The following is a 71,002-nucleotide window of genomic DNA, read 5'->3' on the forward strand; positions in this document are numbered from 1 at the left end:
ACTAGTAACCTTTTGGTTTATTCTTTTATGAATTCAGTAAACTTACAAATCTTTGTTTACTTATCATATGTGAAGGATGATGAGACTCTACAAGGTTCTTGGTCGCAATAAAAATTATATAGAAGGGTCTATTACAAAACAGTATACGGAAGCAGCGTTTCATTGTGCTGAGATCCTTCCTGAGGGGAAACAGAAGTCTTTTAAGTGTCGTGGAAAGATAGAAATGGGAAGTGATGCTTACGAAGGTCCGTACCCAGTTCATTCGCAAGGAAAACCAATTTCATTAACCAACACACAGTATGAACAAGTTCGTTTGTGGATATTGAGACATTCAGATGAAAATACTGAATGAGAAGCGTAAGTAAATCCAAAGTTGATTTATCTTTCAATCATTTCATTACACTACATTATGAAAAGTAACCTTCTCACTTCTCACTTGTCGCTTTTTTTTTTTTGGACAGGAAATACGATACATATGTTCGTAATATTAACCAAACTCGTACGGGAAGGATTGAGCGTTTAGACTACGTTTCATGGCTACAGGACCAGCTTGAAAAACTTGAAGGCACTTCCATGTCTGATTTCCGTAGGCTGGCAATTGGTCCTTCCTTCTCGGCAGTTTCGTATAATGCATATTTTGTTAATGGTTATCTTTTTTATATTGCTGATGCTGAAAAAACTTTGTTACACAAAATAGTGGAGTTACCATGAATGCTTCTACCAGATTTAGAGAAAGTTCCAGAGATACTAACCTAGTCGATGACGATACTGCGTACTACGACATTCTGCAAGATATATTTGAAGTGGACTATGGGGTTTTCAGAGAAGTTGTTTTTAACTGTGATTGGGTGCGAATGGCAGACAAAGTAAACGGATCATATGTGGACCGAGATACAAAGTTGAGGTTTGTCAACTTCAAAAAGTTTATGAAGAACCCAAGAGAAGTTTACGAGCCAATCATCCATGCCTCTCAAGCTAGACAAGTTTTTTACTTCCACGATGTGACAAGGATTGGAATTTGGGTTTGGAGTCTCCAATTAAGATCAGACCCCAACAAGAATGCTTTTGAAGATCCATTTGTCTTTACTGGAGCCGCAAGTGAAGCTCCAATTTCTGCAACTGTTGGAGATGATGAGTATTGGAATGGAGATACTCAAGTAAATGATGAGTATATGGATTTTCAGGTAAAAATCGATAAGCAGTACTTGTGTAGTTGTTTTTTTGTTTTTTTTCTTCTTTGTATACATGGATATTTGACCATACATTCAACTCTTATGCCATCAGGGAGCTACCTGAATGTGGATTGTGGAACATATGAAATCATAATGCCTTAACTATCGAGGTATATATGCATCTTCGCAATTCTGTTCATTGTTTAATACCATATGCAATACCTCATCATATCATACCCTGTAATGTTTACAGCTAGTATTTAACAGTTCATATCTTACTTGGAACGTGGCATTGACAGAAATTAGGTGATGTAAGTATGCACATCGGAATCCGAGCCTCCACCAACTAGGACAAAACATGAAACACCTAGTTTGTTAGGAAAACTAAAGGACAAGTCTGCATTTCCAAGTTGTGATTATAATAAGCTGCTTGTTGCTTGTCGGTTGACTGTAGGAGTTTAGTGCTGTGAATCCTACTGTTTAGAACATTGTATCATGTATCATGCTATGCAGTTGTTTCTAGGAAGCCTTCCCTTGTCTCGTAGCCTTTTCTCTGCAAATTGAATTATACTGTTTGGTGTACCTTGGATGGACCCTCAACAAACATGAATGTAATCTGGGCTTATATTCAAATGTTGATTGTGATTTTCCCACATATGTTTAGATAAGAGATTAAAGAAGATGTCATGATAAAGTTAAAAGCACTCATCGCTATTATTTATAAGAACAAAGAAATTGACTTTCTTCAGCTCAAATCAAGAATGACCCTGCAGTAGTATAACTTTTTTGTTTGGTGAATTGGTATAAATTCAAATGTCTGCCATCCTGTGTTGCGTCATATTGTATGTTGTGCTGCCATTAAGTTTTCCTATGATGCATCTTCTATTTGGGTTATGTATTTTGTTAGTGCAGCGTTTGATCTTAACTGCTGGTGCATAATCTAGGTTCTGACATATGTTTATGAAGTGTAAAATGATTTATTGATTTTTTTTGTTTTCATTTGCAGTTACTGGTGACTTTTCAAGGCTGCAGTGTAAAACGGGGGAACTTATTTTTGATGTGCAGGTAGACCATTATCAAAAATGGCCTAAGTTCATCATCAACGGAGTTTATCCTTTTGTTGTTTAGCCAATCGTTTATTAGTTTATCATTTTGTAACTGAATCTTAGAACTTAATTACCTTTATGGTTGTAGAAACTTAAATTGGTATGAAGTTAGATTTTATATCTTTTTTCTGTAATTTGAACCTAGTGAATGTTGAATGGAAAGACTATTTGTGTGAAAATTTAATTTGATTTACATTTAATTTGAATTTGGTTCTCATTTGAGTTTGATTTTGATTGTCATTTGAGTTTATTTTGTTTTTCATTTGAATTTTCATTTGAGTTTAATTTGAGTTCCATTTGATGAGTATTCAGATTCAGTCAGCTCAGGAAGATTCAATCAGACAATCTGAATCTATTTTTTTATATTAAAATTTAAATCTAGGACCGACAGGGGTTAGTCTTAACATATTGACCGTTACAATCGGCCGTTGATATGAGTTGCACCGCGACCCGCAGAGCCACGTCATATATGAAAAAGACGCTCAAACTGCGACCATTTCCGCGACCGTTAAAATTGGTCATTTAACTGGTATATATGACTTGCCTTGACGGTCGCGAAACTGCTATTCTCCACTAGTGCGTGTACACCATGTTGGCTCAACAGTAGTTGACCGAGGTTAGCTATATGAACACTCTCATATCAACCTTATTCATCTTAACCGTAACTAGTTCAAATGACTCAAATGAAACTAGTTAAAGAGTTTTTCAATTGCTATATTCTGGTAAAAGTATACAAGAACACAATTGAAGCAAAATTGGTTTGATTCACTCGCATCAATTCATGAACATTATAGCCACGGTTTGCAAAGAATGCATTCCTTATTATATAAATGTATTTGTTCATGTCACAACCGATTTTAGAACTTTAACCACTCAAGTATGCAAACAGGTATGCATACTTGAATAGCCGGACTAGGGCTGTCAATGGATATTCGATATCCGGTATCCGTTTCCGAATATCCGGATTCCGTTAGGTTAATATCCGACATAACGGCTATCCGATATCCGATACCCTTAACGTAACGGATATCCGTTTATTAACATAACGATAACGGTTAAGGGAGTTTCCGTTAGGTTAATATCCGATACCGTTAGTGTATAACTATATCATAAAATTTTCGGAAATTTTCGATACCTAATACCCTTTAGGTTTACTCTTTAGTCATTTGATTACGTCTCTCCTAAGTAAATATCGGAAATTATCGAATATTAACGGAAATTATCGGAAATTATTGAATATTAACGGAAATTATTGGAAGTTTTTTGTATCATGAGTAGATAACGGAAATTAACGGAATAATATCCGATATCCGATAGCTTATCCTTAACCTTATCGATATTGAATTTTTGAATTCCGACGGATATTACCGGATACCGGATATCCGATAACACTTAACCTTAACCTTATCGGTATTGCCAATATCCGATGGATTTTTATCCATTGACAGCCCTAAGCCGGACCAAGTTTGGTTTTCGCCAGTATGCGAACGGGTACGCATATGGGTATGCATGCTATGGTTCCCAGACATGGATCACATATACGCAAGAGTGCACAACATGTTTATAATCCAATGTTGGTTAAGTGTTCTAAACTCTTATTTTAATCATTGAAACTTTCTTAGAGGATGACAATAGCCGTTTTCACACACTATTAGCATCAAAGAAATTTTCAAGTTATTGAAACAATCATAACGAAACATTCCAAGTCTAGACCAAATGATTGTATCACACAAACCATGTAAGATGCTACTCGGAAATTTTCACATGATCATCTTTTGACTTTCGTCAAGAATATAAGATAAACTTGGTTGAAGCGAAAGCTTACCAACTCATATTTCGAGAAATATGTAAGCGAGTTAAACTCAACTCGAAATCTCAAATGTGCATAATCGAAAACCATATAGTAATACGACTTATGTCTCAATATAGGAGATAGAGTAGAAATAGGCTTACCGAGTGATAGGTGAGTTTTAGTCTCCACATACCTTTTGTTGATGAAGTTCCACAAGCTCTCCTTAGTAGTTTTTCGTCTTCAATTGATGAACGCCGTGAAGTCTAATGCTCAACTACACAATCTATCCTAGTCCGAGACATCACTATAAGTAGACTAGAAATGAAGACTTATGGTTTTGATCACAAACATTGACAAACAAGCTTGAGATAACAACGCTTGTGAGTTCGACCGAGCAATGCTCTAACAAGTATCTTGATTTTACATGTTGTCTGTTTGAAATCTTCGTAATGATTGAAAACTTAAGAGTTCCCATGACGCTTGCCACTTTTTTGAAAAAACAAAAAGAATAATAAAGTTTGATGGTTTTGCAAAAAAAAAAAAAAACAAATATAAATAAAATACTAATCTTTTGTTTCTATTATTCTATAGTTGTGATTTTCTACAATGAGCATATTAGGTGCATTTCTCTTAGACTACGTGAATGCTTGATTGGACCGGTCAATTTTCTACTTTTTTTTGGATCTATCTTAATTTGAATCTAACTCGGATCAAATTGCTCGTTTTTCATTTTTTTACTAACGTCTTGCTCGAGCTTTGACTCGGCTTATGCACCTAATTCAGAAATATTTGAGTCATGTATAATTTTTTGTAACCTTACTTTTTAATAATTTTTAAGTCACACATCTGACTCGCTCGCTGGACATGCATCTTCATAGATTCTAAAATTTATCTTTTCGAATCTGATTCAGATTCATTAGTTGAGTTAACAAAAAGATAAACAACTTGTTAATTAACTGATCTGATTGGGCCATTCTAGTGAAGTCGAATGCGGCAACTTGCAAACTTGCTCCTTCTAGTTTGTAGGATTAATTTGTTAAAATTTGAAGAATTTATTCGTAAATGAATTTCATTATAAAGGAAGATAAGGGTTTACATAGAGTATCTATCAAAAGTAAAGGGAAAAAAAGAAAAAAAAAGGAAATTCCTCCTTTGTACAAAAAGGGTTTGAGGAAAATGTCAAAAACGCAACATTCTCCAATGTAAAAGAGCATAACATACTAGTGCTTTGTTAATCTTTAGTTTGGTAAGTTATGGATGCACATGTCCATAATCTTAACTTAATCAGGAATTAGTAAGATGCTCTAAAAGGCCTAAATATCTTGACATGTCCAAAACAAAAAAATAAAAAAAGAGGCAACTTGGATACCAGCTCCTCCGAGTTTATGGTCATAGACATCTTGACATGTCCAAAACAAAATAAAGCGGTAACTTGGCGACTAGCTCCTTCAAGTTTGTATAATTAAGATGCTAAAATTCGAAGACATTGGAGAATTTGTTCGAAAATGGTTTTCATTATTAAAGAAGACAGTGATTTGTGTATAGCATCCATCAAAAGAAAAGAAAAAAGGGAGATTCTTTTTCGTGCATAACACATAAACCTTTTGATACATAACGGATAACAAAAATGTCAAAAGCGCACCATTCTCAGATGTAAGAGAGATTTATGCAATATTCTATTGCAATCCAATAAGTTTATTATTATTGTAAATCTAACTCAAGTTTTGTTATTGCTGCTTTTAGGACCGGGAATTAGCCCTTATTTGTTCTAGCGAGATGGAAATTTATTCAAGGGACAATTAGTGAGATGAGGTTTTAGTCATGATTTTAGTGAAAGTAATTTTCCTGTCGATAGATTGGCAAACAAATGTGCATTATTAGCTCATGGTCATTGTGAAAGAGTTTTCATCCAAACCTAGAGCCTTCTTGCTTGATTTACAATGGCCTGATAGATTTGTACTTTAGATTTGTCTAGTATATGTGTTTTTTTTGTGATTACAATTATTTGATGAGAAGTGCCTATTATATGTTCTTATACCTGTTTGTCAGGCTTTGTCTTATGATTGTTCCACATTCAAGATTCAAAGAAAAAAGGATTGCTTAAACGCTTAATTCCAGATAACATTAAACGGTTTTTTTAAGACAATCTAGAATCAATGCTGCGACAGCAAAAGGTTTCGCGCTGGAGAATTTACTTTTTGTGCCAAACTATTCGGCGTTTTTAATCTCAACCACCATATTTTATATTAGAAAATAAAATCTAAAGATTATGGTTTTTTATGCAAAATCATTTGGCGCTTTAAATCTCATCCATCAATTTTTTTTAAATTCTATAATCTAAAGGCTCCAATCTTTCATCCAAATGGTTTGGCGTTATCTTGATTCAACTTTAAATCAAGGTAAAACTTGGTCGTTGATTTAAGCTGACATGTCAAGTATTGGATCTTGATTATTTACCAACGATAAAAGTAGGGACGTACAAAGTCCGTACAAAACAAAAATTTCCAGCTTGTCTTATATAAATTTCGGAACCTCAAAATGGTATACCCGTCAGCAACCTTGTAGAATCTAAATGTTTGGTAGAAGTAAAATAAAATAAAAAATAAAATAAAATATAGGGAGAAGAGAGTAACACTACTAGTTATTTGTTTATGTTACTCTTTAGAAATAACGTCTCACCTGCTAATTCACTGCCAAACCGCGACTTCAGTTTGGAACACTTTATTCACCCAACTATCAACTTTACAAAACTCCAACTATAAACCCACATGTACTTTAACACCTCAAACAACCATTTCCAAAATTCTACAACAATCATCACCAGTATCTGTCATCTCTTCTGTCGGTTTTCTATTCCGGACCTTATGGTTGGCCAGGAATGTCCTAATTTTCCGCTAAAAGCAAACAACATCAGAAGAAATCCTACCGTGGGCGAAAAAACAACAACAAGAATATTTCGTGGCAATAGAATCTAAAGAATTTAGAAGACAGTGTATTTATTTTCACAACTGTGAAGATTGTTCTTTCATTTAATGCTTATATATAGTTACTGTTTACAACAGGGTTTATAATAAATCAGGAGAACAAAGACTAAGTAAAGATAAATCATAGCTAACTAAGTGAACTACAAAACTGGAAGACTAAGATTTATTTGTTACAGTGATGTAGAACAGGAAGACTACAAGATATTGTTACAACTGTGAAGTTATTGTAGTGGTACGATATATGACACATATATCGTTAATACCCCCCATCAAGTTGGAGCAGGAGAGATAAAACGAATACCCAACTTGCCAACCAGATGTTGGAACTGTCGCACTCCTAATGGCTTGGTGAATATGTCGGCAAGCTGATCTGCTGATTGAAGATGTTTGAGCAGAATCAAACCACTGAGCAATTTCTCGCGGAAAAAGTAGCAGTCTATTTCAATGTGTTTAGTTATTTCATGAAAGACAGGGTTTTGGGAAATATGAATTGCCGCCTGACTATCACAAGAGACGATAATAGTGAGTTTACATGGAATATGTAAGTCCCTGAAAAGGTATTTTAGCCATTGTAGTTCAGCAGTCAAATTCGCAAGAGCACGATACTCCGCTTCAGCTGATGACCGAGCAACAATTGGTTGCTTCTTGGATTTCCATGAAATTGGACTATCACCTTTTGCAACGAAGTAACCAGTAGTGGAACGTCGAGTCATAGGGCACCCTGCCAATCAGAGTCAGTGTATCCTCTGAGAATCAAAGGAATAGAAGAACACATGAATATGCCATGACCAATTATGCCTTTTAAGTATCTCAACACATGATGAGCAGCATCAAGATGTGTTGTATGAGGACGTTGCATAAATTGACTGAGATAATTCACAACATATGTGATATCTGGTCGTGTTACTGTAAGGTACAGTAGACGTCAAAGTAATCGATGATAAATAGTCGGATCAGGCAAAGCTTTTCCATCTTCAGCAAGTAATTTCAAATGTATACTTCCGTAATTTCAAAGCTTTGCATCCATAGGAAATGAAGAAACTCGCGCACCTGTGAGACCAGAGTCTTTTAGTATATCCAATGTATACTTCCGTTGACATATAAAAATCCCTTTTGGAGATCTAGAAACTTCTATGCTTACAAAATACTGCAATTTACCCAAGTCTTTGATGGACAAATGGGATGCAAGGCGTGATTTAAGAGAGGTAATGAAATCATTATCAGTACCAGTTATTATGATGTCATCCACATATACGAGAACAAAAATGGAAGTATTACCTTGATGATATGTGAAGAGAGAATTATCACATAAGGATTTGTGAAAACCCTCAGATAATAATACAGAAAAAAGCTTGGCAAACCATTAATTGTCTTGAGGCTTGTTTCAGGCCATACAATGATTTGTTGAGCTTAAGAACTTAGTCTCACCTTTTTGGTTTAGACCAGGCAGGAGCTTCATGTAGATTTCTTCTTCAAGATCTCCTTGAAGGAATGCGTTATTGGCATCAAGTTGATGTAAGGCCCAACCTTTGATGGCCGCAAAAGATAACAATACTCGCATTGTAACGAGTTTCGTAACAGGCGCAAAAGTATCATAAAAATAAATTCCTTCTTTCTGAGTATAACCCTTAGCAACAAGGCGAGCTTTGTATCGCTCTACAGTTCCATCTGCATTGAATTTGATTTTAAAAACCCACTTACAACCTATAGCTGTCTTTCCTGGTGGTAAATCAACCAAAATCCAAGTATTATTGGCTTCAAGAGCGAGAACTTCTTTGGCCATAGCTGCTCTCCATTTGGGACATAGTTTAGCTTGAGAGTAAGATGTTGGTTCTTCAGAAAGAACAATTGCATCTAAAAAAGCTTTATGAGCTGGTGTAAATTTGTCAAAGAACAAATAATAAGTCATAGGATAGGCTGAAGTTGTGTTACATTTGCGAAGTGTACAATGATAATCTTTCAGATATGGTGGTTGAGTTCTAGTTCGAGTGGGTCATGAGTTTTGCACGACTGGAGTCAAAACTGTCTCAGGAGAAGAAGATGACTCGGAAGCAGTTTTATGAGATGAAACTGGTGGAGATCGAGATGAATCAGACTCAGTAGATGAAACCGTAGTATCGGCTAGAGAATGTTGTGTAGAGTTCGCAGATGTAGCAGAACTAGATGTGGATTGAGGAATAGGTGAAAGATTAGCGGGACTGGAGCTTTCAGTTGGTGTCGCAGAACAAGATGTGTGTTGTTGCACTATCACATCAATATGCTCAATATTAGAGCTATCTTGTGGTGCAGTATTACATGGTGTAGACCAAGTAGATGACTGTGCATAGTTATCAGTTTGAGAAGGAGTTAAAATGGAATCATAATAAGCATACTTAGAAGATGGAATATGCTTAGGGTGTCGCAAAACTAGAATCCTTACCTCCTGTATTACTAGGAGATTCACCGGTACCTAACCACTCAAGAAAGACCAAAAGTATATCAACAATTTCGGTAGGATGGTCCACTCCAAACTTGAATTGGATTAAGATTAATACAGATGGGGCGGCCAGAGGGAATTCGGGTTTCGCATGTGCCGGTTCAGTTGCAGAGATTCTGAAGCACGAAAAATTTTGGCTTTGGCTCAACCTCTAGTAATTACAACAACCTTAACCACGGAAACTTGGGCTCTGCTTTTGGCATCAAGAACATCAACAAATAGGCAATGGCCGAAAGTTCTCTTCGAGACGGAATCAGAAAACCTTCTACTCTTTCTCACATCTTCTAGTGAACCCCCTTGCCACATCTCAGGGATGATTGAAGAAATAAAGAATAAAATACGACAGATTCCGCAGGCGGCTATCCAACACAACTACAGAGAAGGAAATCAAGCAGCGGATGGATTGGCCAATCATGCGGCAGACGGAAGTCAAATGGAAAACTTTTCAACCAAAATTTGGGACCAGGCAATCCCAGTTTGTATTAGTCAAGTTATCTTTCATGACTCTATGGGTACCACATGCCCACGTCAAAGTGTAACCTAGGTTCTTTAATAAATTACATGCTTCAAAAAAAAATGTTACTCCCTCCGTTTCAAAAAGACAATCCGCTTTGACTTTGTCAAGATATTAAGGAGACCATAGTAGTTTACATGCCTACCCTTAGTTACTTGCCTAATTTATTTCAATAAAACTGTTAGTAATAAAGACTACCAAAAATTATTATGTGATTGTAAATAGGAAATACAAAAATGAATGAATGATATATTTGTTTCCTTAATTACACAAATTTCATTAATATTTTAGATTGGATCTTATTAAAAAAGACTATATAAATATAAAAATTTAAGGATATATTAGAGAGTTCATTGGAAAAATATGACTATAAACAGAAGCTGAACTTAATTTTGAAACATACCAAAATTGAGCAGAAGACGATCTTTTTGAAACACATGGAGTACTCTTTAGTTGATTCTTTCTCATGAGTCCATGACCATCGCATGACGTGTCTTTCTGTCGCAATAGGTAAATGCTTGATTGAACCGGACAGCTTTCTTTAAGGGGGGTTGAATCTTAACCTACCTCACCAACCAAAGTGTTGAGCTTTTAGGAGCTATATAAACCTAACAATCCCTACGAATTATCTAGCCATGACATTTGGTCCAGTGTCTCCAATCTACCAAAAAGGGCAATTTATCAAAATCACACCAATCCCTATAAACTTGACTAGTCAAAATCATATTGTCCACAAGTTTGATTAGTGGAGTTGAGTCCATCGAGTTGCACTGATTACATCAAACCTTAAATAGCAGATAAGAACCGAGTCATTTCAGTACAAGTATGAAATTAAGATTACCAGACAAGCAAGTTCTTACAATAATTAGGCAAATGGCAATGCCCAACATTGACAAACATGGATGTATCACAGCCATAGTGTTGAGAAACTTTGATGGCTTACGATTAAGGAAGTGTGCTAGAATAATAATCTCATAAATTCCGATGTGTACACCAGATTGACCGTGGATTTCTCTCGTACAAAATCCTACGTAAGAAAATATTGGGTCTCATTTGAGTCAAACCAGCCTCCTAAACCACCATTAGATATTTTTTCGAAATTCTGCTCGGTCAAATCTGGGATCACTTGAATGCGCTCACTTACTAAAAAAATTTACATTATGCAGGCAAACAATTTTCATGGCCACCACTTTCTTGAAATATCCATTTAATGGATTTTAAATAGGAACGAGTTGTTGCCGATTCAAGGACCTCCTTATGTCGACATACCATAGTAACATCTCAACCAAATAAAATAATCATTTAAAGTTGGTTTGCTCTCCTCCCTTCGTTTTTGAGAGTTGGTTGGCTCAATCAATTGGACTCAACACATGCAAGTGCTAACATATCTACTCTCTTACCATAATAAACTACTATTACTGTATTACATCTTCAATCCAACCATCAAATGCTGCAACAACCAAAGTCCACCTTTTGCAACCCTGAATCGAATGGTGCACATAACAACTTGATAAAGATTCATTATAGTTTGTATGCATTGTTGCTGTGCACTAGTAGATGCTGTTGTCAGTTACAGCTCCGAGAAAAAGAAAGAAAAAGGAACAAAAGAAATTTGAGACCACAAAAAAAGTTTGCTCAATGCAGAGCCACAAATGGAAAAATTGTAGGTCCCAACATAAACTCATAGTTATAGAATTTTTTGATTTGGAGAGAATCCTAACATTATCTTCTTGATTTTTTAATCTCATCTTAAATATCCCATTCCCATTTCTTATAGCACTCTGGATCTTTCTCTCCTTTGGATCCTTTCTTCTCTTTATTGAACTCAACTTTCTTCTAATCTCAAGTATATTGGAACTTGTTTAGTTCTAAAAATCTTGTTTTAGTCCAAAATTTGGTAACTTAAGCTCAGATATTCATTCTTTTGCAACATTTGTGTGAAGTTGTTTTGTTGCAGAAAGAATAGGAAGATGAAAATTCAGTGTGATGTGTGTGAGAATGCACCAGCAACAGTAATATGTTGTGCAGATGAAGCAGCTTTGTGTAGTAAATGTGATGTTGAAGTTCATGCAGCTAACAAACTTGCTAGCAAGCATCAGAGGCTTCATCTTGATGCACTCTCTAATAAGCTCCCTAAGTGTGACATCTGCCAAGTAATTCATCTAATCTCTATTACTTAATTATTTTATCTTATTAATTTGTTTATAATTTTGTACTATTTTTTTTTAAAATAGTGGAAAATTTTGTACTAATTATTGTTTAATCTTTGATGACTCTCTCCCACACACACAAAAATTTAGGCCATCTTAAGTAGTCTTGTTAGAAAAATATTCCTTAGTATGTCTAGTTATAATGGAAACATACCAGACAAAGAACATGTACAGATGGTCTTTAGTGTGACATGAAAATTAAAAATTTAGTTTAGAAATTATGGAGAGAAGCATGTAAAAGAGAGCAAATAGCATAGGCTTCTAATAAAATGGTAAAGTCGTTGGGTATTGATCTGAGTTCGAAACTGTCAACTAACTAGCCTAATTCTTACCAACCTATTATTATTATTAGGGGGAAAAGTGATTTTTGAGGTGAAGATTTTTCATAATTAGTAAAATAATATAAGTTTTTATGGATAAATTGTTGATTAAGAGCATTGGCCTAATTGCTGTTTTATGTTTGATTTGATTTTACAGGACAAAACAGCATTTATATTCTGTGTTGAAGACAGAGCACTATTTTGCAAAGATTGTGATGAGCCAATCCATTCAGCTGGTAGCATTTCTAGTAACCATCAGCGATTTTTGGCTACTGGAATTCGCGTAGCGTTGGCCTCTAGCTGTGCTAAAGAAACCGAAAAACAAATTCCAGAACCACCAAGCAATCAAAAGTTGCAGCCTGCATGTGCAACGAAACATACTGTCCAGAGTCTCCAGACTGTTCCACAACAACCGTCTAATTACGCAAACTCTCCAACTTGGGCTGTTGATGATTTGCTACAATTTTCCGATTTTGAATCTAGTGACAAGGTACGAATTTCCGGTATTAGATTACAGTTCTAGTGTAATTGTCCTGAAATATATCTGATTGTGTTTTGTGTTGTTCTGTATCGAAGTTACAGAAGGACTCGTCTATCGATTTTGGAGAGCTAGACTGGTTTACAGATATTGGTATGTACAACAACCAAGTTAATCAAGAAGCTTCAATGGCGGCAGCAGAAGTCCCTCAACTTTCTATTTCATCAATGCAACCATCCAATAACACTGCAGCTACATACAAATCCATAATGAAATCCAATTACTATATGCCTGCCAACAAGAAACCAAGAATCGAAATCTCTGACGATGAAGAGAATTTCATGGTCCCTGATCTTGGTTAGATATATTGAGTGAATAAAACTCATATTAACACATACATAAAGACTGCTGAAAATGTATGTATTTTTAGTATGAAGCCGAACCAAGTATATATTCGTGCTTACCAAATGTATGTTTTTGTGTAAAAGCTTATCGACAATCTTGATTGTCTTTGATGCACTTTTTATTAGCCCTTTATATATGCTTTTAATGACCTTGGGTTGTTATTAGTTCAATTTAGTTTCAAGTACGGAATTTGACCTGCAAATTTCTTTTTTGATTAATGTTAGGTCCTCCTTTCGTATGTATATATAGTCTTTCGGCAAGTGTTCTATCTCATTCATCAGTATTAGGTCGCAGCAACTTTCTAGCAACTAATGTTGGTTGGTTGGCTGGTCTAATGCTGCCTAAAATTGTGTCTGTCATATCAACATCCTCAAGTAATCTTGTTCTGAAGTTGGGATACATATTATGTGGATGCAAAATCATCACATGCGCTCTTATATTGTATTGATTTCAGTAAGATATCTTCAGACATGCTCTTAATTATCCTAGAACACAAGTCTACTCACAGTTTATGAAAGATAGACCACTTAAAATCACAACTAAACATTGAAATGTTAAACATCTGCTTCAAATACATAAAAATATTAAGGCTAAGGGAGTTCAGACGACAACGACCTTCAAGATCTACGGAATGTATTCTCGATAGAGCTCGCCTTGTTCAGTAACCGAATTATGAAGTTCGTATCTTCCAGGGAACTCCATCTTCACCCAATAACTCAAGAACTGCATGGTGAATTTGGTCATGCCGATACTCTTTCTTTTCTCCGCTCTTTGCTAGAAAGTCAGCAGCTCTAGTGCAGGACTTATCAATTTTAGTACTAGGCTGCCAGAATAGTAAGGACTACCCAATTGTATGATATCCTTCAAAACTTTCACCACATGCGGCCGGTCCTTCACAGGATATCTGGGACACAACAAGGACCCCATAGCATGTGGAATATAACCATCAACAAGGACGCCATAGCATGTGGAATGTGTGCAAGTGAACCGTTCTAGAGAGAACCCAAAACCAATTCTCACATTTTAATTATTGGGTTTCGACAAAGCAATCCTCCTGGAGGAAACCATCATATCACAGTTCCTGCAGAATTTCCAATATGACTAAATCAGTCACATTATGCATGCAGTACAACAAGTTGTGTTTTTTTTCTTCTTTTTGATCAATAAAACTATATAATTTTATATGAAAGAATAAAGAATGAATGAGTTACAATACCCCAAGACCATAATGGACTAAGGTGCAGGAAAAAGTTAAAGATTTAATAACAAAGCGACTATCTCCTGACTAACTCTTCTTATTTGAAGACTAACATTTCAAATCTGATGTCGCGGAGAGCCTTTGAGGGATGAGACCAATACAAAATATTTGCCTTAATGTCTAGTACGACCTTTTGAACATCTTTCTCTTTTGCCTCTGCAACGAACATTCGTTGATTGCGTTCTTTCCGGATGTTCCAACAAATAGCATAAGGTAGGATGTTCCAAATGAAATTCCCAGCCATTGTGAAATCAGTCCTATCTCTATCTTTAAAAGCATCCTTTATGTCATCTCCAGGAGATCTTCCCAGTCCAAAACCACTTAGAAATACATCCCAAATAGAGTGAGCTACTGAAGAATGAAGGAACAAGTGATTTATAGTCTCTAATTCCTTCATGCACATACAACATCTATTTACCAACATCTATTTACCAACAAGTTGTGTTTAAACAAAGACAAAACCCCATAACAAGTGTCGTGTGCCCTCCACTCAGTGTCGACCTTCAGTTTGCCTTCAAACCTGAAGAGTTTGAGTTAATCCAGATCACCACCGGATAGCTGAATCAAAGCCACTTACGAATCCGGATACCCAACGATAAACTGGTTTACAATTTACCATTTATGCCAACCAGACCCTAGCTAATAATTAAGCTGAACAAAATTATCACTTTATTTTACAGTTTTCTACAGAAGTAAATCTCAGCGATGGGGTTAGACAATGTAATAGATTCATGCATATCTCAAATTAAATGGAGATTAAAACCTTCACCAAAACGTCATCTCATACATCCACCTTGAAAGCAACTTATCTTGACTTTCTCAATACTCACCATGTGAATGATTTGAATAGTTGTCACAATCCTATAGAGGAGGAAAATGAAATTTTCTATCAACTTGAAGGTGCGAATGAAGAATAGTTGATTTTAATTCTGTGAAATTCTGCAACAAAATCTCCTAACCTATTAATATATGCCCATTCTTATGACCTTTACAAAATCATCAAACTCATTTCCTCTCTAAGAAAAAGTTTATATTATGGGTGCCATTAGTTTCGACGATGAATACTCTTCACCTGTTGCACCTCACAGGATGTTCATTGCGTTATTTCTCGACGCTCACAATTTAATGCCTAAGGTCATTCCTAGTATCAAGAGCATCGACTTTGTTTCCGGTGATGGAGGTCCTGGAAGTGTTCAACAAGTTAACATGGTCGATGGTAAGTACAAAGAAATTGTGGTCTTCGTTTTTCCTTACCTCAATTAGAATATGTAGAGTGACATATAAATAAAATGAATGCAGAAAGTCCGCTAAAATACATAAAGCTTAGGTTGGATTCAAAAGAGGAAGACAACTTGGTGTGCAAATATACCGTGATTGAATGTGATGCATTCGGGGGCAAAATCGATTGTGTCTCTTACGAGCTCAGATTCGAAGCTGATCCTAACGGAGGATGCATCGTTAAGGCTAAAAGCACTTATCATCCAAAGGGCGACGCCATATTGAATGAAGAAGAAATCAAGGCTGGGAAAGAGAAAGCTACTGAACAGTACAAAATTATCGAGTCTTACCTTGTTGAGAACCCTGAAATCTATGCTTGATTTGCATAAAGGATGAACTTATAGTAGAGTTCTTGAACTTGTTTTGGTTTTCATTTTGTTTACTACCATATGGTCGCGTATTTTATACTGTCGTCATCCTAGAGTTACTTTGTAAGGTCATTGATTGATTAAAGGACATCAAGAACTTGTAAACCATCTTCTTGATTGTCTTACGCTCCGACTAAATTTTTTCGATACTAGTTGAGAATTTTTAAATTACTAAATCTTGAATTTGCTATTGAAAATCATATAAAATACGCGTAAATCTTGTGAGATTTGAGCTAGCATAAATTTAACACCTTTAAGCAAATAGACCAAAAATATTTTGTACATACCACACCGACATTAACTGCTGGATAATGGAATCAGAGCAGGAGATCGGGAATAAACCATGGTCAAACGAATGGACAAAATGTTTGGCACTTGGACAAATCGGGATCATCACAATGGAGAGCCAATTTACTATGAACCAAGCTAAAACAACACATTTCTACTACAGATCCGTTAACGTTGTCTGCCCAAAGGGTTACTCAACTGAAACCCATGGTTAGACTCCGAAACTGCCGTCTTTCAATCTTACCAGGGAAGATTAGAGAAATCGACTATTAGGTAAAGACTATGAGGTTGTTCCATGTGAAACGTTTTCCATCATTTTCTAGTTGCATCTTTTTTCGAACTTGGGAAGTGGTTCTGCAATTCCACAAATCGATCTACGTTGAAATTCCGGCTCTTGTATAATTTCCTTTGCTTAGATAAGAAAAGCCTCATCCTCAAATCCGGGTATGATGGATCTGTCGATGTGCATAAGAAGTAAGCGTAACCCACAACTAAGCCAGTTGCAGTACTGAAGAATGCGATAGGTCCCATTACATCCCATGAGAATTCCCAATATGTGAGTCGGAAAAAGAAGCCAATTTGCATCATAGAGAAACCTAGCCCTGACCACAGTATACGCCGTACGTGTTTGTGAGCTAAAACATCAATATCTTCCTTCTCTTTCTGCAGCTTCTTTAGTTCATCCCTCCTTGGATCATCTTCAGGTGACAAAGCAAGTGGAACTGCCCGTCCCACCAAATCTACAACCTTCAAACGAAACCAAATACGAGGAATCAAATCAGAAGACTATACACTAAAATTCATCAACACACTAAAATGATTCATCATATTCAACCAAATTTACAAAGAGATACCTTAACAGGATGAAGATGGACTTTATCTCTAAAAAGAAGAATGATACCAGCTTCATCAAGAACCCGAACCAAAGCAGCAGCTTCATCATATGATCTAGCAATACCTATACTTGTACAAGCCTTGAGTAAATCAATATACTCAATAACTTCTTCTTCTTCTTCTATACCCAGTATCCTTTTCAATGATTCAACATTAATTGATCTCAATAATTTCATTGCTTCTGTAAATGATATTTCATCTTTTGCATTTTTCCCACCCTTTTCTTCTTCAGATTCATTTCCAACTCCTGAAACTCCTGTAGAGCTGTTTTTATCTTGACCGGAAAACCCAGTTGTTGCTGTTTCCGATGAGAAAAATCTCGCTGGTGAAACTGGACGAGCAAAAGAACTCACATTCTCTAGCAACTTAAACCCTTTATATATTGATTCCTTCTTCTCATACCTCACAGTTAATGATAAACTCCTTTTTAACAAAATTAAACCCGATGATCTCCACATTTTTTCCTTCTATTGCTACTTGTCTACTACATAAAAATAAGTTAACCTCCTCCTATTACTTTACTTTTTTATTCTAGCAGTGGCAGATGCATCCCAAAGTTCAATGGGCATACTTTGATCTTGAAAAATGACAATCATCATAACTAAGAATGTGACAGAAACAATTCTATCCACCAGCATAGAACCATTCAAATTGCGCAAGGGTTGAACGTGTTTGAAATCTTAAAATATTACTAGGTGAGTTTTAGTAGTTCATGGATATAATTGGATGTAGGATCAAGTTACTTTCAAAAGTTTGTTTTCTTACCTTAAACATTTTGTTGGGCTCGATACAAGTATTTCAAATGACCAAAAAAAAAAAAATGATGTTGTCAGTTTTTACTGTGTCAATAGCTAGGGTCACATGAGATTCATAGAAAGCACACGATTTTCTATAGCACGCGCATGGAGAGATTAATTAACAAAACACCAACATAGATGCGACGAGCCTTGGGTTGCGGAACCGAACACCAAACCATAGAAGCAAAATTCTTCTTCCGGAGAAAGACGGTTCCCTTCGAATTTAATATTTTTTTCTAGGAAGGAAGCGAGTTCATTCTTCGAAATTGGATCTAGATGCCATTACGTACAATAATATTAGAACGTACACAAATGACAAATTCATTGTATCAAAGATAAAGAGAGTTTCTATCTGCCCTTTTAGATCTTATCCTCATTTTTCTCCTACAAGGATATAGCAGGAGCTTTAAGAAACGAAAAATTTCTGCTGGAAGCCCGGAGACAACGGGCTTAGTCGATATCAAACGCCTCCCCTAAATAAATCATTAAACTCTCTGCTTCCAAGTTGACAGTCTTTAGTCAAACCTCTCAAAACTATGTGTTTATTTTGCTGTCGAATTTGGAGGCTAAAATCTTGACTATTTAGTAACATTAGATAATCTAGAAGCATTACAGAACATCGCTGCCTACGTATGTACTCCCTCCGTCCTAGTTTATTTGTCTAAATTGATCATTTTTTTGTCCAAATTTAGTCGCTAAGTTTCATATTTTTCTCCATTTTCTCCCAATTTACCCCTATATTGGAATCGGGTTATAGTATTGAGAATTATGTAATTCTATTTCTCATGCACATGTTAAAGACTCCTCTTTCTATATATATATCCTTTATTTCTTTCTTCTCAAACTAAAACATTTTCTTTCTTTTTTTGAATTCTTAAATATCAGTTTGGGGGTAATTTTGGAAGAAAAAAATTCTTTCTCTATTTTTCTTAAATTGTGTGAAAAAAATCATTTTAAGCAAATAAATTAGGACAGAGGGAATATTGTGTTAACTCTCTACTTAAAATCTTTATTTTTTAGCTTATCCAAATATGTGTCATATCGATTGAATTAAATTTCAAGTAAACATTTGATATACACAAAAAACTGAACACAGGATCCAAGATAGCTCTAATCCGTCTTAAAAATCCACAAAGCTAAACAAAGTTTAATTTAACCAACAATGATCTGGAATCTCTGACTCATTAACATGTTTCATATTGAAAAGGTCCGAAAACAGGTACACATACGACTCCAAAATCACAATGGTTTACCAGATTATACGTAGGTATGTGCAGGTATATTTCGTCCAACTTCTGCTTCATCTGCTAATCAGCCATGTTCTGCCTCCGGTCTTTCAATATCACCTGATTCCATTCCTCAGAAGTTTTCTTCGTCGGAATCTGTCAAACAAACCAAGGTGTTAGTGTCAAGGATTGAGTTGAGACTACCATAACATGTATGGTTGTAACATCAAAACACAAAATGAGAATACCCTCACAACAAATTAAAAGTACTCCAATTAAGTTGAGATATATATATATATATATATATATAATAACGAAAAATTACCTAGATATGTTGTCCAGTCACTGCCTCCTACCTCTTCAATTTCACCTGATTCCAATATTTTTGCATCTTTTTCGCCTAATTCTTTTAATCTAACTAAGGTGTTCTGGTGAAGGAGTACTTGAAATATTTTTTTACCACAATCCACAAGCACTGTCGATGTTCAAGATTTTGGGTCGTCGATATAAAACCAGGAATTCTGGTACCGTAAAACACAACCACTCTTGGTGAAGGCAAACGGTTCACTTCTGACAGCAGTGTGCGCTTTACTCCAACCCAAAGACTCATGGTTATCATTCTCTGTTTTCAGTCTCCATATTTCATATTCAAAGCTATAATTCTTATCATGGTTGGCATTATACAGTAAAAATCCATCCCAAACTCTTAATGTAGACACAACCGATTTAAGATGAAGTGGCAAAGAAGGTGGCGATAAATATCCACGAAACCTTTCCTCGGCCAAATCAAAAGCCACAACCCTTTCTTCCATGTCTATCCAATAAAGAGCTCCATTTGCAGAGGCACCGTGTACGCCATGAGAAATTTCCAAATTATAGTCAAACATTCCAAGGTTTCTCCATCCAGTACCACTGTCAAGAGTATATATCTCCACCTCTACAGAATTCTTCGTTTCTCCTAGTAACGCGTACATTCTAGCAACTTTGTACTCATCAGTTGATGGCAAGTAACCAAATCCATCGAACAGATGATTCCATCTTAAATTTGTTGGATTTTTACATTTTGGAAGAATTACAGACTCTCTGGTAATTGGGTTACATATACATGCAGGTCCATATATCTCATGATCTTGTCTCCCATAAATACAAACCAAACCATTAAACGAGCCAACGACGTCGTAAAAAACAAAAGGAAAGGTTAAATTGATCCTTCTGATGCTACTAATATTATTCTCATTTGTATATTCAAAATAGTAGAGTTGGTTGGATTTAAAAGGGTGATCCTCATAACCCATGGAAAGAAAACTCAACTTACCGGAATTATCAGAAGAAGCATGATTCAGAAGACGATTCAAGTGCAGTTTGGAGAACATTGTGTTAGAGTTTTTTGGTATAATGCCTTACCCTCTTTTGAGAGATAATGGTCATATATATTATTATTATTTTGGTCAATTAAGGAGAATATCCTGTGACCGTAAATAAGGTAGAGTATCTTCTATTACACCCCCTTAGTCTGAGCGGGAGATGAACAAATGCTAAGACTAGAACGAAAATTAATAAACAATTGTCTTGGAAGACCCTTGGTGAAGATATCAGCGTATTGATGTTCGGAAGGAATGTGCAAGACACGAATATCACCAATACGAACCCGTTCACGAACAAAATGAATGTCAATCTCCACATGTTTTGTGCGTTGATGTTGGACCGGATCACCAGACATGTAGACAGCACTCACATTGTCACAATACACTAGAGTGGCCCGTTGTAATGGCATATGTAACTCAAGAAGTAAATTCCGGAACCAGGTCGTTTCAGCCACAGCATTAGCGACACCCCTGTATTCTGCTTCAGCACTGGAGCGAGACACCGTTGCTTGACGTTTGGAAGACCAAGAGACAAGGTTGTCTCCAAGAAAAATGCAGTAACCAGATGTTGATCGACGTGAGTCAGGACAGCCCGCCCAATCAGCATCAGAATAGGCGGTGAGGCCAGAGATATTCGAAGCCGAGAGAGACAAACCATGATCAATAGTGCCCTGTAGGTATCGAATAATGCGCTTAATGGCTTGCATGTGTGGCTCCCGAGGGTCATGCATAAATAAACATACCTGCTGAACCGCATAAGATATATCCGGTCGAGTGAAAGTGAGATATTGTAACGCTCCGTCCAGACTACGATATAAAGTAGGATCCGAAAGTGCTGGTCCAGAAGTAGCACTGAGCTTAGAGTGCGTGTCAACCGGAGTTGCTACTGGTTTGCAGTTCGTCATGGATGCACGAGCAATGATGTCCTTTGTGTAGAGTGACTGAGATAAAAACAACCCTGAGGAAGAACGAGAAGCAGTAATACCCAAAAAATGATGTAACGGGCCAAGATCAGTCATAGAAAATTCCAGTTTCATCAGGTCGATAAAGCGGGCTAGGAGAGCATCAGTAGAGGCAGTGAGTATGATATCATCAACATATAGTAATAAGTATGCAGTTTCCTGGCCGGACCGGTAAATAAATAGAGATGGATCACAAACACTACCCCGAAAACCACAACCTGTGATGAAATTCGCAAACCTCTGGAACCACGCCCGAGGCGCCTGTTTGAGACCATAAAGAGAACGGCGAAGACGAAAAACATAATCAGGTCGAGCAGGGTCAACAAATCCCGGAGGTTGATGCATATAAACTGTCTCAGATAAGTCCCCATGTAGGAAAGCATTCTTAACGTCCAATTGGTGAATCGGCCAAGATTTTGATGTGGCAATGCTGAGAACGGTACGAATGGTGGCAGGCTTAACAACCGGACTGAAAGTCTCAAAACAATCAACCCAAACCTGTTGAGATTTACCATTGGCAACAAGACGGGCTTTGTATCGCTGCAATGTACCATCTGCATTAAACTTGTGACGAAATAACCACATGGAACGAATAACATGAGATCCAATAGGTCGTGGTACTAGATCCCAAGTGTTAGTTTTTAATATAGCAATAAACTCATCTAGCATGGCCTTGGTCCAGTTGGGATCCCTAAGAGCATAAAGGTGAGATTTTGGCAAATTGGAGATGTGCTGTTGTGTCTGAACATTGAGATTCAATCTGTGAATGGGACGGAAGATTCCACGAGATGCACGAGTGACAGGACGAGAGGAGTTGGCTGAAGTGCCAGGCTGAGCAGAAGATGAAGGCGTGACCGCCTGGATAGTGCAGTCAGGCGCTGAAGTGGTGCAGACAGGCGCTGTTGCAGGTGTTGAAGAGGTGCAGTCAGGCGCTGTTGCAGGTGCTGAAGTGTTGCTGTCAGGAGCTGTGGGAGCTGACCGCTGCTGTGGGGGAATGTGGAGGTGAGGTGCTGTAGTGGAACGACGATGAGGAGGTGTGTAGGGCTGTATTGCAGGAGACGGAGTATGTGCATTGGCGGAAGATGGTGGAGCAACGTCAGGGCGTTGCTTTGCAGTAGAGGAAGGAACTGATGTAGCAGCGGAAGGAGGCTGGACAGTAGGATTAGGAGATGTTGGGTAACAGAAACGAAAGGGAAGGAGAGTGGAAGATGGTGTAGAGGGAGAGTCTTGACAGTTTGATGAAGTAGAGACAGTGTTCTTGAATGGAAACACGTTTTCATCAAAGGTCACATGACGAGACAAGATGATTTTGTTAGTGGCTAAGTCGAGACATCGATAACCACGGTGATGGGTTGGAAACCCAAGAAAAACACACTTAGTGGAACGAGGAGAAAGCTTATGAGTAGTGGTAGCGGAAAGATTGGGGTAGCAAAGACAACCAAAAGTACGAATATGAGAGTAGGTTGGTTGACGTTGATAGAGAATGGACACCGGAGAAGAGAAATTTAGGATTTTGGAAGGAAGAATGTTGTGGAGGTAGACGGCCATGTGTAAGGAGTCGGCCCAATATTTGGGAGGGATAGATGCATGAGACATAAGTGTGCAGGTGATGTCATTGACACGACGAATCATTCGCTCAGCTTTGCCGTTTTGAGAGGAGGTATGAGGGCATGAGAAACGGAAAACTAACCCATGTTTGTGGGCAAATTCATGAAACGATGAGTTGTCGAATTCACGACCCATGTCACATTGAAAAGATTTGATTTCACGTTCGAACTGAGTTTTAACGAAGGAACGAAATTCCAAGAACTTGGTATAAACTTGGGATTTTAATTTGAGAGGAAAGATCCATAGATAATTTGTGAAGTCATCTAACAATATAAGATAGTAATTAAAACCAGTCTCAACATGTAATGGTGAGGTCCATAAGTCGCTATGAATGATATCAAAAGGAGCAAAAGTAACAAAATTTGATTCAAAAAATGGCAGACGAACATGTTTACTAACTTGACAAGAATGACAAAGTTTGGTAGACTGAGTTTTATTACATTGAATTGAAGAGTTTGCACGTAAATTATCTAAGATAGCTTTCCCTGGGTGGCCAAGACGGCTGTGCCAAATGTCATGAGAGCACACGGCAAGGGATATAGGATGAGACAGAGACGATGTTGAAGGTGATACGGCAGAGGCAGTAATAGGATAAAGCTCCCCGGAACTGTTACATCGAAGGAGAATCTTCCTCGAATTCAAATCCTTCACAGAAAAACCAGACGGATCAAATTCAACATACACATGACTATCAGTGGTGAATTTACGAACAGAAACCAAGTTTTTGATTATGTCGGGAGCAACAAGAGTATCTTTGAGTTTTAGGGTGCGGGACGGAATATCTATGAACTTGGTACCGGAGGCAGTGACTGGAATACTGTGACCATTGCCAACTAAGATGGAATGAATATTACTAGTATTAAAAACAGTATTCAAAGTACCTGAATCCGCAGTGAGATGCGATGTAGCACCGGTATCCATATAGAAAGCGTCGTCAGGTGAGTATAAACTCATGGAGCTGTATGCTTCGGCAATGTCACTTGGTTGAAGATATTCCATGGATGGAGTAAGGTATGCCTGTGCAGGTCCAACGCCAGATGTTCGACCGCGTGACTGACCAGTACGGCCACGGCCTTGGAAGGAACCGCGGCTGGAAGGTTGCTGCCAATGTGTTGCCGGAGGTGCTGTAGGATACGGACAAGGTGGTACTGCCCATTGTGGTGAACAGTGGATGTTGTACGTAGGATGAGGTGCACCGTAGAGCTGATAAGGGGACGGAGGTGTTGGCAGCAAGGGTGGTTCGGTGGCTGGAGCAGATGAGCGATGACCACCACGTCTGGCATGACCACCACGCTGTGAGCGCTGGTTGTTGCGATCTGTGGGTGGACCTGCAGCGGCAAGAGCCGTAGGTGCAGACTGTGATTGCTGTTGGGAGCGTCGAATCTCTTCGATACGCAGCTGGGATCGAGCGGCATCAAACGTCGGCATTGATTGTTGGATAAAAGAGGCTACCGTGTTGTATTCCTCCGGAAGGCCGTTGACAAGTTGGATCACAAGGCGTTTGTCATCCATGGGAAAGTCAAGATCAAGTAATCGATCGGACATGGATTTTAGCTTATCGCAGTAATCATCAATACTAGTGCAATCAATAAACTTAAGATTGACAAACTTACGTTCAAGAGTCGCAGCGCGGTTACCTTTGTTGTCTTGAAAGAGTTTCTTAAGATGATCCCAAAGCTCTTTAGCAGTTTTGCCAGATTTGAGGACGGTGAGCATTAAATCCTTGGCCATGGTGGAGAACATCCACTGTCGACAGAGAGCGTCGAGTTGGAGCACGGTGTCGGCGTCAACATCTGCAGGGGGTTTGTCTCCATTGATGAGAAAAAGAAGGCGATGAGCCTGAAGATGGAGTTCAAACAGAAAAACCCAAGATGAGTATTCATCTTGTTTGATGTCTAGGATAATAGGGATTAGGGTTTTGATGTTGTTGATAGCAAACGCCGGATGGATTGTCTTTTTATCTCCTGCCATTGTTGATTTTGGTGAAGTAGGTGAAGAAGAAGAAGAGGATCGGCTATTAGGTCGATACCATATTAGATTTTTTTGGTATAATGCCTTACCCTCTTTTGAGAGATAATGGCCATATATATTATTATTATTTTGGTCAATTAAGGAGAATATCCTGTGACCGTAAATAAGGTAGAGTATCTTCTATTACATTGGATGATGAGAAATAAGATTATTCCAGTTTGGGCATACTAATTTACATTCGAGAGCTGATTTCGTTGGTAAACGAGTTAATATATCTACCGTATGTAGAAAATCTGATATCAAAGACTTAATGAAAGAACACAAAACTTAAATCAAACAAACTCTCTTCAATTGATGTGTTTCGTCTCATGGATCAACAACCTATTTATATGACTCACAAACTTGACTCTCAGGTAAAAAGACTTTCCTAATCAAAAACAAATTCTAACAAGAAACTTCTAGACAATTCTCACGTAAACAAATTCTTAAAACCAGTAATACTTGCAACCCAAGTAAACTTCTAAATACCGTACCATGGATCAACAACTCTTGTTGATCCATCCACTTCATGTCAACTGTCCCAGTTGATCCATACTATATTGGATCAACACACACAGTTGATCCATATCACTTTCTTCACACTGTATCAACACACATTTGTTGATCCCTTCTATCTTTTTCATAGTATCTTGGTTTACTTCTCAACATCCTCCCTTAAACCAAGATACTCTTTGCTAATTATTCTCAACTTTCCACGCAAGTAAATGAAAGTGTTAGACTTAAATGACTTGGTGAAAATATCTTCTACTTGCTCTTCACTCTCAACAAACTCCACAACTATCTTCTTGTTACTGACAAGATCTCTAATGTAATGATACTTAATATCAATGTGCTTACTCCTTCCATGAAGCACTGGATTCTTAGTTAATGAAATTGTAGACTTGTTATCACAAACTATTGTTGTTGGTGTCTTCTGTTCTTGAAACAATGACTTCAGCATCATTCTTAGCCATACAGCTTGTGTAGCACAGTTGCTAGCAGCTATATACTCAGCTTCTATTGTAGATAATGCAACAACTTGTTGTTTCTTTGATGACCAAGAGAAAAAACCAGTTCCTAACTGAAATCCATAACCTAATGTGCTTCTTCTTCCTTCTGTATGACCAGCCCAATCACTATCAGTAAAACCAACTAGTTTTGGATCTTCTAATACATTATAGAGAATTTCCATACTGGTTGTACCTCTGACATATCTCAGAATACGTTTTGCAGCTTGTAAATGTGATTGTTTGGGTTCTTCCATAAATCTGCTAACCAATCCAACTGCATACATAATGTCAGGTCTTGTAGCAGTCAGATATCTAAGACATCCAACAAGACCTTTAAAGTCTGTTGAATTCACAAGTTCTCCTGAGCCTTCTCTTGTCAACTTCAATCTCTCTTCTACTGGTGTTAATATTGGATTACAATTATCCATCTTGAAACACTTTAATATTCCTTCTGCATATCTTTGCTGATTGATGAAAATTCCTTTTCAGTTTGTTGTACCTCTATGCCAAGAAAATATGACATTAAACCAAGATCTGTAATCTCAAAATCCTTCACCATATCCTCCCTGAATTCATTAATCATCTCAGAATTATTTCCAGTAAATATAAGATCATTCACATAGAGACACACTATGATGTGATTGCCAAGAGTATCAGCTTTCAAATACAAAGTAGGCTCATGTGTACATCTTGTAAATCCGTTCTTAATGAAATAGGAATCTATTCTTGTATACCAAGCTCTTGGTGCTTGTTTCAAACCATACAAAGCTTTGTTTAGCTTGTATACTTCATTCTCGCTGTGTCTAATCTTACAACTGGTGCAAATACTTCTGAGTAATCTACTCATTGTCTTTGTCTATATCCCTTAGCAACTAATCTTGCTTTCTTTCTATCCACTTCACCATTTGACTTGTATTTTGTTTTATAAACCCACTTAACACCTATGGGTTTCTTCCCTGGTGGAAGTTCTGTTAATTCCCATGTATCATTCTTCTCAATTGACTTCAGTTCTTCATTTATAGCATGAATCCAACTTTGTTCTTTTGATGCTTCTTCATAAGTTATAGGATCACAATCTCCAAATAGTGCAAAATTCACTACTTCATCATCAGTATCTTCATCATCTCTTGATACAATATAATCATTCAACCTAGCAGGTATGATATATTTTCTTCTTGCTCTTGTATTTTCTTGTTGTGTTATTGCTTCAGTTCTTGCTTCTTCATGTTGTTCTTCAACATTGTCTTGAGCTTGCACTTCTTCCTCAACTGCAATTGGAACTGTTCTGACAGCAGCAGGTGGATCAACATTCCTTGTTGATCCAATATTATGTGAATCAACATCCCTTGTTGATCCATTGTTCCATTATTCCAGTTCCATTTTGAATCTTCATCAAAGATCACATCTCTACTTGTAAACACTTTTCCTGCTTCTGGGTTGTATAATTTATATCCTTTGGTTACTGAACTATAACCAACAAGTATACACTTCTCACTCTTGTCATCCAATTTCTTTCTCAGTTCTTTGGGTACATGTGCATATGCAATACACCCAAAAATTTTCAGATGTATTATACTTGGTCTTACACCTCTCCAAACTTCTTCTGGTGTTATGTTGTTCAAACTATTTGTAGGAAATCTATTGAGTAAATACACAGCTGTGTCAACTGCATAACCCCAAAAACTTTTTGGTAAATCTTTTGTTCTTCTTATAGTTCTTGCCATCTCCATTATGGTTCTATTCTTCCTCTCTGCAACTCTATTATGTTGTGGCGTATATCTTGCAGTTAGTTGATGCTGAATGCCATGCTCTTCCATAAACTTGTCAACAACAGTATATTCTTTACCTCTATCATTTCTCAAGATCTTGATACTCTTACCAATTTTTCTCTCAGCATAAGCTTTGAAATTTCGAAAAGCTTGAAATGAATCACTCTTTTGTTTAAGCAAATAAACCCATGTTTTTCTACTAAAATCATCAATGAAAGTTATAAAATAATTATTACCTCCATGTGAAGTTACTTCAATAGAACCTCACAGATCACTATGAACAATCTCCAATTGTTGATCAGCTCTTCTAGCTTTGTTTACTGGGAATGGATCTCTGTGCTGCTTGCCAAAGATGCAATTTTCACATCTTGATTCTGGTACCTCAATAAAGGGTAAGCCTGACACCATCTCCTTCTTTGCTAAAGTTTGCAAACTGTTAAGGTTTACATGTCCCATCCTTTTATGCCATAACCAAGAATCATCATGAACACTGCTACTATAACAGCTTTCCTTTTGATACTGAATATTCAAAGAAAACAACATATTCTTAGTCATCTGCACTCTTGTAATAAGTCTTCTAAAAACGATGTCGAATTGTACAAACACCATTAAAGATGTTCATAAAATAACCTCTTTCAGACAGTTGACCCATACTCAAAAGATTTTGATGCAAACCTGGTACATAAAACACATCCATAATATATGTTTTTGCACCATTTTTCAGAACAATTGCAATCCTTCCTTTTCCCATAACTGGAATGGTAGAATTGTTTCCAAACTTCACAGTTGATCGCACTGATTCATCAAGATTATCAAACAAATCTTTTCTTCCACTCATATGATTACTGCAACCTGTATCTAGATACCACTTATGTTGAGGTTGTTCTTTAGGTGTATGACAAGCCAACAACATATTTTCAGCTTTCTTTTCTTCTTCATCTTCTTCTTGACTTTCTGCAATATTAACTTTGAAATTTGCTTTGTAGTTATTAGCAATTGTCTTTCTAGGTTTTGGACATTCAGTAGCAATGTGTCCAAAATCTCCACAATTATAACACTATATTTTTGATCTATCAAATGGCTTCCTATAACTTCCATTATTTGATCTCCCTCCATTATTGTATCCTCCTTGAAAACCTCCAGCATTAGGTTTTCCTTGATTATTTCTCCAGCTAACTTGACTTTGAAGAGCTTCTTCAACTTGTTTTGCAGCAACTGTCTTCTCCAACAACCTTTGTTCATAAGCTTGTAATGAACCCAACAACTCATTAAGAGTCATTGTTGCAACTGTGTTGCATTCTTCTATAACAGTAACTTTTGACTCAAATTTTTCAGGTAAGCTTCTTAAAATCTTCTCTACAACTGTTGAATCTTCTACAGTATCACCATTGGCCTTCATCTCATTGACAAGATTCAGTGTTTTTGAGAAAAAATCTACATAACTTGAAGAACACAACTAGTTTAATTACATCTAAAGAAGCAAACAAAATACCAATTCTAAACACCCAACAGGCTACCAGTGCCATTACAACTTTCTTTTTACAACCAAAATTCAAAGATGCAACATTACTAATCTACCTGACATAAAATGCAACTCTCCCAGCTGCTATCCAAACAGTGCACCTGCTGCAAACTGAACCCAAAAATCACCTTACATCTTCTAAGATCTTCATCAACACCATGCATCTATCAAACAAAAAATAACCACCAAATGTCTGAAATTGAACCCCATTCTCAATACACTTCTTCAGCAACATAAAGTACCATCAACATCCTCACAAGTTTTCACGAAGATGCACAAGAGAAATAGTAATCAAAATATCACATTACTCTAGTTCTAAGGGATTTGACAGTATCTATAAGGCAATCACCAAGAATCGCCATCGCTGTTGCTGCTGTAGTTTAACTCATCATCTTCATAGTAGGCACCAATACCATCATCATTGTCTGAAGATATGTAGGGACCCTGGAGATCATTGTTTCAGTTGTCTCCATCTGCAGCAGTTCATATTTTCTTTTCAAAGTTTGTAACCTAACCTTCTTGACCTTGTCAGAACCTGTATAATAGCTAACTAAACCATCCCATGCTTCTTTAGATTGCTTAATATAGATAACTCTGTCCATGAGAGATTCATGAACACCTTGATGAAGAATATACGTAGTTTTAAAATTCTTCTTTCTGTTTTCATTCAACAGAGTTAGCGCAGCTCCTTCAGGTACTACTCCTTCTGCTGGTTCAGCATAACCATCTTTCACAACATCGCATACCTCCTGGTATGTGAAAATATTCTCCATCTGCAACCTCCGATGTTCAAAGTTTTTTCCTTCGAACACTGGTACTTTGACTGAACTTAAACTCGTCATCTTCTTCAACTTAACAACTCATACCCACAGCCCTAGAATCTGATACCAGATGTAGAAAATATGATATCAAAGACTTAATGAAAGAACACAAAACTTAAATCAAACAAACTCTCTTCAAATGATGTGTTTCGTCTCATGGCTCAACAACCTATTTATATGACTCACAAACTTGACTCTCAAGTAAAAAGACTTTCCTAATCAAAAACAAATTCTAACAAGAAACTTCTAGACAATTCTCACGTAAACAAATTCTTAAAACCAGTAATACTTGCAACCTAAGTAAACTTATAAATACCGTACCATGGATCAAAAACTCTTGTTGATCCATCCACTTCATGTCAACTGTCCCAGTTGATCCATACTATACTGGATCAACACACACTGTTGATCCATATCACTTTCTTCACACTGTATCAACACACATTTGTTGATCCCTTCTATCTTTTTCATAGTATCTTGATTTACTTCTCAACACCGTAATCTCCACTGAGAGAATCTTGAAATAATCCATTGAAGATGTCGTGGAACAAGGAAGGATTTAGAAAATTCTAGGGTTAATTTGAAGATATAGTGATGGGAAATGGAAACGATGGAGACTGTTGAGAGAGTAAAGTTTGTTCTTGTTCTTTTGTGCGTATATATTTAGGTAACGGAAGATTTCCCTGAGAATATGCGAAACTGGAGTGAAAACAGCCGTGAAAACGTTGTCCGTTTTCTTTTCTAAACTGGTTTGACCTCCCCTTTGCAAATACTGACAACTGAAACGGCACTCCACGGCGTTGTCTGTAGTTATTTTACGGTAAATCTTGTGTCTACAGGGTTTGCATGAGATTCGCAGAAAGTACGAGAATTCTTTGCATTAAGTGTCAGTAGCACGCGCAAGGAGTGGCCAACATTGATGCCTTGGCGTGTTAAGCGAAACACCAAAGAAAGAACGAGAATTCTTCTCATGTTATAACGCCATTGGTTATCATTGGTGGTTGTCCACCTAATTGTAGGGCCGTTCCTGAGAATTTTTTGCCCTAAAGCAGAATTTTTTTGATGCCTTTCCAAAATTTTTTTTACACAATTCTGATAATAAAAGATAATCATTCTTTATTTTAGAACCTTAAATTCGAATCTTTCAAAGATTTATCATTTAACAATTTCATAAAAACACCAAAAGGAACTAAGTAAACAACGCCAATAAGTTCTAAAAAGATTTCTGAATTTTAGAATTAAAAAAAAAAATCTGAATTAATTATGGTAAAATAGGTCGATCAAAAATAACCAACATCAAAATATAAACCCTTATTATTCTCTATTTAAATGTGTATTAGAATTAGAAAAAGAGCGAAATGAAGAGGAGTTATTAAGTTACATTTTTCGATCATCAATGTCAATGATTTAAGACAATACAAAAAATTTAAATAGCTATCTAGAACACTTTTCTTCTTTAATTTTAGGCTCCAAAAGAGAAAGGCAAAAAGAAAAAAACGTATGCCAAAAACTAAAAAATATTTAACAAGTTTAAAGAAGAATCATCGATATGAGTCCCCAAACATTAACATCAAATAAACTCCTGGCCCCAAATACTTTTGTAGTTCATCAGTTAGTCCCTAAATTTCTTTCATTTCTAAGAATAGCCTTAGTGTAAAATCAGGCTTTTGCTGCCCCTGGACTTTGCTGCCCTAAACTGGGTCTTTCCCTGATTACCCTGTGAGGCCGGCCCTGCTAATTACCACGTTGTTTGGTGACTAAACCATTGCTTCTTGACATGTCATGCTATACTAGGACTGGACTGCTTATGGATCGACCTTCTCCCATCAACTCTTTAAATTATATTGGCCATGAGTCCTTGTGTCAATAGATGAAAAGACAACTGAATTGTTTATCTCCCATCAAAAAAACAAAACAGAATTGTTTATCGGACACGATACCATTGTATCAAGATAAAAATTGTTCTTATCGTATTTTTATCCTACAAGGATTGAGATATAATCATATATAATCATATAACAGTAGCTAGGTGTGGAAGTGATAGGAGGAGTCACTAGTACTATGATGAGGTTAGCTGGGGGAGCTTTACCGCCGCTCGGTTGCGTGACCATCAGACCATGAAAATGACCATGCAACTCATTGGCACCATTAGCAATACCATTTTAGCAACAAAACCCTTCGGCTTCCATTAGCATTTAGCAACTTATTAGCACCATCTGGTTCAAGGATATCAGGATCCATCCGATAAACTTTACAAACTCGGGTACCGTCCGATAAATTGACTTCGGATATACTACTCTTCATGCCAAATAGACCAAAATAACATATTATTCCATTCCATGGTTGTACTATCCTGTAGGTCTCAACAGTGGAGTTAGATAAGCTTCCAATGAACCCGAGGAGAAAAGTATTAGTAGTTAATTATTGAGATTAGGAAAAGAAGTCTTGCCGCCGGTGTCCATGCATTACCCTTTAGAAAGCAACTTATTTTGACTTTCCCATTACAGAACATGTGATGAATGTCCGGTGTATTATCACCTAAATCCAAGAAGTCACAGTGATGTTGAGTAGTTGTCAAAATTCTAGAGGGGAAAATTGAATTTTCTATTATCCCGAAGGTTTGAATAAAGACTAGAGAAAAATTAAAAATCCTTGAATTTAATTCTCTTTGAATTTTTTGTACCAAAAGCTTAATCTCTTATTGTATAAATACCCACCACTCTCATGACCTATACAAAATCATCAAACTTATTTCTTCTCTAAGAAAAAGCTTATTTCGATCCTACAATCTTGTTTATCATTTTCGAGTAAACTTTTATTAACTATGGGTGCTATCAGTTTCGAAGATGAATACTCTTCACCCGTTGCACCTCACAGGTTGTTCCATGCATTGTTCCTCGACGCTCACAACTTAATGCCTAAGATCATTCCTAGTATCAAAAGCATCGACTTTTTGTCCGGTGATGGAGGTCCCGGAAGTGTTCAACAAGTTAACATGGTGGAAGGTAAATCAATAAAAGAATTGTTGTACGTCCTCGTGTTTTTTCTTTATCTTAATTATAACTTATGGAGCAACTGAGATTAATAAATTTGTGCAGAAAGTCCAGTGAAATATATGAAGCATAGGTTGGACTCAAAAGACAAAGACAACTTGGTGTGCAAATATACCGTGATTGAATGTGATGCATTTGGGGACAAAATCGATTGCGTCTCTAACGAGCTAAAGTTCGAAGCTGGTCCTGACGGAGGATGCATTGTTAAGGCTAAAAGCACTTATTACCCAAAAGGCGACACCGTCTTGAATGAAGAGGAAATCAAGGCCGGGAAAGAGAAAGCCAAGGGACAGTACAAAGCCATCGAGTCTTACCTCGTTGAGAACCCTGAAATCTATGCCTGATTTGCGGTGCTTGTCTCTTGTGTGTTTTGTCTTTCATTTCGTTTACTACCATATGATCGTGTATTTTGCGTGCTTATTAAAGTGAGTACGAATAATGGATCTCATTAGACGTGAATAAATAAATTGTAAGGATATTGGTTACTGGTAAAGAAGCGAGATGTAGTATGTGTAATAATACGGCCAGTCGTTAATTGTCTAACATCATTTTGGATCTGACTTTAATCACCTGTCTCAATAATTGGATTTGACTCAATGTGTTGGTTTTTGAGATGGATATGAGCTGACCCGAAATAAATGATTCGGTGATCCAGACCATTGCAAGGGTGCGTATTTACACCCTGCCCAGCTGGCTCTAAAGCCCTTTTTAGGTCGAATAAGAAATCTTTTCTATATTTAAGGCTAATTTTACTTTTTTGCACCCCTAATTCTTTTTTTTTTTTTTGCATCCCATAACAAAATTTTGACTCCGCCCTTGATTCGGTGGCTCGATCTTGTAAATCAGAAACATTTTAGTCGGATTCAAATGGGTCCGAATTCGAAATTAATTAAATTTGAATTATGTAGCAAAGCATGCGAAAACTATAAACCAAACAATATAACATCTGATTAATGCCGAGTCGAGAGGCCAAGTCTATCCAAATCGGAAATCAGATGCAAACAAACATACGGTAACACTCTTTTTAGAGCATACCAGTGGATTCTTACTCATAGATTTAAACCCGATCTTGACAAGGGCTAGTCCAATTTTGCGACAAGAAATGGCCGAAAGGAGAATGACTCTAGTATTGGAGTTGGTAGCAGGGTGGAGAAGGGAATGATCAAAAGCCTTGATTCATTGTCCCAAATTTGAACCATGTTATAGCATTTTCCGATTTAAACTTTGATGTCCAAATTGGAATGAAAACACTCCAGTGAACTTTGTATTCGTACAGGATCCACACATCTGGGCTCAGTTAAAAACCTTGGGCCGCCCATTCCTCGTCCAGATAAACCATTTCGGATCCGAAACCCCTATGATATGATAAACTGGTTTCGGATTTACGGTTCATCCCATTCTACAGTTCTATGTCTCTTCCTAGTTCTCAACAATGGAGTTGGACTCAGCTCTGAATGTAATCGATTCATCCATTTCTCAAATCAAATGGAGATTAAAACCTGCACCAAGACGCAGATTACACACAGGTACTATTCTTTCGTTCCATTTTCCCAAACATTTTTTCAACTCCTTGTTTTTCTTTGACCTAACTTTAGATTCCTATAAATTAAATGGAATTAATTTTTTTGGAGCAGATATCCTGGCATTATGCACAGGAATGCGGCCGGTAGTGATGGTGGATTATGGTGGAAAGTTGCCAGAATTACAAGAACGTCTATGTTCTGTTCTACAACTTAGTCAAAAGGTGGGTGGGTGAGTGCAATTTTGGTGGTTAAGTTATTTGCTGGTTTTACACTGTGCAACCACAATCAATTACCAATTGGGATCAACTCACTGAAGAATTTTTCAAAAAGTTCTTTCCAAATCATGTTATGTCCAGTTAGATGATGAAACACTGTCACTTTATTTAGAGCGTTTTAATGATTTGTTGCTTCAATTTCCTTACCATGGCTTTGACAAGTGAAGACTGGTCACGATTTTGTAGGAAGGATTAAAATTTAACTCTCAAACCATGGTAGAGTCTATGTGTACTGGTGAGTTTATTGATAAAAAAAAGTGTCCATGAGGCATGGTCATTTCTAGCTGAAGTTGCGGATAAAACTCCGTAATTGGAACCCATTAGAGAAGCTGACATGCTTAAAAATGTGGAATGCGACATGATTGTATTGATTTGTCATTGTTGGATGACATGGTTTTGCTTGTTTCTTATATGTTGTTGGTATGTGTTCTGTTGCAGGAATCATCTGTTTTAAGGAGTCTGAGAGTGATGGTTATAGACGACATGATTTATTTGATACATGTCAAAGAGCTTGCTGAGTACGTAAAATCAAGCTTGAATGTGGATATAGAATTGCACTTTGTGGACCTTGAACAAGATCCTCCAAAGGTCAGCTTTTCCGTTCAAAGGTTTAGGTAATTTTTGGTAACTTTGGTTAATGATCCATATTGGATTTACTGTTTATGCACACAAGACATCCAAACGGGTGGCTAAGACTCATGTGATTAGATTGTAGTTAGACCTTACACAATCCTGAATACCATTAACATGAAAGGCCAAAACCTGAAATTCAGACATCAGTTTTAGCTGCTGTTGGTGGAAATTATTAGTTTCTGAAGTTATATAAATTTCCTCCCAAGTTAGTATCAGACTTGTTCCCAAGTACTGAAGTAATGTTTTGAAAGTCAGTTTCAGGATGTGAATCAGACTCTGTTTCAAGTATGAAGTCCTAACGGTGTTCCTTAAAAGAGGTTATCTGGGTGTATGGTAATGTTATCTGGTTTTGTGCAGATGATAGCACAATCAGAACACAATTCAAATGCTAAAGAACTTGTATCAGTTCAAAGATTCTTCTCCACAGTGTTTCCTGTTGATGGAATGGACAAAGAGCTCTTTCCTCCTCCCACGATGGACCATGTGGTTAACAATAAATCTATTGTTGGTGAGATCAGCACGTCTCAGTCTTCTTCTGAAGTTATTGATCTTAGTTGCTGCATGCAGGATTGTCAAGTCACCATTCCGACTCTTAATGGGTAATTTCTTGATTGCAGGCTCCCAAACAGCTTTTGAAAATAACACGTAATCACATTTCACAAATTATAGATATTACAGATAAGTGAGACAAACAAAAGTTCTTGACGCAATGGAAGTTATAGAAAAACTGACATTTCCTTTCTTTTGTTTATTTAGTTGTGTGTCATTCATATAAGTAAGCTTAATTGCTAATCCTTATTTTACCTTCAGATGGCTTCTTGGTTATCCGGTGGTTTACTTGTTTGGAAGGGACCACATACCTGATTCTATTTACAATCTATCCACCAAGTCTCTCCAGCTCTTCCAGATTTCGATACACAGGTTTGTAGGTTTTTTTTTTGTCTTTGTTCTCAGACACCTTATACTGTCTTCAAGTGCTGGAACTAATTAAACCATTTAATATCCAACTGTCACAGAAGTGGTGGTACATCTACTAGTGGACCTCGACAAGAGGAATTAATGAGGTAATTATTTTTCCTATGCATTTGTTCTTTTCCTCGTCTTCAATTAAATGTAGACTTCTTTCCTGCTCCCCATGGGGTCAAAGTAAAGTTCTCAAATATATCGTACTAAATAAGTTCATCTATATTCATAAAATATGGCCCTGGAGTGTTTAAACCACATTTTATTTACACTGTTGTTGTATTATTCCCTGTGACCCACTACTATTTCACTTCTTCCTAATGATGTTGCCGACCATGTTGAACATCTCCATCATATAGTCAGACGTACAATAAGAATGAACTTGATCAGCTTAGACTTTTCCTTGTTAGTAACAAAGTTGCGCATGCTTTTGATATAGTACCTTTCTTAGAACAATTTTTTTCATGCTAATGACCTACACGAGGAAAGATCATCTCCATGTAAATCTCTCTCACACAAACTTCATTGTTATTTTCTTTTAAGCCATCCGTTTCGGATTTTGTGTGATGTGATGAGCTTACTATATCCGATACTGTCAACAGTTTCTCAGTACCTTACAGTCTAAGCATGGAAGGGCAGAATGAAGTTTGGGCAGAGGCATTTCTAGCTCGCTTGCTGGCAAAACTGGAAACATGCAAGCATGTTTGGGCATCTTTGAAGATGGAGGTCAGTCAATGCTACCCGCAAGCAATTGTATTGTAGTAGCAGTAATAGTTGTAGCAGTGATGAGTAATGTTTATACCTTTTTACTTGATTAAACTTCATGATATGTCTTTGTTAAAAGTGGCGAAGTAGGAAATACGAAAAACTGCTTATATTTGGTATAGGAATTTCCCTTTAAATCAAATGAAAAATATATCAATCGATTTAGTTGAACGTGCGGTGTTTTTCAAGCTGCGCTGAAAAGCTTTAGAACTTCTTGTTCATTTGATTGAGCAGGAATTGCTCCTTTCTTTGTTGTAGTAATGCATTTGCAAACTTAAGTGTTTCCTTCGAGCTTGCTTCATCCTGCAAATAGATTCAGGAGTTCAACTGGGCTAGGTATGTATGCGCCCTAAAGAAAGAACGATTTTTGGGGACCATGGTTTTTTTGGGGGACCATGGTTTTATTTTGGATAAAGACATTAGAAGTAAATCTAGGTCACCCCTTATCTAGATATTTATATTATACCTAAATTATCCTCCTGATTAAAATTGGGTGATGATTAGTTAGTGTTAATAATAGTTAGTATAATGATTAGTGAGATGATTAAGTTAAAGATAATTAGTGAGATTAAAAAATCAGATGGTTTTTTTTTTAAAAAGTAGAATTATTGAGAGAGTAAAGTTAGAGAAGATGAAGAAGGAAAACATGAAAAATGATGGATTTTACCAACCACAACCGGAGGAAGGGTATTTGGGTACCCAGGTAGGCTTCAAACTTAGATAATGTTGGTTGAATTGCTCCAAACTTTCAAAAAAAATGAAATTTTTTATGTAGATTTGGGCCAGTTCGGTTACCATATGTCAAGAACATGTAACCGAACACACTTGAAAGTGTAGTTCGGTTACGTTTTCCAAACACGCAGGTTAACGAAGTCGCTCGTTAATGGAGGTTTTGGTCGTACATTGTAATGTTCGGTTACCTAGGATAAAATGGTAGGTAACCGAACTTTGAACTTAACAATTTATTTGGGTACATTTTGTGTGTTCGGTTAGTTCGCAAACTTCAACGCAACCAAGTTCCCAACCGAACTGGAGGTTAAAAGTAACCTAGTGTTAGAAGTTTTGTTGGTTCGCAAACTTCAACATATTTTGCGAATCAACCGAACTAGGCTTATATATGCATATATGCAATTAGGCAAATGTTCGGTTACTACGAAATTTATTTCTTGGCGAATTAGGTAGAGTTCGGTTACGAAGTTTCAAAGGTAGAGTTCAGTTACAAAGAAAACTTAACATTTTTGCGAACGAACCGAACTTGTGGACTTCTCATTATTTTCGTAAACTAAAGTTCGGTGATATCCTTATTTTGCGAAGGAACCGAACTTATGGACTTGTGTTGTTCTAATACAAGGAGTTCAGTTAAAAGTATTTTTTTGCGAATCAACCGAACTCTGAGTTCTGTTAAAAAAAATTAATTCTTGATAACCGAACTTTTCTCTGGAAAAAAAAACCCTCCATTAAACCTCTCTGCAACTTCCATTTTCAACTCATTTTAATGATTACTTCTCATTTATTCAACCAAAAACGAATGACAAGTAATAGGTTTGTGAGAATATATCTTTGTTAATGTTTTAAATTAAGCTATATATATATATATATATTGGTGGTGGTTGGTGGTGGTGGTAATCTGAGGTGGTGGTGGTAATCGGTGGTTGGTGGTGGTGATAATCGGAGGTGGTGGTGGTGGTAATCGGTGGTTGTTGGTGGTAATCGGCGATGGTGGGAGGAGGTGGTGGTTATATATATATAGGTAGGGCTGCACAAAACCGAACCAGAACCGAAAACCGAAACCGAAACCGAAGATTTTAAACCGAACCGAACCGAAACCATATTGCTATGGTTTATTAATGGTTGTCAGTTTCAGATAACCAAAAGTATTGGTTTCGGTTTAGCCGCTATACAACAATCAAAGTGTGATTAGTTAAATAATATGTTCGTACTTAACCAAACACTATAGGATTGTTTATAAAGTAATAAGAAATTAACGTTTGTGTGTTTAATTTAAACTATAATTAACAATTATAACTGCGGAAAACAAAAGTAAATGACACAGCAAGATTTTGTTAACGAGGAAACCGCAAATGCAAAAAAAAAATAACCCTGGGACCTTGTCCAGAATTGAATACTCTCAGAATTTAGCCGCTATACAAAATCTAAACCAACTCCGTATAGTTGAGACCAAGCAACTAAACATATAGTTCACCTAGTTCCCTCAGTATCCCTGCGCCTCCAACTTGCAATAAGTCATGCACTTGGAAGGATTCCTTTGGTTCGTATTCCAAACAGTAAAGGAACAACAAATCTGTTTGGTAACAACTCTTTTCAATCAACGTGATATGAGTTTCACAAAAGGCTCTTCTGTTTAACAAATAAACTCCTTTTTTTCGGGTTAAAAGATCAATATAATTAAAAACTACCAAAGTAATTGAGGTTAGACTATTGCAATTAATAATATGATATATCATGATGATAAGTACTGGCTGCGATATACACAACTAATCAATCAAATCTATCAAAAGATAAACCGATTATAGTTGGATCCCCAGCCGGACAAGTTTTGTGCACACCAAAGATTATGAACCCAAATAGAAATCTTCTTTGTCTTCAAATCTTCTTATATCTTCAATAAACACCTGCACACAAACAACTTGAATCTCTTGTGATCAATCACACACAGAACGAAGTCTGTTAACAATGGATTATCAAAAGACCTCTTTATATGTACCAACAGTCTAAATATCCCCGTCGACACTTCGATCTAGTTGAGTGAATCTTATATCAGAAGAGAAGACTCTCAAGCATAAAAAAACTAGGTACAATCAAAGTTGAACAACCGTTAGTCATTCAAATCAAATCGAAAACTAATAATACTGCAATTATCTAGTTTCCCACCAATAGTAGAGCTGGATTCCGGTGTCATTGTTAATGGATATTCTCTGAAAGAGAAAATAGATATTTTGATTAAAGATACTTATAAGACAGAGGTGGTGGTGGTAATCGGTGGTTGGTGGTGGTGATAATCGGAGGTGGTGGTGGGTGGTGGTGGTGGTGGTAATCGGTGGTTGTTGGTGGTGGTGGTGGTAATCGACGATGGCGGGAGGTGGTGGTGGGAGGAGGTGGTGGTTATATATATATAGGTAGGGCTGCACAAAACCGAACCAGAACCGAAAACCGAAACCGAAGATTTTAAACCGAACCGAACCGAAACCATATTTCTATGGTTTATTAATGGTTATTAGTTTCAGATAACCAAAAGTATTGGTTTCGGTTTAGGTTTTATCTCAAAACCGAACCAAAAATCAATTGGTTAACCGATTAATAGTGACCATAGCAGAATGAATCTTTTCACACTGATGAATTGTAGTTAATGAATGGTTAGGACTCTTAGGAGGATTATTCGAGTTAAAGCCTTTTGCTGTCATTTTAGTTGCTCGTCATTTATGCCTTTGATATGTTGCCAGTAAATTTTTCTGCCGCTTGTAGTGTTGGGTGTACTGTTTGTGTAAACTATAAAGCACTGGCACATTATTGTTTATTAATCATTCGGTTAACCAAAAATCGTATGGTTTTTAACAAAACCGAGTAGAAACCGAAACCAATGAAACCGAATATGCTATATGGTTTCATTGGTTTTCATTATTGGAAAACCGAGTACTTTGGTTTCGGTTTAGGTTTTGCCAAAAACCGATAAAAACCGAACCATGTGCAGCCCTATATATAGGTGGTTATTGGGTTGATTTTAAATTAAATTAGGTTAAGAGTAGGTTAATCATTTCAATGCTTTAGGATATCCCTTATAACTATAGGGTAGGTGACCTAATAGGACCATGGTCCCCAAAAAAACCATGGTCCCACAAAATCGTTCTAAAGAAATGGCCCTATACATAGCAGGGCCCAGCCAACATGCGGATGCCTGTAAAAAAGTATGATCAGTGAGAAAATACGTTTTGGCCATTAGATCAAATAAAAACCAACGATGGTAAGTGAACCCTAAACTTGGCCCTTATAAATACTACTGCTATTCTTTTCTGCTAGTAAATAAAAACCCTAAAAGCAAACAACAAGCGGAGTTCCCTCATCTTTTATATATTAGTGCTCGGGGATAATAACATCGTGGCAGATGCAAAACAAACAAGCATTATGATTTTTCTTCTCAGAATGTTAATTTTTAAGTTACTTATCTTTGAAATTCTCATTTACTCCCTCCGTTACTTTTTAATAGGCCAGTTTCTTTTTTTTTTCTGAGAAAATTAAGGAAATTAAGAGAAATAGTTATTGAAAGTGGTCCTCTAGACACTTGTCAATAAAAGAAGTGAAGTGAAATGGTCCCCATGACACTTGTCAGCCAAAGAAATAAGTGAAATGGTCCACATAACACTTGTCATCAAAAGAAGTTAAAAGAAAAAGTGGTCCCAGAAAATTAAAGTAACATTTGACTTTCCCAATTAATAAACTGGCTTATTCTTTTGAAATATTTATTTATAGAAACTGACCTATTAAAAAGTAAGGGAAGGAGTACAAATCTTTTTTTTTCGGTAGATTTTAGGAATTTCCCTTCTCAATAAACTCTGGTCCTCTAAATCAGAACTTCCCTTCTTTTTAACTAGATGCATGTGAAACAATTTTGTAAGAACGCATATAAACTCTGCGTAGATTCAACTAGATGCATGTGAAACAATTTCCCTTCTCAATAAACTCTGGTCCTCTAAATCAGACCCGCAAAGATTCTTATCCTTTTCTGATATTTCGTAAGAACGCAGGAAACTGCGATAAGGTCAATGATCACTTAAGATAGAAATGAATATAAGAACTGATTTGACTGAAGAAGAGAGATACGGCATCTGTGAGGTTTGTATTCAAGAAAATTGGGACGCCATTGTCACTGGTCACTGACAGGAATAAGCTTAAGAACTTCTTCATTTGGTTGAGCAGGAATTTGCTCCGTTCTTTGTTGTAGTAATTGCACGCATTTGCAAATCTGATGAGCTCAGGATAGCATCTCCGCAATTAGGATTCCAGGATTCCAGTAAAGTATGAATTGGCAACAGTGATATACTCTGGTGCCATAGTTCAAGGAAATAATAAGTAAGATTTAGAGTTTGATTAATTAGACCATTCTCAAATTTGATTAGAACAATAAACTCATCCCTCGCCATTGCCTAACTTTAAAAACCGATTACCAATAAAACTAAAAAAACCAAAAAAAACGAAGATTGAAATGCTAGTTGCCTTTTAAGCTCCACTTATAAGCTGAAGAACTTCTTCTTCATTTGGTAGAGCAGGAATTGCTCCTTTCTTTGTTGTAGTAATTGCACCACATGCATTTGCAAATCTAATTACTTCCTTCAAACTTGCTTCATTCTGCAAATAGATTCATAAAAATTAGTATGTTTTCGCTTATTTGAAAAAATTCAACTGGCCCTTGATCCTTTTTGCAACAATTTCACTACTACGGAACGATTTAAATCTTATGTTTTGGTTCCCAAGAGATAATGTGAACATACCTCAACAATAGATTCATCTTTGGCTATCTTGCATAGTAGGGCACCAACAAATGCATCTCCTGCGCCGGTTGTATCCACGGGATTTACTTTAAATGCTTCAACCATTCCATGAAAATGCTGCATTTTTACAGAAAAAAGGGGTAATTGTTAATCTTACAAATCAACTAGGCCAATGATATCTTACTATTGCTTGTATACGGCGAGATGATTCATTTGCTTCAAATGGTCAGGGACTCGGGCATGCATAATGTGTACCTTAGTATAATATTTGCATCCATGGCGTCCTAGAGTTATCAGTAAGAGCTTTAGTCCTGAATGCATTAAGGAAATTGCCGTTTCATCATCAATAGTCTCGTGGCCAGTTAAGAACTCAAACTCATTGTCGCTTATCTTGATCACATTGGCTTGTTCCCAGATGCTCATGATCTGTTCACGAGCTTCTTCAGCTGACGGCCATAATGCTAGTCGAAGATTTGGATCATAAGAAAGAACAGCTCCACCATCCTTAGCTACTTTCATTGCTCGTAAATGAGCTGATCTGCATGGCTCTGTAATTAAACTAATCGATCCGTAGTGAAAGATCTTAGCCTGTTAATGAGATCCATAGAAGGAATTAAAACAGTGAACAAAAATTTGGAACATTTGTTGGAGAAAATAAAATTTAGAAAACAACCTGTGAGCAATACAAAGTCAAGGAGGCGCAGGCCAACCTGTAATCTAATCCTTGAATACCATCAATTGGAGATTCGGGTTAGAAAATTCAATTCTCTCCAAGGAAGGTAGCTCAACCTTGTATTGGAGCAATGAGCAGTACAAAGTCAAGGAGGCGCAGACCTAGGTCTTACGCTTGGCCCTATGAATGACTCTCTTTTAGCAAAGCGGCTTTTGGAGGTTCTGTAACGAAAAGGGATCTTTATGGGTCAAACTGTTTAAATGTCAAATCAAATCAAAACTTACTCATGATACAGCATTTTAATAGAACTGCTAGCAGGACTGCAGGACTGCTACCCTTCCATTTGCTGAATTTCTTACAAAAGAGACCCTAGGCTAAGGTGACAATTGTATGGATAGCAAAGGAACTCGCGAGTTGGGTTTGAGATGAAGACGTTTGGATTAGGAGTTCTCAAGCGCTCTCGGACCTGCTAGCAGCTCTATTAGCCGTGTATCTGCAAAGTCAAAACCCGACTCATTATGGTGGCAGTTGGACACAGTGGCATGTTCTATTAAGAGTTTTTTTATAAAAGATATCTAAGAGTAATTCAAGTGTCTGAGGCAGCTGATTCTTGGATATTGAAGGTGCCTTCTGTTAATCGGACCAATTTAGGAAAGGATTATAACTGTGAACAAAAAAAACCGAAACATCTGAAAAAGTAATATTAGAAACTTTATGTGACAAAAGCAACCAGAGATTTCTAGTATGTTGTAATGTTGTATCCGCGAATCCTAAAAAGACTATGAATCTCCGAGGCAGGTAGGTTAACCCTGAATTGGAGCAATGAGTGCAAACTCAAGGAGGCGCACGGCCTAGTACTACTAAGCTTCAACCTATGAATGAAACTTTCTAGCAAAGTGGCTTTGGAGGTTCTGTCATGATAAAGGCACTTTAGATTGAAATGTCAAATAGATTGGACAGATTTCCAAATAAGAGAGAAAATATTTATAGCATATCATTTCTAGAGGGGCCTAACGAACCAACAGTCCAAATTCAGAACCACATACAAGATCTATTCAATGCTAATAGTGGATCAGAGCAGAGGGAATTTAACTGCATTTTGAGCACAAATTTGGCGGAGTGCAGGAGTTTTAAGGACTGCTGTCCTTCCATTTACTCGATTTCCTTATTAATCGAAGCCACCAGTGGCTGTGGTGCACAGCAAGCAAACTAGGAAGATGGGCAGTTGGACCATAGTGGCATGTTCTATGAAGAGCTTCTACAAAGGGAAGACTATGAGTAATTCAAGTGTCTACGGCAGCTCTCTAGTGGAAATTGAAGGTGCATTCTACTAACCCCGTATTTCGGGAGGCATAATAATGTGATCGAATTGGAACATTAGGGCAGTGCTTCTTGCGCTTGCCCTTTGTTTGGTGGTAAATTGGGTGGAGAAACTAGAAATTCAACTAGTGGGAATTGTTGTTTGTTGTCTTTGTAATTCATTGCCGTTTCAGAATTCCACTTAGAATTTCGCAATTATCGAAATGAATAAATTGAATTCAAAATTTAGAGTGCAACTATTGAAATATGACTAAAATGAGAAATTAAACTTTACCTTTCTGATGAGTTCAAGGTTGAGTTCAGATTCAGTCAAGAGCATATCAGCACTAGGATTCCGGTAAAACATGAATTCCCGTTCGCCGTCCGATCTCAAAGTAATAAAAGCAAGAGCAGTTCTTGCAGCTTGATCAAACACAACACCATCACTATTCACACCATTTTGTACCAAAATTTCTTTCAACATATGACCAAATTCATCATCACCAAGTTTACCAACAAAAGCAGATTTACCACCAAGTTTTGAAACAGCAATCGCAACATTAGCTGGTGCACCTGCTGGTGCTTTCAAGAATCCCGGTGCTTCTGCTAATGATACTCCTGATTCTGTTGGTACAAAATCTATAAGCATCTCGCCAAAAGATACTATGAGCGAATTTGATGATTCATGATCAGTGGTACCATTAGGAACAGTAGAGTTGGCTTCTGGTGCCATTGTTAATGGATATTCTCTGAAAGAGAAAATAGATATTTTGATTAAAGATACTTATAAGACAGAAAGAAAGGTGGTTTTGTTGAGAGATTCAGTGGGTATAGCTGGGGACATGGATTAGGCTGTACTTGCTGGTATGTTGAATTTAATAATATCACAACTGAGAAAGGTGGCAATGGCATATACTTTTGTCTTTCTTTTTTTGTCATCATCATAGAGTCTCACATCTCGAAACACAGGATTTTTCAACGGGCCTTGGTTGGTTGGTCAGGAGTAACTTTTTTTCAGAAAAGCCCGTTGGAAAACTTTGTGCTATCTTTTGATAAGGTGAAAACTACAGGAGACCCATTTTTCAGTTTTTCTCCACCGTGAAATCCACGCCCAAAAAAACTCAGGCGCGCACCTATTTTTCGTGAGAAAATTTCTCACAAACCCAGAATTTATAAAATTATGTTCCCGTCTTTTTCTTCTTCTACTACTCCCGACAAACTATCTTTCTTCTTCTTCGATTCCTTTTCTTCTTCCTCCCAACAGTAATCGACGATATAGGAAAATAGATAGATTGTGTAAGATTTTGTTTTTCATTTGAAACTGTGATTATGATTCTGGGAACTAGGGTTCTATGTAACGGTGGAAGCTGAAACAAGAAACAAGCTTGATCAATTGTCCAGTATGCAAGGAAACAAGCTTGATCGACTGTCCTGTATGTAAGGGTGCAGGTATAACTTTTCAGTTGATCTTGTGAATTACAATTTTTTGGTCTCTTTTTGCTGCTATAAGATTGATACGGCACCACTCTCAATTTTTTGGTGTCTTTTTCCATCTCTCCTTGTATATAATCCCTCCGTCCTCACCATTTCATCACTATGATCTGCGACTGTTACGAGTATATATTTTTGTTTTTCTTACATCTAGGGAGAATAAGTGTTTTTCTAGGGACGGGAATAATTTTGTTCTCCTTTGGAGCTCAATCTCTACAGTACAAAAATTTGTGAATGAGAGACACAGAGCTTTTGTATCTTTTACTGAAACCTCATCATACATATTCATAGATGGAACCTATTACAAGGACCTATTCCCGCTGACAAAATTCTTTTTACTCCAAAGGAAAGATTAAAGAGAAGATTTTTGCTCATAATTTGTAAGAAAGTTAGGCTAATGTTTGGTTCTCAAACAAACATAGCGAGAGTTTTATTTGCTTGACCACTAGCATTTGTTGTTTCAACCTCACAAGCAAAATAGCTTGCTCATAAACTTTTGTACGGGTCTACTTGGATTTGTATTTGTTGTAGATATTTACACGAGACTTGTGAACAGTGTCGCACAACTGCTAGATTGAACTACTGGTAAAATTAATATGTTTGGTCTTTCTTTGATACGTGGAAGCAACTGTAATCTTCGAAATCTTAGAATCAGAATGTGCGATCAGTTGGAAGGTTTCCGAGAAAATGATGATGGCACAGAGATGAGACGGCGATGTTTAGCACTCAACTTCGCATGGACTCTTTTCTGGTAATGTATTTGCTCGTGTTCCCAGTTCTAAAGTTTCTGCCAGATTTACGAGGATGGACAAGGTTTTTGGGTTTAGTTAGAATCCGAGAATACACAGAAGAGAACCGGTATGCTTCCATTGATATGAAATGGATGATATACCGAGAGTTAGAAGATATTCGAGTCTGTTACTGGGATAGCATGAATGGGTTTTACTAAATTTGAACTCTCAATCGAATCAGGAGTTGGTGTTGTACAGGTTCATTCCGTGAAATCAGTTGGACAATGGCTTGTTGGTTTTGTGATGAATGTCTCAGAGTTTGTGAACCTGTATCTGCCATGGTTCAGGGGTTATGTTTGAATTGCAGGGAAGGAGATAATTGGCAGGAGACCACATACAATCAACAGCTAACCATCATCAGTTTGCCAAACACACACCAGTTGTTCGATAAAATGACTTCTTCTGAAATTAGTCAATGGTGGTGTTGATGTTGGTTTCAATGGGTTATGCATTTAAAATAAAATGGAGCGAAAAGGATGCTGCAGTGGCAAGGCAAAGGAGACGGAAGTGCAAATGGGTTTGGTGTGCGTGTGACGTGCATTTAAAAGAAAATGGAGGTGTGAATAGTGATGCATAACAGGTAATGCATCTACAAAATTTGTTGCATAACTTGTTATGTATTCTCGAAATTGGTTGCATAACACGTTCTGCAGTTGTTGTTTTTTTTTTGCATAACTTGTTATGCAGTCCAGAAAACGGTTGCATAACACGTTATGCAACTACTTTTTTCTTAGTATTGAAACCAACAAAAAATAAGGCTGCATAACTTGTCATGCACCTACAATAATATCTACATAACATGTTATGAAGTCGTGAAAATGGATGCATAACCTGTTATGCATCCGAAAATATGACCGCATAATGCATTATGCATCGAGAAAATTGTTGCACAATCTTTTATGCATCGAGAAAATAGATGCATAACCTGATATGCATCCGTAAATATGGATGCATACTGCATTATGCATCAATTTTTTTATGTACGCACTGAAATCAACCAAAACAATGGGTACATAACTTGTTATAGATGCATACTTTGTTACCCAAATGCATAATATGTTATGCAGTGGAGAAAATGGTTGCATAATTCGTTATGCGTCTGCAGAATGTGTTATGCATCTTTTTTGGTGGTTGCATAGTAGTTATGTATCAAGCTTTCGAAAAAATTTCCTAAAATGATGATCACCTCCGATTTTTTGTGAAAAACAAAAATTTGATATTCTTGTTTGTACTCGTTGCGTAACTCTCTTAAAAAGATTTCCAACGATATAAAATTTGTAAAATTCCAAGGCGCAATTTTTAGATATGTTATATCCAAGGTGTGTTGTCAATTATACCCCTGATGCATAACCCATCATGCGGATGCATAATCCGTCATGCAAATATTTTCAATAATTTCATATAATTATAGGTGTCACGGAAATAATTATGGGTGTCACGGTACCTAAAACTAATTGTGGGCTTGACAATGAGAATATTTTTTTTTGAGCCTGCTCCTAATTTACCCTTTGAAAAGCCTATCTTTGGAGCAGAAATGAGAAATCTAGGGGAATTGGAGGTGAAAGAAACGGAGACTTTGCTCAGATAGTTCAAGGATGCTACACCTACATGAGTTTACCAAATTTCACAAAAAGTTACTTGTACTAAGGAAAAAGCATCCTACAATCATTTTGAGATGGTAACTCCTCGTAGTATTTGGCAACTCCTTGTATCACAGAAAAATCTTTATAACGAAACAAGTTACAATTCTAGTTGAATTTCAAATTGTAGGAATCATCGAAGTTTTGAAATGCATTAGTATGGTTGAGAGTAAAACTACCTGTAGTATTTTCTTTGTGATATACTCCCTCCGTTCTGGAAAAGAGTTAATTTCACTTTTTCAATTTGGCCTATGTTTTAGGCTAAAATGAAAAAGTAAAAATACATTTTTTCCAAAAACGGAGGTAGTATAGGTTTTCTATATAAACTCAAGAAACTCTAGGGTGTATATGAGAGAGCTTGGAGGATAAAACATATACTAGAAAGTAGGGAAACTGAGTTTCTAGGTAAAAAATTATAAACCTGCTTTTTTGGACTTCGAAAATCACGGGAGGTATTGATAACCTAATCATGGGTTAGAATATATGAAGCAAACACAAAATAACCCATCTTAAGTTGGGATATATGTGTTTCCAAACACACTTTTAGGCCCTTCCCACCTAATAAAATAAACCAAGAAAAATAATAGAGATTTACTAGTGAATTATATTTTTAAATCAATCAAATAGATTTTGCAAAAAATGGCGGAAATTAAGGTATAAAAAGTTGTGAACAACATACTGACTCGCTTTTCATTTTTAATAATTGTATCGTATGCTGAATCATGAACCGAAGATTCATGGTAAAATGTTGAAAATCTTTATTAAAACTTGTGTATGTTAATAATATTTTTAGTATTAGCAACATTCGTTAAAAACCTACATGAAATTTTCAATACAAGTTAGTCTCAATATAACTTTCGCCTATGAATATTATATTATCAAAAGAAGCGAGCTGGGACTAGTGGTTAAGTAATGGACGTAAGACTGTCGAGTTTTGCAAATCTCGTTTTTAAATGATAAATTTATATTATTTTTATCCCAGAAGATATACTTAGATTTTAGTGATCAAGATCGTAAAAATTAGTAGACTAACCAGAGTCTTAGGAAAAGCCACTCAAGCTAAAGGTTAAACTTATTTTAATAAGTGTTGGCTTGTGGCATGTATGAGATATGAGTCTAAAATCCATGGTTGAGATTACAAGAGACAGATAGGACAATGTTCATAGGAAAATTGGGTCTCGCTTGCAGGAAGTGTTGATAAATGTACAAAATGAATATACCCATTGAGAAAATTTATCGATCTTGCTTGGTTCCTTAAGCCATGCTTCAGTTTCCTTGGTTGCACATATGAGATCAAACTAACAAGATAAGATAGCTTGTAAGGGGATATAATTAGTCACTTGTTAGCATTTTACTTGCAATTTTTATTGTCTTTTGTATGTGGACTTGGATTATCTTTATTTTGGTGTTTCCAATTGATTATTTCTTATTTTGGTGTTTCTAATATTTTTGTAAATTTTCCTGTAATCATTCATTATGGTTTTAAAAAACTGAAATATGATGCCATAAAAAAAAATTAAGATAGTTTATAAGGAAAAACAACTGAAGTTTACTTTAGTTTTGACTCCTAAACAAGATCCTTCATGACTTATTCATTACAATTTTGAGAGTTGGCAGAAGTATAGGTAGTCAAGTGCTGGTATGTTGAGAAAAAAATTGGGGATATCAAAAACTTTTAGATTAAGGATTACGTACTAGATTAGGTCTAAAGGAAAGTGATGTATCTAGTTCTGAAGCCTAATGACTAGACCTTAACATATTCGAGAATGACTTGTGCAAACACAATTATTGGCAGAAAGAGGGAGTGGAAAACTTATAGAACAAATTAATCTGAAATAATTTTGAGATAAATATAAGTACGAGAGATGGAAAAGAGTATGAAACGTATTCAAGTGTTGTTTAAGGATTTATTAAGTTACTTTATGTTAGATATTGTCTAAGTTTAATCTAGGAAGGTTCAAGAATAATGTAGAACCTTATAGGGGTATCCTTATTTGATTGTTAGGAGTTTCATGTTTCTGGCTATGTTTAGGTTGCTGGTACAATTCTTATATTTGGAAGCGAAGTTTATAACATATATAAATAGGTGTAGAAGTCATAGGAAAATCACACAATTTAGAAAAAGTTCTCACAATTATTCTAAAGAGAGCGTTTAGGGTGCAAAACTTTTTGTTCAGATAAAGTTATTTAAGAGATTATAAGCAACACCTTACAAGTTTGTGATCCGTTCATCCATCTTTGAGTATTATTGGTTCGATAATAAGAGTTGATCGTAGTCGTTTATGGACGTATGGATATTTTTGAACCACGTTAAATCTTATGTCTTTTTTTTTTTTTTCTTTTAGTGCGCATCTTGTTTCCTTTTCCTTTAGTTCTCCGTTGATCCAAAAAACTAGTGTGTCTGTTGTGCAATTATTTTTAAGTACTTAATTTCAATACTTTAGGGCAACCAAATTTCAATTTATGATTTACCAATTCTCAAATTGTACATAATTAAAAAAAATAAATTAAAATATTAATGTGCGACTTTTAATAAATGGAATATAATAATATTTATATATAAAAATTTTATGGTATGATTTTTTTCCAGATATATATGATTACTGCAAATTAATATCCCTTACGAATAATATAACTAGTTTGTTTATATATAATATGGAGTTCTTTTGACTAGTAGAGAATAGTTTATGTGTTGGTATATCTAGGCATCACACAATATATTTTAAAAATAAACATTATAAAATTATGATAACACATCCATAATAGTGTGTTTTGTATATGCATTAATGCTACTTTGAGAAGCATTGTATTCATCCTACCATGGCTTATTAGACTTGGAAAATCCTTGTCCAAAATGATCATACTTTGAGAAACAGTAGGATTGGTTCTTCCTAACAATGATTTTCCATATATTTTTTTTGAGCCCATGGTAATATAATTCTTACAATTTTCCAAATACAGGAGTCTGAGTGTTGGTTGTTATGTGATGAAGAAAATTATAAGTGGATAACTTTATCAACGATGTTTATTGAAAAGACGAGGGTACCCAAAAATACCTCAATCTAAAACTTTTCTACCTATAAGTCCTTTCTCCGAAAGTGATTGTATATGGACTGAGTCGAGACCATACAACAAATGGGTATTCACACTTTGTGTGATTGTCTATGGATACACGATCGAGACAATACAACAATCAAAGTTTGATTAGTTAAATAATAGGTTCGTACTTAACCAAACACTATAGGATTGTTTATAAAAAAATAAGGAATTAACTTTTGTGTGTTTTACTTTAAACTATAATTAACAATTATAACTGCGGAAAACAAAAGTAAATGACACAGCAAGATTTTGTTAACGAGGAAACCGCAAATGCAAAAAAAAAACCCTGGGACCTTGTCCAGAATTGAATACTCTCAGAATTTAGCCGCTATACAAAATCTAAACCAACTCCGTATAGTTGAGACCAAGCAACTAAACATATAGTTCACCTAGTTCCCTTAGTATCCCTGCGCCTCCAACTTGCAATAAGTCATGCACTTGGAACGATTCCTTTGGTTCGTATTCCAAACAGTAAAGGAACAACAAATCTGTTCGGTAACAACTCTTTTCAATCAACGTGATATGAGTTTCACAAAAGGCTCTTCTGTTTAACAAATAAACTCCTTTTTTTCGGGTTAAAAGATCAATATAATTAAAAACTACCAAAGTAATTGAGGTTAGACTATTGCAATTAATAATATGATATATCATGATGATAAGTACTGGCTGCGATCTACACAACTAATCAATCAAATCTATCAAAAGATAAACCGATTATAGTTGGATCCCCAGCCGGACAAGTTTTGTGCATACCAAAGATTATGAACCCAGATAGAAATCTTCTTTGTTTTCAAATCTTCTTATATCTTCAATAAACACCCGCACACAAACAACTTGAATCTCTTGTGATCAATCACACACAGAACGAAGTCTGTTAACAATGGATTATCAAAAGACCTCTTTATATGTACCAACAGTCTAAATATCCCCGTCGACACTTCGATCTAGTTGAGTGAATCTTATATCAGAAGAGAAGACTCTCAAGCATAAAAAAACTAGGTACAATCAAAGTTCAACAACCGTTAGTCATTCAAATCAAATCGAAAACTAATAATACTGCAATTATCTAGTTTCCCACCAACAGTAGAGCTGGATTCCGGTGTCATTGTTAATGGATATTCTCTGAAAGAGAAAATAGATATTTTGATTAAAGATACTTATAAGACAGAAAGAAAGGTGGTTTTGTTGAGAGATTCAATGGGTATAGTTGGGGACATGGATTTGGCTTCACTTGCTGGTATGTTGAATTCAATAATATCACAACTGATAAAGGTGGCAATGACATATACTTTTGTCTTTCCTTTCTTTATATAACCGATTTTAACTTTTACCGAGAAATGTAATATGTGGCAAAATCATTTTGTGCACGCTTCTAAATGGACACTATCAAACCTAAACGAAAATAAATATTTCAAATGGACATCGTCTGGGTTTGAGTGGAAAATAGGGCTACCCATTTTAATGCAAGCTTCTATGTAAAAGTTGTTTTAGTTACTTTTGAGTTGTAAAATCTGATTAGATGAATGCATATCAATATCAGATCATATACGAAAATGTCCAGTGAAGTGTTGGAATTTGGAAACTCGAAACATTGGTTGGAAAATAGAGACTCACGGTTTACAAGCTTCTTTGGGACTTCCTTGTTCGGATTGACTGGGTATGAACTAAAGTTTTCTACTAGCAATCATGCCCAAACCGATGGATGGTCAGACGGAGAGGATAAATACATTGTGAGAAAAGTATTTGCGTCATTATGTTACTTCAAGTCCGGGAAATTGGGTGCCGTTGATGGATTTGACCCAATTTTGTTAAAATATTCACAAGAGTTCATCAACAGAGTTAAGTCCTTTTGAGTTAGAAACGGGAAAGAAACCATGAACCCTTCATGAGGTACCAAAGGCTAAGAAGCAAGGCTCATGTCTAGCAGCATATCGCTATGTAAGGTCTAAAACATAGATGACTGAGAAAGCGCGTGACAGTTTATCTAAGGCAGTCAGAAGGATGGAGAAATATGTTGATTTACGTCCCAGAGATGTTAAATTTGAAGTGGGAGATATGGTAGTTGTAGCGTCCCTTGAGCTAGCAGGTGCTAATCCAAGAGACTAACTATAAAATGAGCCACTAACGATCTAAAACATTTAATTAAACATTAAGAAAGAAGTTCTAAACAAAGCTTAACCCGAATCTAAACCCACTCTAAAATAAATACAAGAAATCCTCTCAAGTGTTACATATTTAATAATGAGTTTCTTTACAAATAGAATATAAACACAAAATAAACATAGGGGAAGCTAACCAACTAACGATACCAACTCCTCGAAGCCTTCATCGCCACGTACACATCTTGGTTTGTCTCTGAAACTGAAAGTGAGAATTGAGTAAGCACATCGTGCCCGCAGAAATAATAACTAACTTTCAAGTAACAGTGTTTTTATATTTTTATATCCGATCTGTCAAGATCTGACTGAAATTATCTTATTCATATGGATTGACTCAGTGTGTTTGTTTTTTTGAGTCAGACCTGACTCATCCGACCAAAAATATGTGAGTTAATGGTTTGGTCCCATGAATCAGGGGTTAGCTCTGACTCAGGTCACGAATCAACAAACTATAAATGTATGCGTGAGAAGCACGAGGTTCGAATGATATCAAACGAATTCATGAATCAGATTTAATCTTGGAGTTACACTTATATAAGTTATCAAGTTGATTTTTATAGCCAGGGAGCCGTTAAAGGTTTCCACACTGAAATATGCATAATGTCAGTCAGGGACGGAGCTGTTAGTTAGTTGCTTGGGTCCATGGACCCACCAAAATTCTGAAATAAATCCCATTAGTATTGGATGTTTTACTGTCGAACGTGTCACAGGGAAGAAATAGTCGTCGTATTCAAAGGAGAAGCTGGGAAAAAACGAAATAATTAGGGTTTTTCTTTTCCCTTTTATCGAAAACCGTAAAAAATAACAGAAGTTCATCTACACCTACTCTATTCGGCTCTAGTTATAGCCTGATTGCTACTTCCGTAAGTACTGATCACTACTGATTTATTATTTATTAGTTTAGTCTGTAATCCTTTTGTTTTGATTGAATTTTGTTTGATTCAATTTATGTTCTATTATTATCTTAATATTAACCAATTGACTTTGAACATTAAAATTGCCAGTGAATAGTGATGACTTGATGGTGCATTTTGTTAATCGTTTGTGTTTCAGTATTATACTGTTATCTCGATTCTCGTTCCAATTAGATGTTTGCTTAATCTTTGGTATCTAAAATTTATTTTTCACACTTTTCTCAATAAGTATGGAGAGGTACTATAAAAGAATTAGAAGGGATGATTCAATTGAATCAACTCCCAAGTCTCCTATATTGATAAATGACAATGAAGTGTCTCCTAATCCTGAACCCGTAGTACAGTCAAATAATCAAGCGCAATCCCAACCTGAATTCCAATCAAAAAATGTATTTGTTAATCGTGTTCAAATAGATTTGTCAAATCTCCCTTCCGATCCTGGTTTACGACCGAAAATTTCAGATTATGATCTGAATGATCAAGATGTGGTTCGAAGAGCTTATCTACTAAAAGGTCCTTGTCAGCCTATGAATCAGGTGTATCCCAGAAAGATAATATCTGGAAGAAGTCGAGGGTTCAACAGTGGTAAATATTTTGATAAATATGGGAGTTGGTTAGAGTATAGAAAGTCCAAAGATGCGTTGTTTTGCTTATATTGCTATCTATTTCCACCGGTAATTGGACAACGTGGTCATGATGCATTTGTAAATGTTGGATTTAGTAGTTGGAATCATTGTAACAGGGTAAAAGATCATATTGGAAGCATACAAAGTTCTCACAATATAGCTTATCATAAGGGTCAAGATTTATTGAACCAAAGTCATCACCTTGAGACAGTGCTTGAAAAACAATCTACTAAAGAAAAAAACGGTACCGTCTGCGTCTACATTCATTACTTAAAATCATTCGATTTCTTCTACGCCGAGGATTATCTTTTCGTGGCCGTGATGAATCAGAAGATTCAGATGACCCTGGTAATTTTCTCGACTTGTTACAATTTTTAGCTGATAATAATGAGATTGTGAATAATGTTGTTCTTGGCAATGCTCCAGCAAATCACAAGCTAACATCACCAGATATTCAAAAGGATCTTGTAAATGCTACTGCCGTGGAAACTGTTAATGAAATCATAAAAGATCTAGGAGACGAATTGTTTGCAATTTTAATTGATGAAGCTCGTGACGTATCAGTAAAAGAACAAATGGGTGTTGTGATACGATACGTTAATAAGAAAGGATGTATTATGGAGCGTTTTATTTCAATGATACATGTTCCCAACACCACTGCTATTTCATTGAAAACAGCTATTGATGAATTATTTGCTAGGCATGGGTTGAGCATCACAAGGTTGCGTGGGCAAGGATATGATGGTGCCAGTAATGTGCAAGGTGAGTACAATGGATTGAAATCGTTAATTTTGAAAGAGAACAAGAGTGCATATTATTTACATTGTTTCTCACATCAACTTCAGTTAGCTCTTCTGTATGTTTCCGAGGATATTCCAGAAATTGCTGCATTTTTCACTCTAGTTTCAAGAGCAACAAAATCTGTAGGAGCTTCATGCAAGCGTCGTGATAATTTGAGAGCAAAAGAAGTTGAGAGAATACAAAGATTACTTGAGACTGGTGAATTATCAACTGGTCAAGGTCTTAATCAGGAAATTGGCGTCAAACGACCTTGTGATACACGTTGGAATTCACATTATGGTATGCTTGTGAATTTAACAATCATGTTTTCTTCTGTCATTGAAGTTGTTGATGAGGTTATGGAAGATGCTATTGGTTCTAAAGAAAAGGGTGATTTCTTACTTTTACTTACTAGTTTGCGTTCTTTCGATTTTGTCTTCAACTTGCATCTTATGAAGGATATACTAAGGATCAGTAATGATCTTTCAAAAGCTTTACAACGGAAAGATCAAGATATTGTAAACGCTATGAACTTGGTTAAATTGTCTAAAGAACGCTTGAAGAACATGAGAGATTCTAAATGGCCATCATTTCTTGAAGATGTTAACTTATTTTGTCGTAAGCACGATATATCGATCATTCAGATGGATGAGGATTATGTACCTCCAGGGAGATCACGGCGATACAGACAGGTAATAAAAAATTTACATCAATACCAAGTTGAATTATTTTATGTTTGCATAGATAAACAACTTGCTGAAATCAACAATCGCATTGATGAAATGAATATGGAATTACTTGTATGTATGTCGTGCCTAAACCCGAAGAATGATTTTGTTGCTTTTGATACCAAGAATTTGGTTCGTCTTGCCGAATTTTATCCTGATGACTTCTCAGAGCAAGAATGCATGGACCTTGAAAATCAACTCGAGGTTTATGAAATGGATATGAAATCCAATGATGCATTTAAAGAGTTAAATGGAATTAGCAGTCTAGCTAAGAAACTGGTTGAGACTGGGAAGGATGTTGTATATAATTGGGTGTATAAGCTTATAAAGTTATCACTAATCTTACCAGTTGCTACCGCTACGGTTGAAAGAGCTTTTTCTGCAATGAACATTGTCAAATCTCGCCTACGGAATCGAATGGGGGATGAATGGTTAAATGATTGCTTAATCACATATATTGAGAGGGACATTTTTAAGACCATAAAGGATGAGGTAATCATGCAGCGCTTCCAGAAAATGAAACCCCGAAAAGGACAATTATGAATTCGTTTTTTGCTTTTTAGTTAGAGGTTTGTTATGTTTTCTTATGAATGTTAGCAGATTATTAGATTTTCTTTTTACCATTTAAAGTCTTTGTATCATTGCTACCGTGAACAATTGATTTTCTTAATGCAATTATTTTTCTATTATTATGAATGATGCAAGGCGTTATGGTTTGTGTACAAAAAAGAACAAGACTAGTCAAGGTACAATTTTTTACGTCCATAATGCACCACCCAATCAAAAATCCTAGCTCCGTCACTGCAGTGTGTATTCAATCTGGAATAGGTCCCGGGGTTTTTCTTCATTTGCGGTTTCCTCGTTAACAAAACTTCTGGTGTCTGTGTTATTTCTTTTCCGCATTATATTTTGTTATATAATAGAAATAATACAGGTTGTGCGTTAAGATCATCAACTTCTCTAATCCAACCTTTGGTTGTTGATTGTAGTTGATTGATCCTTGGACATTGGTCTTTGATACCGTCCAAGTTATCTCTCTTTGATAAAGACTCGCAGATTTCTATTTGCTTGAGTAAAGATCAAATCGAGTGTTTGAGATAATAACTCCTTGAGATACTTTTTATCTAGATTGAGTCTGACTGTCTAGTTGATTCTCTAGCAAAGTATTTTGGAGTTAGTCCATACAGATTGCTAAGCGAAATATTGGGTGGTGTTGTTAGACCCTCGCTTTAAAATCCCTTGAAGTGTTTTCAGGGCTTGAAAAGAAGCTTGAGAGCTTATCTCTTGATGTTGAGTTATACCTCCAGAAAGAGAAAGAACGTTCCCTGCCCCTCATGAGAAGTTGACAGGATAAATCAAGTTATGATGAATATTATTCATGTTGAGGTTGATATTGATTTACTAATCAGTGAGAGCAATGCTCCTCCTCTGCGTAATCCAATTAGTTGTGATAAACTAAACGAATTACAAGAGGAGTTTAAATCTCAGTCATCTGAGTGTATCACCTCAAAGCATGAATTGATTCGTTGCTCAATTCCTGATACTTCCTATCAAGATAGTAGTATTGTCCTCTTTTATGAAGAATCTAGGACGTCTCTTTTTATCAAAAGAGTTTCCCTTCGCAGTACTAAAAACTATCTGCAGAAACGGTTTTTTATAAGTTGGAAAACAAGAAATCAGAAACACAAATCTTTTTGGGTTCTCTTGAAGTTCTTTGATAGACTTATAAAAACAGTTCCTTGGGTGTTTTTCAACACTACAACATTTAAGAGTTGTTGTAAAAAAACTCTTTCTTGGTGCCATGGTTAGCAAGACATTGTTCACCTCAACACAACTTGTTTGTGTTGAAAGTGCATCCTCACCAAGAAATGCCCTGCTATGTATACGGTGAGGGAAGCACAACAACTGGGGCGCACAGATTATATTCGGCAAGGATGTAGAATTCAAATGAATTCTTCTAAAAAGGTATGTCTATAAAATTGAGCAAGTTTTATGTTTTTATTAATTGTTTGAGTACTTATAATGATCCATGTACCTTGATTATCGTTCATTTCTACCTAACTTGATCTGTGTTTAAGGTTCTTATATGTGTAGGTTTGAAAATAATAGTTCGGGATGTTTGGACTTCATGGTAGACATACCAAGTATGCATGACATATTTTAAAATCAAAATCCAGGGGTTTAAGTTTGCAGACCCAGTTTGCAAACTGCTCTAAGTCGTGAAAATTCGTTTGCAAACCCGTATGCATACTTTCCTGTAGACGTCGATATTCGGTAAACTTGTTTTGGCCGTAATTTCTTCGTTCGAACTCGGAATGACCTCATTCTTTTTGCATTATCTTTATTTTTAAATTATCTTTAAAATGGAGATGAGAAACCTTGAATTTGGATGCGTTAAAATTGGTATTTGTCCTGACTCTTTGTTTTGAGTATTTTGCTCCGTTTCGTTGCACTTGTTCCACTTCTCTTGAACTTGGGCTCTTTGATTCTTGGAGTACTACTCTTCTAAGCTAATTTGTATCTTTTACAAGAATGTTGTTGGTGAATCACAAACAAGGGAGTTCAAGAATGGGTAGTAGTACGCTTTACTATGGAATTCTTGAATGTTCGCAATCATTTTATGTGAACTATGGTGCATGGTCGTTAATGAATTTGTATGATCTTCTTTGTTAATAAAATCTTTTTATACGCCTTTGGTAGATATTCTTGGTATAAATCCGGGAGAAAAAGATTGATTCTACCCTCTAAGGACAAATCATCTTATATGTGCCTTACGAGTTTGTCTTGATGCCTAGGAAACTTCTTATGAGAATTTATTCTTGTTTTTGAGAAGGATTACTAGAGTTTGGAATAACAATTATTGTGATTACACATAAGCTATGTCCAACGTTTTCATCTTCATGTTTTTAGGTTTTTGTTTTAAATTCTAAAAATATTTGGAGGATGATGGTTTATAATATTTAATCTTGTGGTTTGTTATATTGCAATATTTTTATGGGATATGTATTGTTTGCGTCTGTGAACTTGAAGGTCCCATATGTTGTCAAAAGTAAAGTCGTTCATGAATTGGTATTCATATTGATGAAAGAACGAATGGACTTTTGACAAATACAAAAGTAATGCCTATGCAGTCATGTATTTGATGGAAAATAGGATTAAATCTTTTGTAAGACAAGGATAAAGTCTATTATGTTGTTATGCATATAATGATGGGAAATAGAATAGATCCTTATATATTATCCACGGTATAGATCTTTATTGATTCATTTTATTATGTATTACCGTGAAGGCTCCATTGTGTGTCTTGTGTTGAGCACGATACGAATAAGTCGATTTCATATTGATTTGGTTGGTAGTTCCGTGGGATGCTATATGTTGAGCATTGTGAACTAAATTAATCATCTTGGTTGGTTATTTAGTTTGTATTCCATAAGTTTTTCTTGTGTTGAGTACATGTACGGTTAAGGTTGTCATGTCCTATGATAAACTTAATTGGGGTTCCGTAATTTTCTTATGTTGAGCCCAAAAGAGCTAAATTAATCATCTTGTTTGGTTATTTAGTTATTTGCTCCGAAAGAATTCTTTTGTTGAGCAAATCCTTTGACAATTAAATTGATTACTTCGGTGATTAGTTTGGTTGTATTTCAATTGGATTAATTATAGGTTCACTTGTAATTAATCTAGTTGTGTTTTCATATATTCCACAAGTTCTTGTGTTGAGTATATGAATGGCTATACTAATCATGTTCTATTGGTTAATGTAGTCATCAATATTCCGTAAGGTTTTCCTTATGTTGAGTATTTGAACAAATATTCCGTAAGGTTCTCCTTATGTTGAGTATTTGAACGGTTAAGTTAGTCACCTCCATATGATTAACTTAGTCGTAGCTCCGTAGGTTTACTTATGTTGAGCACTTTCAATTAAATTGATCACTCTTGTGGTTTTATTTAGTTGCGTTGTCCAATTGAATTAATCATGGGTTAACTTGTGATTAATTTTGTTGAGTATTGGATATAGAAAATCACTTCCATGGTTTTTGGTATCCAATTAAAAATCCTTATTTTCTTTTGAAATTAAGGTCGCTCTTGTTGTTCCTTTGGGAATCACATCTAATGGGGGAGAGTTCTTTTGAACTTGTGCTTAATGATAATATCTTGCGGGGTGTGCGGCTGTGGAATTTTAAAGGGGTTATCTTGTATCTTAAAACTCCTTGATGAATGCATTTAGCTTCGGCTTTATGATTGCATCTAAATTAAGTTGGTATGTATTTTTCTATTTTAGTTTATGAAATGTCTCTTGTGGAAATTTCATTATGAACCCGTTCTTGTACCTTTCCCAATTTTATTGACAAAAAGGGGGAGAAATATTGTAGTTCACACTACATATACATATGGTTTTCGGATCATTGTGTAAGGGGGAGTGGTTTCCATGATCGAGATGGAGTATTAACTAAGGGGGAGTGATACAAATCACCGTAGTATTATTGTTAAAGTCGTGATACAATTGGACTTTGAGGTTCATAATAATACTATGACACTGTATAATAATGATTGAGGATCTTGTGTTCCCTCAATGTTGTAGCTATGAGTCTTCAACAACGATGGTGCTAAACTTACAACCTTTGGGATCATTGGAGTACTTGGAAGGACGAAGATTTCAAGGAACGTTGAAGATTAGACTATGGAATAGAAGCCACTAAAGTTATCTTTTTTGTATTCCATATGTATAATAGTTTTGTCACTAAAATTGACAAAGGGGGAGATTGTTAGAGCATAGCTCGGTCAACCTCGCATGTGTTGCTATATCAAGCATGTTTGTCAATGTTAGTGACCAAAACTATGAGTCTTCATATCTAGCTTGTTATAGCTAAGTCTCGGACTAGAATAAGAAAGTGTAGTAAGCTCAAGGACTTCATGGCGATTCATCATACAACGACGAAGATCTACACCAAGGAACTGTGGAGCTTCATCAACAAAAAGGTATGTGGAGACTTTGAACTTATCTATCACTCTAAAGTCTATCTATTCTTCTCCTACTTCTTATGAGACAAAAGTCGTATGCTATATATAGACTGGATCATACACACTTGACATTTCAAGCTGAGTATTCAATGCTTATCTATTTCTCGAAATAGTGTGTTGGTAAAGCGTTTCGCTTTGATCAAGTTTATCTTCACCTAGTGACGAAAGTCATGAAACATTTCAATCTCTTTGAGAATTGATCTGACCTGAATCGGTCTGTGAATAACGGTTGCATAGCGTCCTCTGAGAATGTCTCAATGATTGGAATAAGAGTTTAGGTCTATATAACCATGTATCCCTTGAACCGAAGTTTTCGAACTTTGTTGATCAAGAGTAATCGGGAGGATTGTGGAATTGGCTTGCCAAGTCCGCGAACTGACGGAAGTTCTCGACCGAAAATTTCTGCTGGGATTTCCAAATAACTCGTTTGCTGCTATGTCCGCGAACTCAGTCTGCGAACCCAGTCCACGAACTGGCGGAAGTTCTCTTTCCGAGAATTTCTGCTGAGTTTGGAAAACTCAACCGATTAACTGAAGTCCGCGAACTTGTTTGTGAACTTAAGAGGTTATGATCTAAAGATGTGCTCTGAACATGAATCATTAAATTACTAAGGAATGCTTTATGCAAACCGTGGTTATAATGTTCATGAGCCGATTCAGTCGAATCGAATCATCTTTGTTTCAATTGTGCCTTGTGTAGTACATAAGATCTCATAGCAATTGAGCAACTCTTTAACTAGTTCATTTGAGTCAATTGAACTAGTTATGGTGAAGACGAACAAGGTTAATATGAAATGCTCATATGGTTAACCTTTTGGTTACTATGTTGAACCAACATATGCATACACGTTTGGGCATGGTTTTCACGAACCCAGTAAACGTATACCCAAGTTGTGTGTGTCAAGCTATAATTTAGATCTAACGGTTGAGAAATATTAGCTTGAATCTAAATCAGGTTTCATCTAACGGTGAATAAGGATTGCTTTGTAACCAAGGCGAAACCCTGATTTGAAGACTATATATACGAGACATCTAGCTTGAGAAAAAACTAATCCCCACACGTCCGTGTGCTACTAGTGCGCTCGCTAGAGTCGATCTCCATTAACCTTTGATTTTCTTCTTTAAAATCAGGTTAACGACTTAAAGACTTCATTGGGATTGTGAAGCCAGACCGATACTACTTTATCGTAGTTGTGTGATCTGATCTTGCATCTTCTATCGTACGAATACAATCGATTTATTGGCTTGAGATCGTGAGAGTTCTCCGATAGGCAAGATAAAGAAGTCATAAACATCTTCGTCTCACTGTTTTTGATTCCTCGACAAACCGCATGTGTAGTCAGGAAGGCTTGTAGAGAGGTGATTGATTAATCTAGGTTGTTCTTCGGGAATATAAGTCTGGATTATCAATTGGTTCATGTTCGCCTTGATTTCTATCAAAAGACGGAACAAAACCTAGGGTTTATCTGTGGGAGACATATTTATCCTTTGATAGACTTTTCTGTATGATACAGATTCGTTTATTATCAAGTCTGTGATTTTGGGTTACATCAACTCTTTGTTGTGGGTGAGATCAACAAAGGGAATCAAGTGCGCAGTATCCTGCTGGGATCATAGGTGTAGGAGTACAACTGTACCTTGTATCAGTGGGAGATTGATAGGGGTTCAACTATAGTCTAGTCTGAAGTTAGTTTGCAGTAGGCTAGTGTCTGTAGCGGCTTAATACAGTGTGTATTCAATCTGGACTAGGTCCCGGGGTTTTTCTGCATTTGCGGTTTCCTCGTTAACAAAACTTCTGGTGTCTGTGTTATTTCTTTTCCGCATTATATTTTGTTATATAATAGAAATAATACAGGTTGTGCTTTAATATCATCAACTTCTCTAATCCAACCTTTGGTTGTTGATTGTAGTTGATTGATCCTTGGACACTGGTCTTTGGTACCGTCCAAGTTATCTCTCTTTGATAAAGACTCGCAGATTTATATTTTCTTGAGTAAAGATCAAGTCGAGAGTTTGAGATAATAACTCCTTGGGATACTCTTTATTTAGATTGAGTCTGACTGTCTAGTTGATTCTCTAGCAAAGTATTTCGGAGTTAGTCCATACAGATTGCTAAGAGAAATATTGGGTGGTGTTATTATACCCCCCGCTTTTTCAGGATTGATTATGAATAATACGAATGCCCAATTATACATAGATTCGATCCCTGTTAATAGAGCAATCATAACAATTTTCCTCTTGAAACTAACGTTATTGCCTATCAGCTTAGGTCGATCCTCTTCTTTCTGACTATAATAATGTCTTTATTTGTAATGAAAAAAATGCCTATAAGACAGATAAACCTTGCCCTGCCAATGTGATAGTAATCAGAGCTTCCGTATTTAACTAAACTATCCTTGCATCACTATGTCAAAGAAAAGACCCATAGATAGTAGTCTGTAAAACCTCAAAGCTTGTTGCTATACCAATAAATGTGATAATATGATTTTCATTTCCTTTTTAGTTCCCAAATGTGTATAATTTTAGTCACCCACACATATGTATAGTTCATATTCCACATTTAACTTAGAACCCATTAATATTATGCTATACATCAACACAAATCTCATACCAATAGTACACAATTTAAGAATAAAAATTCAATCCAGCCTCCTTCTTGAACCAAAGGAAATCACATAAAAGAAAATCATCCACTCAATAAAATAAATTTAACAGTATATTCGCCCAATCGTTTTTCCCTAATCCCCTTTTCACTTCAAAACCTAAATAACCCTAATTTTTAGTATCAAAAAACCCTAAATTTCAGATTTGTAACATCAAATATAACTCATAATTTTGATAACGAGTCAAATCTAACGCTTATAATATTGAAATCAAAGAAATAAATGAGATTAATGATACATTCAATACCTTTATAGCATCTGAAGTAACTAACAGTGATGTTTGTTACTCGATTAAATTTGAAAAATAAAAATAAGATCGGAGAAGAAGAATAAGAAGAAGAAGAAGAAGAAGAAGAAGAAGGTGGTGGTGATGGTCCTGATGGAGTGGTGGCGTTGAAAGTGGTGGCTGCCGTAAATTGCCTCAGTCTCCTTCACTGTGTAGAAGAGAAAAGAGAGAATGAAAGACGACTGAATAACAGAATAAGAAGAAAGAAACTAATTAACCTAGAAGCTACGACTGTGATTAGATTAAGAAATCTATGGTTAGGATTAGTTATCTAGGATTCGGTTTCTTCGGTTTATTCGGTTCGATTTTGGGGAAAAACCGAAACTGAAACCAGATATGTCGGTTTTAAGAAACTGACAACCTAAACCTAAACCATTGAATTCGGTTTCACTTCGGTTCGATTAATATTGACACGGTTTCGGTTCGGTTCATGGTTATGGTTCGGTTTTGTGCAGCCCTAGTTATCAATCTTACAAACTGAAAAAAGTGTTATATGTTTGAAGCCGTATTACATGTATCCGTAAGAGTAGCTATATATCGACTTTCAGATTTGTGTGATTTGCATATTCTTATGTATATCATGGGAGAATCTGTTGGTTTCGTGATCCAGATAGATTTCTATATTCGTATAAAAACAATTGTAGAATTGTGGTAAGGGAACCGGGTTAAACTAATCAAACCGGTATGCGAACCAAAACAGCTTTATGTTCTAGAACTAGTGTAATACCCAAACCGTTGCGCAAATTGAATGTTCTGTGAACTATGAAACTGACAAAGGTCGACGAGTTTGCAAGCCGGTACATGAACTAAAAAGTTATGTAGACTCCGGAACTTTGAAATGGGTCAAAGTTTGCAAACCGGTATGTGAACTGAAAAGTTTTGTAAGAGTCCGGAACTTGGTAATTGCATAAGTGTGCAAACCGGATTATGAACTGAAAAGTTCTGTTGACTCCGTAACTCGGTAATTGCATATAAGTTTGCAAACCGGTCTCCATACTGTGAGTCGATTCACGAACGGTTCAAGTAATTATACTTTGTACATTTACAAACTATGTCAATCGTGATTCATTTGCGATTAAATTATTTCTATCAAGTAATTTGCATTTGATATTTTCTCTAATCGACACTAGACTCATTTGATCACATGATTGTGACTCAATATTAATCTCCTAGCGAAGTTGAAAATGAGTGTTAAGCCTTTAAGTTCAAATCGGCTAGTTTCGTCTAACCATGTTGAACATAGTCTTTGTACATGGTTCGGTTATGGTTTACCTAACCATAGTGTATATCTTGTATATGTGATTAAGATTCAAATCTTTCATCTAATGGTGGATATTGTTTGCTTGGTTCCAAAGCTATCTTAGCTTAAACCTAAAGCAACCTAGGCTTTGAAGTTTATATAAGGGGAACTCTTGGCAACTTGGATCTTTGAATCCCGACACTACTTTTTGGTGTATCCTAGTTGTATCTAGATTCGTCCTCTCCAGAAACCCTTTTAGGTTTTAGCGACTATAATCACATGGATTCGTGAATCCAGGTCCAGTTATCTTTTATCTTGATAACTCGAGTTTCCTGATCTTGATTGTTTAAACGATCAAGATAAATAGTAATCAACAGAGTCTCTTCGTCTCTTACTTTGTTGATTCCGCAAGTTTTATACTTGTGAGGTGAATAATAATCTAGGATGCACTCCGGGTTGCATAAGTCCGGATTTTCAGGATAGCCAGACTTTTGTCTAAGTTGTTATCGATTTCCATCACCTGAATTTATCGTTTGATCTGATCATCCGTCTAAATTGTAAATCTGGAAATCAAATATAGGCTTAATCTGTGGGATGAAGATTTGGTTTAAAGTATTCAATTGAGGGTTGAAGCAACTCTTAGTCGTGGGTGACGTCGTCAAAGGGAATCAAGTGCACTGAGTCTTGCGAGATTAAAGAGGCAGAAGGAACGCGACCGTACCTTAATCGGTGGATTTCCTTTTCTGGCTCAACTACATTCCAGACCGAGGTTAATTGGTAGTAGGCTAGTGTTTGTAGCGGTTTAATACAGTGTGGTGTTCAATCTGGACTAGGTCCCGGGGTTTTTTGCAGTTGTGGTTTCCTCATTAATAAAACTTGCGGTGTCTGTGTTATTTCTTTTTCCGCATTATATTATTTATCTTTGTAATTGAAATATCACAGGTTGTGCGTTTTATCAATCACAGTTCCTAGATCCAACCTTGTTAGTTGGATAAGACTTGATTGATACTTGAATATTGGTCTTTGGTATCGTTCAAGTACTCTCTGTGTTTATTAGTTTCACGTTCTTGTTTCTGTAAACGTTCTAATCTCGAGAGAGAGATATATATGCCTCACTCTATGGTTATTATAGTAATCATTTCTCTCTCTTCCTCGTTGTCTCTCTGGCAGGTTTAAAAGGATGGATTTGGCATGGGTCGTGGTGTTTAATCCACCTGAAGGGTTCGTACCAGATTTCCTACCACTAAAAATCATGCACGGGGCGCAACCAGTTGATAAAGATGAACAAAAGCAGTTACTAAAGATGGCGAAGTGTAAGATAAAAATCTGATGGCTGGTGTTTCTTAACCTCAGCACGGTGGGGTGTATGTCATATATGCTATGGGAACATAGGCCAGGGGTGGTAGGCCAGTTCTATAAAGTTTATTGATTTTTTGATTTTTTTGTTGTTGGGATGTGTGTGTTGTTAAACTAGCTTATTATTTCCACTTCTATTATATGGGATTATTAACAGCTAGTCTCCGGAAAATGGTTGTTGTGCTATTGATTAATCCATTAATTGAGCTTCTCAGTGTCGTCGAGAAGACGAATACCGAATGTCTTATTTTGTGTTAGCTGGTTTCCCTATATCTGCTTACCACGTGCAAGTTGTTTCATCGAGATGGGACTGGCATCGTTGAAGGTCTCATCTCCGGTAGCATTTCTTCTACTGCCAAAGCGGTGCTTGATAATGTGAAAAAAGAGAATCATTCGTCGCCAGAGCAGTTTCTGATTCCACTGATAGTGTTCGTGGTAGCCATCTACATTAAGTTTAACGAAACACCACCCCCAGAAAGAGAACAACAAGATTAAACTATCAGCTCGCCGTAACCTTATCTTTTCTTTTGGTTTCATATTTTATTTTTGTTGTAATCCCGTTAACTGCCTAAATTTATTTATGAAAAAAAAAAGTCAATCAGAAATTTTAATTGAAAAGAGAGAGAGATAACTCTAAGCACTTTACTAGATTAAGTTTTTACTCTCGAGTTGTGTTGAGTCTGTCCATAAGATTGCCTAAGAAAAAGTTGGTGGTATATCTTGGTACCCTTGCGTTTTCAGAAAGGACTAAGATTGCCTTCCTAAGTTTGTAGAAATACTACAAACTCTACGAATTTATAAAGGCACGTTCCTATTTGATAGTAGTGTATGTGTTTTTATTTAAGTATTATAAAAAATATTTAGAAAACAATAAAGGAAGATTTTGATAATACATTAAATATCTTTATTGTTTAATTACTATGTGTATTATAACAACTTAATTATGAAAATATGTCTCGTGTGTTAACAGAATGTATTGAAAGATAATACAAAGAAACAATTGAAGATTAAAAAAACTCTTGAAATTGGAGTTTCTTAAATTAGTAGTGGATAAATATCAATAAGATGGCAAAAGTCTAATGTAATTGTTTGGAAAAACATACATATCCGGTAACTACAATAATATCTAAAAAGATGCGGAACTAAGGAAATATTCTGTAAATATTTGTGTGCAAAATCTCTAATTACTAGTTTACCTATATGTAAATTCTTATTTTTTTAATTTTGTATTCGCAAACCTTCTCTAATTATTAGTTTTATATAGCGTAAACGTTAATTTCTTAATTTTGTATTTCCATATTTTGATTTTTCTTTCTTCACCAGCTCAGTAAATTAGTCTAAAAACCTATTTTTGATCCTCTTTCTCACCATGTTATAACCTAAGAAATTTATTATAAGGTTTTGTAAGAGTTTGTCAAGAACTATGAATAGAATTTAGAGGAACTACACCAATGAAAGTTTTTTTAGAACACGAAATTGGGGATAAAAAACAATTGGGGGATATGCATTACTTCTCCGAACCAAAAGGGTCTGTTAAGGGGTGTTTTGGGGGGGGGCAAAAATACTAAAATACCCTTCCCCCAAAATAAAAATCTATAAACTTAAAATCAAAAAACAAAATCATATCCCCCATTTATCCCACTCCCTTTCAAATTAGAATTTTCCCCACTCTCTTTCAAACTCTAAATTTTCCCCACTCCCTTTTAAATTCTCTTCCCTTTTAAATTTTCCCCATTTCCCCACTCCCTTGAAAACGTTTTTTATTTTTTTTACCATGCCGGAAGCGATGAAGACCATGCCGGAAGTGATGAAGACCATGCAGGAAGTGATGAATACCATGTCAGAAGTGATGAAGACATGCCGGAAGTGATGAAGTCCATGCCGGTAGTGATGAAGCCCGTGCCGGAAGTAATGAAGACCATGCCGGTAGTGATGAAGACCATGTCAGAAAAAAAAAAATTTACATCGCCGGAAGTGATGAATACCATGCCGGAATTGATGAAGACCATGCCGGAAAATGGTGCTGACATTCTTGGTAACTAACATTCAATGCCGGAAGTGAGTGCCGGCATGCTCGTTAGAAATCTATCAATGCCGGAAGTCAAATGAAAAAAAATAATCTTCTGGATATTTTTCATCATGTGCCGGCATAGAAATTTAAGTAACATACTATGCCAGCATAGGTACCAGCATGCTCAAGAATTAACTGACTGTGCCGTCATGGTTGTTTCGGTTGAATACAATGCCGGCACCGACCTATTTCAGCTGCAACAATGGTGGATTCAAAGAAAAAAATCAATTTTTCAACCTCTTAGCGGCAATTCTCTCTTCACAATCATCCTCCACTTTCACCAAAAAAAGTTCCCTCTCAAAAAAAATTCCATCTTTCTACTCTTATCTCATTCACTCAAATATAAATACACGTTAAAAATTTAACAAATACTTTTACTAATTATTATTAATCACTAAACCTGATTAATGAGGGGTAGATTAGGATTTAAAAAAATACTTAGATAAGGGGTGACCCTGATTTGATATTTGGATCCAGTTTTTGTCTTTTTCCTCTACCCCAATTAGTTCTTTTATCCCCCAATTTCGTGTTTTTTTAGGAAGACTCGTGTAAGAGATGGATAAACACAGTCCTTCTCCTGTATTGCTTAGGATTGACAAAAAATCCTAAAAAACAAGGTTCCTTTACTAATGAATGTTTATCTAGGTTTTAGACATTCTTAAATCACTTGTTTCTGTAATTCATATAGAGCTTTATCACCAACCATTATTTCGTACATTCTTGAAACTTTCTTATCTACGGAAAAAATTTCTGATTAAAATATTTGAACATACGACCAAATTCATTATCACCAAGTTTACCATCGAAGGCATATTTA

General features: G+C 36.2%; 8 protein-coding genes across 11 annotated transcripts; 5 read left to right on the forward strand and 3 right to left on the reverse strand.

Annotated features, from left to right (window-relative positions):
• Nucleotides 1-11,773: 11,773 nt before the first annotated feature.
• LOC113316995 (B-box zinc finger protein 24-like) lies at nt 11,774-13,673 on the forward strand. 2 transcript variants are annotated; one of them, XM_026565162.1, is made up of 3 exons: nt 11,774-12,197; nt 12,732-13,064; nt 13,157-13,673. In XM_026565162.1, the coding sequence occupies exons 1-3, from the start codon at nt 12,015-12,017 to the stop codon at nt 13,412-13,414; spliced, it is 774 nt and encodes a 257-aa protein (XP_026420947.1). In that variant the 5' UTR covers nt 11,774-12,014; the 3' UTR covers nt 13,415-13,673. The 2 variants fall into 2 exon arrangements, with proteins under 2 accessions (XP_026420947.1, XP_026420939.1); XM_026565154.1 differs by having other exon boundaries at nt 13,151-13,668.
• Nucleotides 13,674-15,619: 1,946 nt separating this feature from the next.
• On the forward strand, nt 15,620-16,532 carry LOC113317021 (pathogenesis-related protein STH-2-like). Its single transcript, XM_026565177.1, has 2 exons — nt 15,620-15,931; nt 16,015-16,532. The coding sequence occupies exons 1-2, from the start codon at nt 15,751-15,753 to the stop codon at nt 16,311-16,313; spliced, it is 480 nt and encodes a 159-aa protein (XP_026420962.1). The 5' UTR covers nt 15,620-15,750; the 3' UTR covers nt 16,314-16,532.
• Nucleotides 16,533-16,595: 63 nt separating this feature from the next.
• Nucleotides 16,596-18,160, reverse strand: LOC113317010 (calcium uniporter protein 6, mitochondrial-like). Its single transcript, XM_026565170.1, has 2 exons — nt 17,504-18,160; nt 16,596-17,396 (listed from the first exon to the last, which is right to left on the reverse strand). The coding sequence occupies exons 1-2, from the start codon at nt 17,999-18,001 to the stop codon at nt 16,962-16,964; spliced, it is 933 nt and encodes a 310-aa protein (XP_026420955.1). The 5' UTR covers nt 18,002-18,160; the 3' UTR covers nt 16,596-16,961.
• Nucleotides 18,161-20,051: 1,891 nt separating this feature from the next.
• On the reverse strand, nt 20,052-20,939 carry LOC113361317 (F-box protein At3g07870-like). Its single transcript, XM_026604597.1, has one exon. It carries the CDS (start codon nt 20,937-20,939, stop codon nt 20,052-20,054), a length of 888 nt encoding a protein of 295 aa, XP_026460382.1.
• A 12,435-nt stretch (nt 20,940-33,374) lies between these two features.
• LOC113317033 (major allergen Pru ar 1-like) lies at nt 33,375-34,230 on the forward strand. The gene is made up of 2 exons (XM_026565184.1): nt 33,375-33,637; nt 33,731-34,230. The coding sequence occupies exons 1-2, from the start codon at nt 33,457-33,459 to the stop codon at nt 34,027-34,029; spliced, it is 480 nt and encodes a 159-aa protein (XP_026420969.1). The 5' UTR covers nt 33,375-33,456; the 3' UTR covers nt 34,030-34,230.
• An 843-nt stretch (nt 34,231-35,073) lies between these two features.
• Nucleotides 35,074-38,129, forward strand: LOC113337473. 3 transcript variants are annotated; one of them, XM_026583156.1, is made up of 8 exons: nt 35,074-35,211; nt 35,320-35,429; nt 35,922-36,071; nt 36,372-36,401; nt 36,474-36,715; nt 36,927-37,037; nt 37,133-37,180; nt 37,682-38,129. In XM_026583156.1, the coding sequence occupies exons 1-8, from the start codon at nt 35,118-35,120 to the stop codon at nt 37,839-37,841; spliced, it is 945 nt and encodes a 314-aa protein (XP_026438941.1). In that variant the 5' UTR covers nt 35,074-35,117; the 3' UTR covers nt 37,842-38,129. The 3 variants fall into 3 exon arrangements, with proteins under 3 accessions (XP_026438941.1, XP_026438942.1, XP_026438944.1); XM_026583157.1 differs by having other exon boundaries at nt 37,136-37,180; XM_026583159.1 differs by lacking the exon at nt 36,372-36,401.
• Nucleotides 38,130-42,913: 4,784 nt separating this feature from the next.
• Nucleotides 42,914-46,173, reverse strand: LOC113317042 (probable fructokinase-4). Its single transcript, XM_026565193.1, has 4 exons — nt 45,616-46,173; nt 43,604-43,936; nt 43,349-43,465; nt 42,914-43,205 (listed from the first exon to the last, which is right to left on the reverse strand). The coding sequence occupies exons 1-4, from the start codon at nt 46,051-46,053 to the stop codon at nt 43,077-43,079; spliced, it is 1,017 nt and encodes a 338-aa protein (XP_026420978.1). The 5' UTR covers nt 46,054-46,173; the 3' UTR covers nt 42,914-43,076.
• A 9,471-nt stretch (nt 46,174-55,644) lies between these two features.
• On the forward strand, nt 55,645-58,091 carry LOC113361338 (zinc finger MYM-type protein 1-like). Its single transcript, XM_026604606.1, has 2 exons — nt 55,645-56,284; nt 56,419-58,091. The coding sequence occupies exons 1-2, from the start codon at nt 55,645-55,647 to the stop codon at nt 58,089-58,091; spliced, it is 2,313 nt and encodes a 770-aa protein (XP_026460391.1).
• Nucleotides 58,092-71,002: the final 12,911 nt, after the last annotated feature.

This window comes from Papaver somniferum, chromosome 1 (assembly GCF_003573695.1).
Source record: "Papaver somniferum cultivar HN1 chromosome 1, ASM357369v1, whole genome shotgun sequence".
Lineage (NCBI taxonomy): Eukaryota > Viridiplantae > Streptophyta > Magnoliopsida > Ranunculales > Papaveraceae > Papaver > Papaver somniferum.

Coding starts and splice junctions, on each gene's coding strand:
- LOC113316995 (XM_026565154.1), top strand. CDS start 12,015: ATGAAAATTCAGTGTGATGTGTGTGAGAATGCACCAGCAACAGTAATA. Junction 12,198..12,731: donor CTAAGTGTGACATCTGCCAA/GTAATTCATCTA, acceptor TTGATTTTACAG/GACAAAACAGCATTTATATT. Junction 13,065..13,150: donor ATTTTGAATCTAGTGACAAG/GTACGAATTTCC, acceptor TCTGTATCGAAG/TTACAGAAGGACTCGTCTAT.
- LOC113317042 (XM_026565193.1), bottom strand. CDS start 46,053: ATGGCACCAGAAGCCAACTCTACTGTTCCTAATGGTACCACTGATCAT. Junction 43,466..43,603: donor GATGCAAATATTATACTAAG/GTACACATTATG, acceptor GTAAAAATGCAG/CATTTTCATGGAATGGTTGA. Junction 43,206..43,348: donor AAGATGAATCTATTGTTGAG/GTATGTTCACAT, acceptor ATCTATTTGCAG/AATGAAGCAAGTTTGAAGGA.
- LOC113361338 (XM_026604606.1), top strand. CDS start 55,645: ATGGAGAGGTACTATAAAAGAATTAGAAGGGATGATTCAATTGAATCA. Junction 56,285..56,418: donor ATCTACTAAAGAAAAAAACG/GTACCGTCTGCG, acceptor TACAATTTTTAG/CTGATAATAATGAGATTGTG.
- LOC113317033 (XM_026565184.1), top strand. CDS start 33,457: ATGGGTGCTATCAGTTTCGAAGATGAATACTCTTCACCCGTTGCACCT. Junction 33,638..33,730: donor ACAAGTTAACATGGTGGAAG/GTAAATCAATAA, acceptor AAATTTGTGCAG/AAAGTCCAGTGAAATATATG.
- LOC113337473 (XM_026583156.1), top strand. CDS start 35,118: ATGGAGTTGGACTCAGCTCTGAATGTAATCGATTCATCCATTTCTCAA. Junction 36,072..36,371: donor TTGAACAAGATCCTCCAAAG/GTCAGCTTTTCC, acceptor TTTGAAAGTCAG/TTTCAGGATGTGAATCAGAC. Junction 36,716..36,926: donor ACCATTCCGACTCTTAATGG/GTAATTTCTTGA, acceptor TTTTACCTTCAG/ATGGCTTCTTGGTTATCCGG.
- LOC113361317 (XM_026604597.1), bottom strand. CDS start 20,939: ATGTTCTCCAAACTGCACTTGAATCGTCTTCTGAATCATGCTTCTTCT.
- LOC113317010 (XM_026565170.1), bottom strand. CDS start 18,001: ATGTGGAGATCATCGGGTTTAATTTTGTTAAAAAGGAGTTTATCATTA. Junction 17,397..17,503: donor TCCATCTTCATCCTGTTAAG/GTATCTCTTTGT, acceptor TTTCGTTTGAAG/GTTGTAGATTTGGTGGGACG.
- LOC113317021 (XM_026565177.1), top strand. CDS start 15,751: ATGGGTGCCATTAGTTTCGACGATGAATACTCTTCACCTGTTGCACCT. Junction 15,932..16,014: donor ACAAGTTAACATGGTCGATG/GTAAGTACAAAG, acceptor AAATGAATGCAG/AAAGTCCGCTAAAATACATA.